The sequence below is a fragment of the Eucyclogobius newberryi genome, unplaced genomic scaffold (genome assembly GCF_026437365.1).
Source record: "Eucyclogobius newberryi isolate DKJ021-1_F unplaced genomic scaffold, fEucNew1.0.hap1 SCAF_4, whole genome shotgun sequence".
Lineage (NCBI taxonomy): Eukaryota > Metazoa > Chordata > Actinopteri > Gobiiformes > Gobiidae > Eucyclogobius > Eucyclogobius newberryi.
The window spans coordinates 27,746,709-27,818,797 of NW_027316056.1; the positions used below are offsets into that span (position 1 = coordinate 27,746,709).

Consider the following 72,089-nt stretch of genomic DNA (forward strand, 5'->3'; position numbering starts at 1 on the left):
AGTGTTGTTTTTGTTGATGAACTGTGGCTTGTGAACTATAACATGTCCACCAATGTTGAGCGTTTGAGAGAAGGGTAGGCACAATAAGCCTTGGCTTCTGCCTACACCTGGTCAAAAAAACATTAATGTATCTCGAATTTAGTTTTGTGCTTGAATGTTGAGCACCTTTTGTTTTGTTTTTGACCAAACCACAATAAAAATAATAATAATAATAAAAAACATAAACAATACAGATTTTTTGTCATTTAAATTATTATTTTTTTCCCTCCAAAGTCTGAACTCTGCTCCAAACCACATGCTTTTCATGACCCCTCAATAAAAATTGACTCAAGTTGTGCCACTCCGTGGTGGAGTGGATAGCACACGTGCGCTCCATGTGAGCCGCCCACAACGTGATGACCTCAACCGTTTGCTGCAGTGTCCTTCCCTCTTTCATCCCCATTTCACTCACTATTGTCCTGCCTGATAAATAAAGATAAAATAAAATAGACAATTAGAAATGATTGAATCGTGATCTCAATTAAAATTGTAGAGAGTTTCAAAAAAGAACCGCAGCCTCTTGTGCAGCTCACACTGGTTGTTTACGTTGTTTATGTTGTTTACGTTGTTTATGTTGTATCTTTAGCACGTGTGGCTAAGTCAGGCGTGCCATCTCAACTCAACCGCATATGTAGAGCAAAAACAGCCAGACTCTGGAATTAGGATATCACAAGCACCGGCCAAGTCTAGACCATGAAACCCGATGCATTGTGGGACGCCTGCTCACTTAAACCTGCAGAGGGAACAACTTGACCCCCTCGGCTGGCTTCACTCGAGCCGTTTCCCTCGTGTGTGTTTGTCCCAGATTGACACGGGAATCAAATCAAGCCTAAAATAAACACAGCGCTACAGCATGTCACAGTGACACTGACATGGTTTTTTTTCTCACACATTGACTCTGCTTTTTATTGTTTCACCCCTTAGCCATTACAGGTCCTTTTTGCTGGAGAGGCCACCCACCGCAAATACTATTCCACTACCCATGGTGCTTTGCTGTCAGGCCAGAGGGAAGCAAACCGCCTGATAGAGAGGTACCAGGACTTGCACAAAGCCGAAACCACGAAGCCTAAACTGTAAAAGAACTAAAACATAATATAAAAAGGAACCTCAGACTAGTGAACATGTTAAAACTTTAAAGCAATGATCATTCGTCATAGCTCGGGCATTACATTCTTAACAAATAAGTTGCTCTTGTACTGTAGTTTTTAACTCGTATGACATGTGTATTTTATTTGGAAATGTACTGTTCAAATGTTGCCAACGGTGCTGCCATCTCTTTATCTTTGTCTCTATGTCTTTATCATTGTGTTATTTTAAATCAGTAATATAATGTTTTAATAACACTGTCTGTAATTACCGTATTCGTTTTGTAAGTGCCTTTGATGTTATTTCCAATGCCATGCAGTTTTAACAAAATTAAACCGATATCATGATCCAACACCTTTTATTCCCTTTCTTTTTTCTTAATATTTGAAGCATGCAAGTCTATGAATAGGGACTAAAGGTTGTTTATCTGTCACTCTGGCACCAGCCAGAGTGACAGATGGTGCTGGACTGCTCACTTCTGAGGGATAATAGAGGTAATCTTCCCCCGGGCCTAAATAAACAGGGAAACTTTTAATTAGCTTGGACTAAGCCGATAATCATTTGTAATTTGTTTCCCCCACACCTTTAGTTATTTCACTGATTATTGTATATAACATCTTATCAAATATTAGTTTAACCATCTACTTACATTGACCAGCCACAAAATACATTGCAATTTTGCTCAGAAAGATAATTGTGGGCAACAAAGAGTGTGCATGTGTCAAATTGGGAACAGATTCATACAGGAAGTAGATAAATGACACTGCTTAACTACATGTGTATCTTTCAATATTACTGCAAAGACTTCTGTACAAGGTAGAGTTTCCCAATCATAAAAGAGAAATGGTAAATTGTTTTAAAATACTATGAATATAATGTATTTGCTCTTTGTTTTGTTGGTGCCTCTCTTCAGTGCTAAGCCTCGAGGAGCTCAATGTACTTTAAACATTCAAAAGGTTTATTTGGGGAAAAGGTGTGTCCATTGGCTTCAGACAGGCCCCAGGATGGTGAGAGCATGCTCATTCTACAGAAGGATGAGTAGAAAGAAGAGCAATATAAAGGTCGTGTCACACATATGCCAAGTGCAGCCGGCCGCAGTGTCGCGAGTTTGATTCCCGATTCTGACTATTTACTGCATGTCCTCCCGTCTCTCTCATCCCCCATTTAATGCCTATGTCCAATAAAGCGGGCCAATAATCCTTTAAAAGAAAAAAAAGAAACATTCTAAACTGAATATCACAAAATATGAAGTAAATTCACTTAGATACACGAGTGATATCAGAGTCTGGTTTTTGCCAATTGATTTAAAAAACAATCTAAAACAAGCACTTACATACGTATTTGCAGCGTTGAAGCATCTTTGGAACTGATTTCACCCTCAAGTCAAGTATAATGCTACAAGCTTGGCACACTCAAGGACATTCACAGAGTTGTCCTGTAGCCATTGTTCTCCTGGCTGTGTGCTCAAGGTCGTTGTCTTGTTGAGCGATAAACTTGAGTCTGAGTTCCAGAGCGTTGTGGTGCAGGTTTTCATCAGCAATGTCCTCTTTCTGTTCTAGGAAGAGTCTTGTTGGTTCCAAATCTTTCCCATTCAGAGATCATGGAGGTCTCTGTACTCATTGGAACATTTAATGCTGCAAAAGTGTTTCTGTCCCTTCCCCAGATCTGTGCCTTGTTTTAATTCTGTCTCTGAGGTCTACAGACAATTTTTTGAACTTTATAGCCTAGTTTGTGCTCTGACGCTGTTAACTGTGGGATCTTATATGGACCGGTGTGTGCTTTTCCAAACAAAGGATAATCAGTAGAAAAAGGGTGAGCCTGAGGTCAATTTTGAGTGTCATGGCAAAGGTTGTGAACATAGACGCAGACAAACATTCACTCTCGAGGAGCAATTTACAATTCTCAATTTACCTGACACAAGCATGTCTTTGGACGGTGGGAGGAAGCCAGAGAAACCGGAGAGAACCCAAAGGGACACGGGGAGAACATGCAGACTCCACCCAGAGAGATCATGTGATGCTTTTTGTTTTTTAATTTTTCATAAATTTGCAAAGAATTCAAACAACCAAACAAGTCATTGTGGGGTATGATTGTTTGTAGAATTTTGAGGCAAATCATGAATTTAACCCATTTTGGAATTAGGTCATATGTCCTGTTAAAATGTTGATATATATATAGTAGAACAAAAATCAGGACTATTTAAAAAAAAAAAAACAATTTAAAGCCATTTTATTGATGACTATGAATGTTTGAAAATGAGTACAAAACATTTCCATCTATGGCAATCATCGAAGAAAAGCTCAAAGTCTTTTGAAAACATTGTATGAATGATAAAACATGTCAAACACGAATGTACAAAAGAGACACTTAATTACACAGGAAAGTGTTGAGGTAATGTTACATGCCAAATGCATGGGCCCAGTATACAATCATGAATACATGCAGCACACTGTCAGAGCGGCCGGCTACACTCGGAGCCCGGCATCTGTGCAGCGCCTTAACCACTCCACCACTAGCAGCATTTGTTTTTGTAACTCACAAAATCAAAGAACATGTGTTTCCTCGATAGGCGAATTTAAGAATTCATCAAATATTGGCTAAATATATTTCTTTTGCAAACAGTCATGTAAAAATGTATTGTACATGATTAGCATAAATACCCACAAATTGCCATGTTTTTGTCAGTATTGTCGCATAAATGCCCTAAAGAGGTTTTCTAGAGGAAACTATTGCCCAAGTCTAATGCAATAAGTGCCCGTAATGTGCCCAATATGAACATGACAGATTATTTTTGAAATAGCAGAACATTAAAATAACACTCTTAGTTAGTGTTATACTGGAGTATTTTTCACGCACACTTCCGGAAGAATCCCAAGGCCGAGAGTCTCTTCAGCGTGTCCTGGGTCTGGAACACCTCCTCAAGGAGGCGTCCAGGAGGCATCCGCAACAGAAGCCAGAGCCACTTCAGCTGCTCCGCTCTACGTGGAGGAGTAGCGGCTCTACTCCGAGCTCCTCCCATGTGACCCTGTCTCAAAGGGAGTGCCCAGCTTCCACCACTTCCGCCAGTTAACCCTAACCCTCGTCCTTCCGGTCATTACCCAAAGCTCATGACCATAGGTGAGGGTAAGAACATAGATTGACCAATAAATTGAGAGTGGCGACCTGCAAATGACCTCTGAGCGTTGCCATGCCGGACACTAGGCTTCTCATTACTATAACATCAGCCACCTTTTTACAAAGGCCACATACACAAGGTTCATGCTTCATGGTTCGAATGATGGAATTATGTTATGTTCCTAAGATGACTGCTTTCAACTCTCAGGAGACAATTTTCTCTCCCAAGATTAAAGCCAAAGATTAGAGCCAAAACTCAGCTAAAATTCTATACTGTTTTCTTATCTGATTGCAGACTTTGTCCACAAGATGGATTTACTGTGCATAATGTTGATTTTGGCCTGCATGTTCATTTAACTATTTATGACTTGTCTTGGCAAAATGTTTACCTGTGTAACTATGTGGCCATGGAACATTGGTTCCGAAATCCAGGGGGCCGGCCTAGTTAAGACACTGCACGGGCCAGTCAGGCCATCAAATTTAAGGAGTTCCATCCAAGAGGTCCCAGAGGAAGGACCCATGACCCGGGAGGAGAAACATTCTGAGTCCAAGTCGGGATAGGGAACAAAGACATTCCAGAGAGACGCACCCCAGGAAGCGAACTTTACTCTCTCCCAATAAGTTAGTTTGTGCCTGTCCAAAATTTGCCCATTATTGATTGTGCTGGTTTAAGTTAAAATTGTCCAAATTCGAAACAATTAGATTGATTGAGAGTTAAAGTCTGTCTAATACTACAATCTAAGACCCCGGACCCCCTTATTCAACAGTGGAGCCACCACCTCGGTCTGCCAGTCCAGAGCTACAATCCCCGACCACCTCATGATGTTGCAGAGACGTGTCAGTCAAGACCGTCCCACAACATCCAGAGACTTCAGACTTTTGCAGATCAGGGCTGCCGTTCCTCCCAGTCACTCCTCTCCCGGTGTCATTGTCGTGCCGGGTACTCTGCCCTGTTCTTTGGCCCGTAAGCCAACACAACAGTGACCTGTCCCTGACTCCAAGGCACAGGGTGAACCTCAGGCGCTTGCATTTGAGCCCCAACCCCGAGCCTGGCTCCAGGGTGGGGCCCAAGCGGCACCATACTGGGCAACATCACAGTCTTTATTTATAGTTGTGCCAATGATTAATTGATTTTAAACATAATTAACAGACAATGGAAGAGAGGGTAATATGTTTAAAATAAAAAAAATCTAAAAATAACAGCACAGTCATTACACAGTAAAACGTTCTCCAAGGGCTGATAGTTTTGATCAAAATTTTAGTCAAACCTACTGAAATATTCAATCAAGCAACATTTTCAAACCTTCATCGAGGTGTAAGCAGAAGAATACGACTCATTATTTCCTAAATGTTTAAAAAATGGGTAGCTGCCAACCATTATGTGTTTTGGGACTGTGCGGTTTATAAATATTGGATATTAACAAAGAGATAAACAATGCACTGCAGCAGTTTCATGTGACTTAGAACATCTGGGCCTCAAAACTCCTGCCATGGACACAATAGATGGATACCTTTGGAGAATACACCCCCCTCTTTTCCCTTTTTTATATTTTATAGTTTAAAAACAATTAGATATTCGTTAGTTTATATATAATAAGAAATATACAAGTCCTGCACCATCAGCTAGTAGTTTTTTGTGCCAATTAATCAATGGAAACTGCAATAAATCTTTCTCTGGACAAAAGTAAAATGCTGTTTGGATACTTGTCCTTTAGTGGGCACTGTTTTTCTTGACATAAAAAATGCATTTTATTATGGTTCACCACCAAATATTCTGATCTTCAAAGAAAAGCTCAAAGTCTTTTGAAAACATTTGACAAAATCCATATATTTGTATGAATGAGAATACATGTCAAACATGAACGTACAAAGGAGACACTTAATTGCCCAGATAAGTGTTGAGGTAATGTTAAATACCATTCAAATGCATGGGCCCAGTATACAATCATTCAAACAGCAGCACAGTAAAAAAAAGACAAAAAAAAAGATTTGAACATTAATTTTTAAAACTGTAGCTTAAATTAAAGAGTGCATTAAACAGTGAACATTCACAAATGGCTCCTTTATAAATGTCAACAGGTCCTTTGTCACTAAAAAGCAAAGTCGATAGAGGCAAAGAGCATAAATCAGAATGCAATATTTTCTAATAACTCAATTCAAGACAGTGCAGGTATTTTCATTTGTATTTGTAACGCCCAAAATCACAACAGACGTTGCCTCGATGAGCGAGGCAGCTTTAGTATTTAGAGTTTGGGCTGGTTTGTCTTAATAACAATTTGGCTATTCATTTGATCAGATCAATAAATAATGGCTCTAAATGTTGTCAAATATGTTTGGTTTATTTGCAGAGTTATGTAAAATTGTTTCTCAAATGAATTGTACATAATTAGCCTAAATACCCACAAATTGCAATGTTTTTGTAAATGTTATCAGAATACATGTCCTACAGAGGTTTTTCAGATGAAACTGGTGCCCAGCTCTAATGCAATAAGTGCCCTTAAGGTGTCCAAAATGAACATGACAGAAAAGTAACACTAACTATGTTGTATCTTTCTTGTATTTCTATGTTGTATCTGTAACCAGGCAACCAAAACTAACCACCAGCCATCCAGTTGTTCCAGACAAAAAGTGCTTATCTTATTTTTGTCCCATTCTAGTGGAAATAGCAGAACATTAAAACAACACTCTTAATAATAAACATCTGGAGTATTTTTTCACTAGTGCAACAACAGACTCAAATTAAAAAAATAAACCTTGCAGGCAATCAAAGCTCTTAAAACATCTAATATTCTCTGGCCACAGTAGCAGTAACAGTTAAGAAGGCAACTCAATGATTGATGCTCCAACACAAACATGCCAACAATATACACATCGCTCTTTTTATAGAAATAAATAGTTGTATTCTCTTCTTCTTTAATACTCTGATGCACATTTAATATAAAGTTATCTAGTACACAATTTCAACACTACTGTTATACATATAATATAAGTCTCTATGTTTGCTTTCATTCAGCTTTGGAGAGCAAATGCTTACAGAAGACCACCTGTAAACAGCGACTTTTCCACTCAATGTTCATATCATATAACATCAACTTTTTTATATATATATATTTTGTTTCTTTTTTCGTACAAAGGCTATGTACAGAGTAGTTGATAGCGAAGGCAGGATTGTCAAAAAAAACAAAACAAAAAACGAACAAGTGCTTTGTGTTACCTATTGTGACAGACCTTTAAAGACGGTAGAGTAGTTTGTGGAGTTACCAGGACTGGAAGAACATGAAAGAATGGACGAATCACAAACCACACGCACCACGATATGCAGCGATGTCCTCCAACACCGATTATGAAGCGGATGAAGCCTCCAGAAAAAGTGCAGTTGTTATTATTCACAAATCAGGCATAACACTGTGACCACCGATCGAACAATTCAATTGGAAACAAAGTGCAACATGTGTTCTGACCAGCGTTCAATCCAATAATACATCCATCCGTCTTCTTCTGCAGTCTAAGCAGGGACTCCCAGACTTCCCCCACCCTAGACACTTCCTTCAGCTCCTCCCGGGGGGCGCTCCATCCTTCCCACACTTGTGAACACGATCTCGAGATACTTGAAGTCCACTTGGGGCCAGGACTGCCATCACACACAAGAGCAGCAGCGTTGTTCTAAACCAGCCGTGGAGCGTCATCATTTGTACCTTGATTTGTCAAATGTGTCTTAATTTCGACTGCATCTAAGAGGACAAACTGCTCTCTTGATCACACACAATACAGGGACCAGTGCCATGATCAGAAGTGGGTAGTTACATTTTGAAACACTTCTCCTACTTTTGCTCCCACTTGAGTATAATATTTTACAGTATAAGAGTAACCTGTTTTGGTCACTCTTTCCACTGTGAGTTGTCTACAAGTTTGTGTCTATTCTTTGAAAATACCAGCTTTTGTGCTATATTTTATATAATATACTGTGTGATGTTTTTCCTTCCAATTACATTCACTTTAAATTGTGAGTTAGATGTTATTTGAGAAGCTGTTTCCTCAAGAACTCTTTTCATCTTAATCAAGTAATTTCTTTGAGCACTACTTTGCACTTCTACTTGAGTAATATTATTTTGAAGTATCTTTACTTTTTCATACTTTTTCTGCCCAGTGGCCACAGTGAAGATACAAGGGTCATAGTTTGATGCCTGATTGGTGTATTGTTGCTCTTTAGTACGTTAAACGCTAAAGAGAACTGCTTTTTAGAGAGGCAATGACACATGTGCCTCTAGATATACAAGCAAATAAAGCTTGTTTTGTATTGCACAATTTAAGTAGCTCTGAATTAAAAGGTGCAATGTGTACTATTTCCTTAAAGCTAAACAAAAGCTCTAAATAAATATGTTAAATGTTTAAATGCAATGTCTCTTAAACTACATTCTCTAAAATGCACATGCCGTTCCCGGTGTCAAGCATGTCAAGTCTTTAAATATAGCCAATCCTGATATTAATGAAACTCTTTTTGACAAGGTCAGTGACAACTTGTAAACATATTTGTTTGAAGAAATCCAAGTTAAGGTATTAAATGCAGCAATTTGAAGTGTGAACCACCTCCTGTTAGTATTGCTACTCATACTCTGTATTACACTATTTGGACCAAAATGACAATAATAATAATACTGCATAAATATGCATGAACTGTATTTACGGTAGTTTAGTTGCCTAAAAATACCACCAGAGGGCGCCAGCAGATTGGCAAACATGAATGGCTCTGTGGGACACTGCAGTATTATGCCTGCTTTTATGAATCTCTCCTTGTGATGGAACATTGGAGAACACACCGGAATGAAGACGTGAAGAATGGCACTGATGTGAAGAGAAATACACCATGGGTAAATATCCAGGCTCATGATTATTGAGGATAATATAACGTCAAGTTGTGTCATGGTCCAGTTCTTGTGAAACAGAGGTTGAATTGCAGCTGAGTCTTTGAGCAGTTTGTTCTGGAAGTAGTAGCTGACGTGTTTCTTCTTAGAACTGAAAAGTGCCTTTTGTCCAATTTGAACATAAAGCATAGCCAATCAAATAATAAGTGTATTGAGTCTTCATCTATTAAACAGTGTCTCCTTGAGAGAAAACACAAAGAACCCTTGAGAAAGTAAATCTATGTCCAAGCACAGTCCACTTATATAATCTTGATATTGGTGTGCAGTGTCATAAGGTCCGGCCATGAAACTGCTGTGTGGAAAGTAATCCCAGGTGTCAATAATAATGTGTTCTGAAGATGTTGAAAGTTACAGCGCTGTCTCCACATCCGGCTTTCTTGGCTGTCCTTCTCAGTGAATATTTCAAATAGCAGAGTTTAGTGAAGATCACCTTGGTTCTTGCTCTTCATCTTGTAATTGCTGAGGCCATTGCACGTCTCTTACGTTAACTCCATGCAGCAGGCTCCAAACAGCTGGTTCACTTATGATTGATAGGAGCCAAAATGGCGCCTCACCAAGACCTGTTCTAGAATTGTTAGCAGATACTGTCAGCTTTTACGTGGAGGATTTTGGAGAAGCCCGGCCTCTTCTTCAGACCCTAAAAAGAATAAAGAGTTTTTGAAAACGAGTGACAAAATATAAGTAGTGTATATGAATTATTAGCTGTTGTGCCACTGATTCATTGATTTGAATATAACATAACAGACAATGGAAGATAAAATTAAATGTTAAAGATAAAAAAAATAACTGTTCAAATAACAGCACAATAAAAACAGTAAAACATGTAAAAGGTTCTCCAAGCGCTGGTGGTTTTGATCAAACGTTAAGTAAAATCTGGTGAAATATTCCATAAAGCAACGTTTTTAAACCCTCATTATTGAAAAAGGGGCGGCTTATTCCCCATTATTCACAACCAAATGCAAACTGCTGGAGAAACTGCTGGAAATATTGGATGGAAATTAATCAAGGCACTGCAGACTCAAAAAATAGACACAACAAATTGATACCTTTGGAGCATAATTTTGGCGTCAGGAAAAAAACAAAGTGGATGACACAAACTGCACCAATGATGACACAGTAACAAACATCAGACCAAATGGGAAAATATGAATTAATTTGGAATTTACTAGACTTTGGACTAAGTGGGACTTGTATTGTAATTTAAATGTGCCGTGATTTTGTTTTCTGTTGATGCTTAGTTGATGTAATCTTGTATTCTTATTTAAAATGTTGCTGGTTGTGTTCTGTAGTGTTCTATGTCTAATGTTTATTCCTTAGCCCAAGTGTTTTAGGACTGTGCTGTTTTTAAATACTGGACTGAGATGATGGTTTTCAGCAGGGGCATTCATGTGACTTAAGACCCTTAGGACATGTATCTGGGCCTCAAAACTCCTGCCATGGACACAATAAATGGATACTTTTGGAGCATACTCTTGGCAGTTCAGCTTACATTGGCTGTTCATGGACATGCATCGTCTCATTAAACAAATAAATCTAAAAAAAATGAAAGAATCTTCACAAGCCAGAGACAGGACTTGGCTTAACTATCGGAATGTGGGCTTTTATTTTGAAAAGAAAGTCCAACAGGGTAAGAAATAATTCCCTCTCCCAATCTCTCTCGTTCTGAGTGCGATGATTGAACACGAGCCTCTTCTTTTAAAGCACATATAAATAGCTCCAAGCTGCTGGGAGCATTTGGAGAGGTTATCTAACTGCTGTGAGTGAGCCTCGTACCATCAATCGCTGAACACACGCTAACTGACTCACTAAAAGCGCCACATAAATAAAACCTGGGAGTTTTTAAACATCTGCACCTCTGAATGCGGTCGGCTACGAATGACCCGAGCGTCTCACGATGAGCGAGTTAGCGCCGAGTCATCCGAAACGAGCGTGTGTGCAGATTGAGTCACGCTTAAACGGTGTGTGTAGCTGTTGTACATATAGATTTCTACTGTACGGCGCTGCAATGCTGGTGAAAGTGTAGACATGCGGATGGTGTTATGCAAAACACCAGGGACACGTTCACTATATAAAGAAACAATGTGTGGGTTTAGGTGTAAGACCTTCCCCGGTTTGTTTTGCAACGCTTTGAACGCGGCGGAGGAATATATACGCCTGAAAATATTACACAGATTATATAAGAAATTGGCCAACACAACCACAAACTGAAAGACTGCTTTGGGTGCGCGCTGGTGGTGCAGAGGCATAAGGTGTTGCACATATGTTGCTGTTGCCATCTCAGTGTTATGGGGTCGCTTCCTGGCATCGGCTGTTTGCAGAATGTCTCTCTCCTCTTATGCGCTTCAGCTTTAGTGTCAAATAAAACCTTCAAGATGGATTTTTATTTTTATTTTTGAAGAAGAAGAATGCTTTTGGATGCAGTGGTTATGTAAATAATACTGTAATTTAATGTGTATTTCTAGCATTTCATGTATTTATTTTAAAATAGTGTTCACATTTGAGCATCTTTGAGGTTGATTTCCTCTTGAACCATAAAACCTCTTTAAAATGTAGCTAAATCTAAATATAAAGGTAAAAGTTTGTAGCATGTACTGTCTTCATTCTCAGTCTCAGTTGTTATTATTTGGTGAGTCATACTTATAAGCCCTTGTCTTACCTGCAGCTTAGTGACCATCTCGTCAAATAATTTTCTGGCCTCAGGGCTGTTGGGATCCTCAAAGTAGTCTTCTATACCAATCTGCACCACGATGGACTTCAGGCTGCGGCAAACGCCTGCAGTGGAGAACAAACACATTATTGTCATTGCAAACACATAGACTTGTTAGGTGTTCCTGGCATTTATTTTACAGTATAACAGCTCGTAACTGATTTTATCACTAAATAATCAATATAATGACTTGAAATAATAAGCAAAATTAATTACATTGCCCAAATGATAAAAGGGATAACTAAGTCGTTTACATTATAATTTCAGTATGAGCTAGTCCTTATGTAGTTGTAGTTCTATATAGTAAAGAATGTAAAGAATGAAGTGACAACACATTCTCAGTAGGATGAATATTTGTATTAACGACTGGAGCTGTGTACTTGAATGCCCCCACCGCCCCGGGACATGTGCCATCTGAGAGTCACAGTGTGTCCACAGGCGGAAACACAGGGGAACAGGCTGCACTCACTGTTGAAATGGAGCAGTGCTTTGGGGGTCACGGGTGTGGAGGTGAGCACCAGCATCTCCAGCCCCTTCAGCCCCTCTCGGCACACCTCTGCTGCCACCTCCTGGTTGATCTCGCTCACATGATCCAGCTCCAGCACCTGCAGTCGCATGCAGTTCCTGGCTGTGAATGGGAGAAATATGCAAAAAAGGACATAGTTTACATAAATAATGACATGTTTTGTTCCCCTACACTTTGTATAAGACGTGACAAGCCATTTTAATTTTTTTAAACATTGTCCTTCATTGTCCTGTTGACTATTACTGATATAAACATAATATATCTATGTAGGTGAATTGAAATCTTCAACCCACGCGCTCTTAACCCATTGAAATGATGATGCTCCACTGGCAGCACGTTTGAATTGTTCTTAATTTATTCCCTATTGTCAATCTGATAAAAGGAAACTGTCAAGCTCATGGGCTTATAAAACATAAAGGGAAAGATATAAACCTCTTATGTCCAGTCAAATAAACCATTCTGGGAAGAATCAGGATCAGTTTGTTTTCCAAACCCACTAATTAAATAAATTACAGAACTACTGAACTTTTATACAATTACAATTACACCTAATTTGAGGGTTTTTGGCTTCAAAAACACATGCTTCATCGACTGTCTGTCAGTCAATATCTCCCAACAATAGCCCAGCTTTCAATTTGATCCAAAAAGGAGTAGCATGTCAACCTGGCAGGTCACTCTGATAAGTGATACGACACACAGGCCTGTGACAGTTCTTATCTGACTCGCAGATGACAGCCAAAACATGTCAGCAAGGTAATTACATCTCCTAACTTCCTGTCTTTAAAAAGAACCTCTGTTTTTGGCTCTAACAAAAGAAGACAAAATGCACGTCTCTGGAGCTTCAATTTGAGTAATTTGAGGTAATTGTAGTCGGCAGTTTTAGGGAAAATCATCTGAAATTATACAAATTCACCCAAAAAGCTTTACAGTGACCAGTGATTGATGTGTTATAGACATAGGAGCTAAAAAGGATTAGAAGGTTTTATGAAACAGGACTCTACAAATTTAAGCTAAAAACAGTTTTCTTTAGCTGTGCATATGACTGAAATGATTTAATTTGCACTCTTCTCTTTTATGTCTTAAACTGTTTTGTGATTTCTGGATTATAATGCATTTTTCCCTGTTGTGTGAAGCACTTTGAATTGCCTTGTGTACGAATTGTGCTCTACAAATAAACTTGCCTTCCTTGCCAAGAAAAGTGGCTGAAACTAGAATGCTTTACCCAGTGATGCCAGTCCTTGAATGCCACATCCAGCTCCGCCCACTCCCAGAGCTCGGAGGTGTGGCCAACATCTGCCAATGGTCTGCAAGCAGCGATTACTGAAGCGAGCTGGCTGTTGGCTGTCAGCACATTCATTAAAGTGAGTAAAACTTGACAAGACAAAAGGATAACTTTATTAGAGACTATTACTACCATGGATGCAGTGGCGCCACCTGTAGGGAGATTATGTCTCTACAACCTGCTCCCAGTGCCCAGATGACCTCCTGGCCCACTGGGTCCGTGGCACTTCTGGAACACAGCGTATGCATTTTTAACTTATATAACATGAACAATGCTGTTATATTACGACACATGGGAGTGTGTTTGTCTCCACCTGTAGGTTACAGCCTGCAGGGCTCGGCAGTAGCAGCTAGCGAGCCAGAGAGAGCGGTCTGTCAGCAGGTTAGGGCAGTGAGAGATCTTCAGTATGAGCAAGCTAGTCCCTGTGGCTTTCAACAAGGCCTCCAATCCCTCCTCCAGACAACCACTGCATCGAGAAAATATCATTATATACACGCAAGCACCACAGTAAACACGCTTTGTAGTCATCAAATGATTGAGTATGAGTATAGGAAATTGGCTTGTGGTAATATAGAAGACTAATGTTGCATGTAGAAAACACTCTTAGTAAAAGAGTAATGTTGTGCTTGTAACTTGGCTGTACTTTCTTGCATCTGTATGCTCACCGTGTGCTTTTAAGATAGTCCTCCTTGCTCTCCTTTTTGCCTCTCTGTCTCGGCTTGAGGTTCTGTAGAATGAGGGAATGTGTCTGTGTGCACCACTGCGACAATGTGCAAAGGAACTAGGGGAGGAACAAAACAGACATGAGCAGAGGCAAAGACAACATTTGTATTGCAGTCTAAAAAGGAACAACATAAAAGTCAAGCGTGTAAGTCAGACTCCACCTTGGAAGAAATGCGAGCGTTCTCCAGCAGCACTCTGGTCCACACTGCCGGATGCCGGGCCACAAACTTCCAGTCTCGGCACACCTCTGCGGCCCGGAGGAGCGTTTTGGTGTCCAGGTAAGTGAAGATGCAGAAGAGGGCCGCTCGCATCTTGAGTACCTCTGGACTGATGACCTCGTTGGATTTGGAGGGGCTCTTGGGATGGCGACACGGTTTGCTGTAGATTGGTTCAGGTCGACCTATGGAGAAAAATATAAAATACAAGACATAAAACCAAAAATATATACGCAGTAGGGTCCAGAAAGTGCCGTTATCTTTTCTTTTTTTTAAACAGAGCGACTCGAAATGGTGCTATTTCTTCCCTGCAATGCTTTTGTCTGTCAAGTGAGTCAAATCTTGTAAAAGTGAGTGGTTTTAGACGGCCAGGCAAGCAAGGCGCTTCACGTGTTGCGAAATTGTACTCCTTATCTTTTAATTTATTATGATAGTACAATGGTCTGGTTTGGCCGCTTGGATAACGATGAGCGATGCAGGATGAGAGGTGCGGCGCATGATATGATAGGAAGCTTCCCCGGGAGCCTAGACACTGGCGGTGGTGAAAATAAAAACCTCTAAATATGGTGCTGAGGAGCAAAGGTGGTGCTGGGGTGGAGGAGTGAACTGCTGAATGGAGAGACGGTGGGCTGAGTTTGAAAGAAAGAGACTGAGCGGTGGTTGGCTCAGCTCAGCCTATCATAGCTGAGCAGGGCGGTGGAGGTAAGCGGGTGAAGCTTCAGGGTCTTACGGGCGTCGCTACGGTTTCACATACACCACACAATACCACAAGCCAATTTCAGAAACAAATCAATAGCGTATTCTATCCACTTTGTCGTGACCGTTTTGCCAACACATGCCATTGCAAATATACATTTTAATTAATAGTAATAATCGATTAGCCCTATATGACGCTTTGCCGGTCGCTTAACATTTTTGTGTATAATTCCTTTACTTCAGTTACTACTGTAGCTACAGCTGCCCTGGGGCACACTGACGGAAGAGATACATTTGTGGATTACACAGTTAAGTGTACATTTTTTTTATTTTGAATCTGTTACATTACCACATTTTTGTTTAATTCAAATAGATATTCAGAAAATATAGGATGCCTCGTGTACAGCAACACTACCAAACCCTGAGTAATACAAAGAAAATGTGAAATATGTAAAATAATTTGTCCGACATCTCAGTTTTCAGGAAGCTATGGTTCTCTTGTTTGATCGCTTGGCGGCACCACTCTCCACCAAGTCTTTGGCATGTTACACAAATGTCTTCCTTGGTGCCATCTTGGTATGTTCTGTTGCTATATATGGGATGCTCCCGTGTGTCCAATCCAAGCCTGCCTTATTCCTCTCGGCAAGAACTCAGATGAGTCATTCCTCTTTGGCCTTGGAAGGTGTCTGCTCGAAACCATCAGGGCTATGAACCATTGCTTACACTCTCTTATCCACTTTCACTCTTTCTTCCCCCCCCCCACACACACCACCTACGCTCAAGACTGCCAAGTGAACGCAAAAAGCCGGACTGTGTGTTACATGCTGGGGAAATAAATAACATGCACGGACCATCTGATCAAACTTGGCACATTACGCTAACAACGACGTCAAAGCCAGTGGCATGTTGTGTGCTGCGCATATCTTTACTTCAGTAATATCTTTGCCTTAATGCGGCTGCCATAGTGATTTGTCATAGGAAAGTGGTCCAGTTTTAGTTATTTTTTCACATGGCGAGAATACTGTGCAAAGTGGTGTTCAAAAAGCCAAACAGCAGGTGGGTGAATGGCAGTGAGTTTGAGCATTTTGGCAAAGGCAGCGAGAGGGATGTACAATCTGAAAAACATTATCATTCGGACTTGGCCGCAACACAAAAGTACTGATCAATTAGAAACACGTGAGGCAGTAGCAGCCAAAAAGATGCTCCAAACCGTAAAGCTAGTACACGCTAGTACACAGTATGTAGGGCTTAGAAAAAATCCTACATTATGAGGCAGCGATGGCTTATGATTTCTTAAAGCTTACTGTTGAGTGGCTTTAAGATGATAATAATAGTAATAATACAACATAATAATAATAAAAATAATAGTAAAAATAATAATAAAAAGGTCCTTCAATTTGTAGATGGCATTGTACGTTTTTACCTGATTCAAAGATGATTAAAACCCCTCTGCAATACATTCAACTTAAAAGTAGAATAAGTGAGCAAAAGTGTTGATTTAATACAGACGACTGTGAGAAGACAGCTCAGAAAGTACCACAAAAATAGAATTCTCTCGACTTAATGCATATAATTATATCATATAATCATGAGATCAGATTATTTGTGGAAGTACCGTGTATAATGCTAGTTAGATGTGTGGGGGCTCTAATTAGCTGTACCCTCCAACCCGTCCAACATCAGTCTCATCCACATTTAATCACTCCTATACGATCAGATAAACCTAAAAAGATCACCAAACCGTTCAACCCAACCAACATGGTGCTTGTTTCATTCTTAAAACAATTATATTAAACATCTGAATGCATATTTAATAATCTATTATCAAGTAGCAACAATTTAAGGTTCATCTCAAAGTTTTGGCCTTTGTTCAGTGCACGGTAAACGCTCTCAGGATTTTTCCCGAGTCTGCATGTAGAGACAGTTACAAATATACTACACAAACACAATTTTGATTCCTTGACATTGGTATATGGCAAGAACACTGTGGTTTCTGAATTGGATCTGTACAATTTGCATTCAAAGCATATTTCAAATACACTCTTGTACGATAAGCACACAGCTCGGAGGTAACAGGATGTCTTACCTATATTGGGGTAGTATGCTCTGACGTGGTGCGGGTACGGCGGTGCAGACTGCTGGACTTCAGCCACAGCCCTCCTCTCCTGCTCCCACATCTCCTCTGACTCTGTGGTCCGAGATCCCACATCTGAGACGTCCCCCTCTTCTCCCTCACTGTTTCTGTACGGGCGTCTCTGCCAGTTCTGAATGGCCTGTTTCCGCAGACCCCAGTTCCGGGACGCCCCGCCGCAGGAGGGCGAGCGCTCATAGCCGCCCCCTTCCCCGAGCCGGCACTGCATGTGATAGTACTGTGCATCGGGACAGTCCTCCATGGGGTGCATCTCCACACTGTCGCTGTCGTAGCCCCCGGAGCCCTGTGACATCGACTTGATCCGGCCAGACGCTCTGCAAAAGGGAAAGACAAAATGAAACAATTCACATCAAAGCTGTCGATTAATGTCGAATAGTGAAAGAATGGACTTAAAAACATACAAAATGAGTCTGTGTATTCCAGTAGTACATAGTAGAAACTGTAAAATGTAAATGATACATTTTTAAATGGTCTCTTTCTGTAGTATTTTTTACTATAAACCATGTACTTGATTTTCAAATGTTGCAAATCTTCAAAACAAGATTCATAATATCTAAATGTCAATATATTGTCCACCCCATATACAAAATGCAATTATTCTATAACTAATATTAATACTGCTGTGACCACCACTTTTTTACTACAACCACCATGAACACACGATCAACTGCAAGACCCCTAGAAATTGATATTTTTACCTACACTTTATTTAAATTGTTTTTTTAAATGTGTTCATTGCCATTTTAGGTTTTCCACCTCTGCTGTACAGTACTGCAACTACACTCATTGATGGAATAGTTCTTGCTTGTTAATGCCTCCCCTTCATCTGCTCCACCGCACGCAAAATATACAATCCTGAAATAAAATGTATTAAAAAATACATACCAGATTTGACAACACGGGATGCTCCAAACACAAATAGACTACAAAAATGAAATGGCAAATCAAAAGAATAATATTAAGAGATGTATATATGCAGAGGCTAAAGGTTTAAAATAACCTTCGCTCAAATAAATCCATCAAAAACCAAGTAATCAAATATGTATTATCCAGGATTACAGGTTTACTCCCATCCAATTTCTGCTCTTGAACTGAAAGAAGGATGCTGAAAACAACAACCAACAACTTAACCATGGGTAATGATCAATCTGACATTCATTACTCCCTAATTAGGTGATAGAGAAAGTGTCACTTCATTAATAATGTCTGCTGTTGAATTCAAATCAAGACATTAATGGCACAAAATGATCTCAACTGCAAGCAGTAATCCATCTTATTAGTTAAGAGTTTGTATAGGAAGCAGAGGCCCAACAGGGGTAAATATACTGCAATTATCATTAACACCTTTATCTGACATCTGGTAGACCTATTAAGTATAGACTCATACTGTGCATACAGGCAAAGCATGTCTGGAATGATTATACAAAGCTACAAAGGGGAAACAAGGAAAGTTACATCTCTTTGCCACTAGATAGAGCTCGGTGCTGAGGCACAGACTGGAGCTGGAATCACTGTATCTATTTAAAGTGTCTTTTCACTGTGTAATCCTGCCATGATTCCACCAACATCTATGAAGGCCTAAAAGGTTGTATGACTGCTCAGAATAAGCAATGCAAATGTGATAATAAGATGGCTAAAATCAATTTGAACATTTTACTGATGTAAAACTATGTTTTTATTCCACTCATCAAATAAAAGTGTAATACTTATTCTTGATTTTGGAGAATGAGGAACGAACAGGCTAAGAGTGTCACTGGACAAGAGTTATAAAATCAATACACATTTATAATCTATATGAATTATTGAATGTTGAATGTACATAGTTTCCATCAAATAGGTCCGTTATCGCACCACTGTCTGTACCTTGACAGGGTTAGTCTGGTTATCCAGAACACAAAAAAGAACACATTTACAAAAATGAAAAAACAGCTTTAATAGCAGCATGTCAGCAGAAAACATTAATTAGAGAGTCAATAGCATTAAATTACATTGAGGAAAACAATCTGGGGCCATCTGGTAGTCTTTAACAGTCTGACTAACATTGATCAACAAATAGCAGGAACTCTTGTATAAGTTCTTGATGTTCCAATTGGCTAAAATAGAGGCGGGCAGACGGCATTGGGCCCGTGTGTCACAACATGGTCTGTAGATGCATGGCTGATTCAGCGGGGAAGGCCGGGCAGATCCCCCTGTGATGGCACGTTAGGAAACACTCACATACCAACTGGGAATAACATTTATGTTAGTCAGAGCACTACCATGTGTCTGATGGGTCCAAAAGGGTCCAGAAATATACACCTGTGACGCTCAGGTCCCTGCTGTTCTCACTGTTAATGAACAACATGACAGACTGCACAAAAGGTTTCAAACATAAGCTATAAAAAGGTTCATAATATCAATGACTTATGACATCTGTCACGGCTCTATGATTAGAAATAAGATCAGTGTTTCCAATGAATAAAGGAATCTATGGTAACGCCCTGAGCACAACATCATATCAATCATATTGTTTACAGACCGTACTGTACCTGTGCTTAAGTCAAAAGCCATAAAACCAGACAAAAGTAAGTCTGTTCATTATAAACCTTTCCTAATAATGTAAAGAACACAAACCTGCAAATCTCCCTAACAAGTGCCAACCAACAATCAATGCCAAGTGAGAGCTTGACTTCTAGCATTACTCCATGTGTAGTATGGTGCGCCTGCAGAAAAACACAGTATAAACTGCGTATAGTATAAAATAAAATGTCAGTTGTAAAGCTCCCAGGGGGCCTGACAGATTGTGTTTCACTACAGCAGCTCACAGGTAAAAGGATGAGGCGCGCTCCATTCATTTGTCTGTAAAACCACAACAGGTAAACCCGCATTTCTCCAAAGGCCAATGAGAGCAATAAAAAAAAAAAAGAGTCTTTTTATTATGGCACTTTGTGAGATACTCAGATACAGATGCAGTTTGGTGGTCACAATGTTTTGCTTGGTATGATACAGAGCTTTGATTATTTGAACCTTGGGCATCACTTCACACAGGTTTAATTGGTATGCATAGAACCCTGAGGGCCTAACGCAGCTCTAGACAACTGAGAGTTCCCTCTTCTGAAGTAACTGTGTCGTTGTCGATACAAATGCGGGGTCAGAGCGTCCACTTACCCGGTGCTGGGGGAGGAGCGTCTCTCTGACACTTGGTACATTCCTCTTGTGCTTCCGGAAAGGCTGGAGTTTCTCTGTAAAACATGCGCAATTATACAAAACATGAGTACAATCAGTGTATTTTCCACGATCACAGTTTACAGTCCAATTAGTCGATACAAGAATACAAAGGCAGGACTGTCAGTTTAATAAATAATCAAAGAAGAAATTCACAAATAACCCACATCGCTGTTATCACGGGGATCTTACATATTTAAATGTTGCTCTGATAAATGAGACGTTCGGATAAAGGAGAGGGAATGACAATGACTTTAATTATGCACAATCATCAAATAAAAGTGTATTTTTAATGACAATGACAATTAATTGACAATCATGTCTGAGCAGGGGTTCGATTTCCGCTCGGACCAAGTTCTGTCGTTGTGCCCCTTATGCAAGACACTTTACCCGCCCTAATATGAAAGTGGCGTGAGCATGAATGGTTGGTGGTGGTCGGAGGGGCCGTTGGCGCAGATTGGCCGCCACGCTTCCACAGGGCAGGTGGCTACAATAGAAGCGCGTACCACCACAGAGCATGGGATGAAGGAATATTGACAAGCTTCGACAAGGCTCTAAAACACATTATTAAGGCATTATTATTATTATCGTCTGATTTATTTTTTCAAAAATAACCAGGTAGAACAGAAAGAAGCCACGGAACAGTAAAAAATAAAATAAAAAGTCAGTATTTGCATTTTGAGATTTTAAGAAGCCTATTTAGAGCCACAAAATGAACATCTATTGTCATTTCATCTGGACAATATCACATTTACCGTATTTTCCGGACTATAAGTTGCAGCCAAAAAATGCATAATAGAAAAGAAAAAAACATATATAAGTTGCACTGGAGTATGAAATGCGGTGAAAATAACAAGCAATATCACATATAAGTCGCCCCGGAGTATAAGTATATAAGTATAAGTATAAGTCGCACCCCGGCCAAAACTATGAAAGTGCAACTTATAGTCCGGAAAATACGGTACAGTCATGCCCCTGCTCTTTACACCCATCTGAATACAAATGACCGTGTGTAAACTACTGTATTGAGACATAGCTCGGACTCGTCACGAGAGGAAGTCATGCCCTATTCCTCTGACTGACACTCCCAAAATACCTCCGTGGCAGCGCGGGCCGTCTCCTAGGAGATGGGTCTGACCTCGATGATGCCACAGCGTGAGGAGGATGTGTGGTCGGGTGACATGTCTGGGCTTCCCTTCACAGTGTAACAAGGTGCCAACCAGCCTGTGACTCCACACTTGTACTTGCCATGTTGATTATTCACAGTATTACCATGTGGCAGGGCAGTGACTGATGGCTTGATCCAGAGAAGATCTAAATGCGTCCTTGGCAGAACAGGGCATAAGGTCGGATTTGGACATGTTTACTGAGTAGTTTTATATGTATTGGTAATGGTTGACAAAATCTTAGACTGATAACAATCTGTGAGCAATGGCCACGGTGAAAAAAACGAAAAAACAAGCCGAAATGTGACAGCTATATTTATCTGATCAAATTATGTCAGAAGAAGAGGTTTCCATGGCAGCGTACTCATTTACAGAGTATATAACGGGTCGCTTGAATCTGCTCAAATCGTGAATAATTATTGAAGGTGAGACTGTATGACGGAGGATGTGTGCCGAGACATAATGATGCAAAAAGGGCAGACGACGCAGACAGACCTGGAAACAAAGAGCACATTGTGTTTCCTGGAGCCCGAGGAAGGTTTTTATGCAAATACAGCCTCGGATCAACAGTCGGCTCCGCGTGAGATGGAGGTCTATTGTGACGTGAGGAAGGAATACTGTTTGTTGTAATATCGATGTTGACATAGATAATAAGTAATAATTCAATCTCAACATTTTGGGACAGAACAGCAGGACCAAAAAGGAAGGTATGTAGTTTAAAAAAAAACATAGATTTATGAACCCGACCTCAGATACAAGGTAAACATTAAATAAATACTGATTTTCCTGAGAACAATTTTACTGATACTGACTGATTGATTTACACTTAATTACAAACATACTGAGATTTAATGGGCTGTTTACGTTGTAATTTTGTGTTTTGGTTCTGAAGCTGATTTCAGAAAGTCAAATAAACCTCCCACTTCCAGATCCTACGACTAAAACCAGTTGGAAACAAAAATGCGTCTCTCTGATACATATTTTGGTGATACAAGTGACTTGTGTATCAAGCCGATTCCAAGTAATACTATGGCAAGTATTGCTTTATCAAACTCATATTATACAGCGGAGAGGGAATGACGTTAGTTTGCTGTAATGTCATTCCCTCTCTCTTTCCCATTTCACACTATACTATCCTGTCTAATAAAGCCTACAGTCCAAAAATAAGAAAATAATAATAATAATAAATAATAATAATAATAATGTATAATAATAATGTATAATAAGGATAATAATAACAATAACAATAACAATAATAATAATAATAATAATAATAATAATTCAGATTACAGGTTTATTTAAAAAAACTGAAGTAAAAAGTTAGGTATCCATATTGTTGCATGAGAATCAATACTTTTTGATTCCTCAGTCAATATATATATATTGATACTTGCCCATCATCATCATCATCAGTCTATAAACTAAGAAACATTTGTACTGTATGTGCAGGTTAAGGCACTTTCTTTTTTACAACAATAAAAAAACACATATCCTCCCTTTAAAAGCTATTATTTACGCGCTTTATTATTTAATTTCTTTTCCTTCCAATCTGATGATACAAATTTGTATAACTGAAGATAAATTGCCAAAATCTCTGTATCATACAATCACTAGAAAGATAACGTATTTAGTGGAAAATTCTGACTAAATCATTTGTATGTGTAATTCTATATAATTGTATCCCATCTGAAGTAAATCAGACCTCCTTAAGTCCAGTATAAATTCGACCCAGGGTGCAACGTGGGCACAGCACTCAATACAATCAATGCTCATACACAATTCAAAAACAGCTCGGAGAAGGACATGGCGAGGTCACACATTTCACCTTGCGTTTAACCACACACCTGTCGTCCATTGCCCTTGTTGGCTTGCAGGCTGCAGCGTCCCAAGCTGCCGTTGGGCGTGGTTCCACAACTGCTGATGATCTGGAGCTGCTTTTCCGCTCGGTCGGCCCGGTCCAAAAGCTCCTCGATGAACTGCTGTAGACGGACCTTGGCTTTGGCTTCTCGCGCCGCCGTCTCCTGAAGAAACTGGTCGATTTGGGCCACCTCCCTGGACACAGCGCGATCATAACTTGAGTTTTGGAGTAAGCATAGTCTCAGACAAAGAGCAGATGGTGTGGTGCACTTTTATTACGCACGCACTTTAGAGACAGAAAGTGAAGCCTGAGTTTACTGAGGGCACAGAAACCTCCAAAAAATGGGTCCTGTTGACTTTCTTGTAATATATCTCTGGAATTTTAATATATGCTCTGGAATTTGCCCATTGTGGGACAAATAAAGGCTTATCTTATCTTCTATATATCTATACCTATCTATATCACAAACATACAGTACTGCAACAAGTCAAATATCATCAGGCAGTGCTTCAAGTCACAGTACACAATTCAAACACAACCATGAGCATTAAAATGTGAAAGAGGACGGACATGTAAACTACTCAAGTAATACAATAACACATACATTTCATTCATTCATGTATTTGCAGCCATTCAAATGAATATTGCAACCTGACAGTGTCACACATTGGTCCAAAAAGGATAACATATCGGGGCAGGTGGTTCTAAAAAGATAACGTCACTATGATTTTTGGCTTAACAAATACAGTAACGTGCAAACAGAGCTTTGTTTTTCTGTCAATTAAGTTTCACTGTATCCGGCACAACATGGCATGCTAGTTTTCTCCCTCAAACATCCCTGATCTTGCTTCCTGTCTAAACATGGCAGCAAGGAGCACGACGGAGCCGCTTGAGTCACCTGACCTTGAGCCAAAGGAGCTGATAAACAGAGACATAGTGGACAAAGAACCATCTGTAACCACGTGTCCGTCCTCATTCTTATGCTTCGCTCTTAAAACTGAACCGTGCACGAAGCAGCTTGTATTTAACAGTGAGTGTGAATGTTCCTAAAAGCAGGCCATTGTGAGATAAAAATAGTTGAGGGCGGCACAGTTAAGTTGCTTCATCACGGGCATTACATCTAAAAATGTTATTCCCGTGTGAAGTGTTAGGAATGAAAGAAGGAGTACTGTACTGTAATGTGTGCAGTTGGCTGAAAATATTGTTGACTTATTATTCCGCAATCAAGAAAAACAAAGAAATCTGACGAAAGCTCATGTTTGTGAATCCGAAATGCTAAAACTCATTTGCATAGCGCCAAATGTTATCAATTATCTGTCACTAAATCCTCATATAACACAATTTATGTTGTAGAGTGTTATTTTATTTCCAGTATGGATGCAATGACATGGTTCGATCGCTGGAAACTTCTGATTACTATCTCCTTATTAATAAATGTATTGTTAATGATCATTAAGCACCTGTGGTAAATATTTATCACAATTTGAATTCAGTTGAGTTGCAGTTTGTAAAAAATCTCTGAAATATACAACTTAGAAATTGCAGGAAGTAGAGATCTAAATTGGAATCCTCTGTGATGTCATCAATATGCGACATGCCATTGACACACTTTTCTGTCAGTTTAAATGATCATTTAACAAAATAAAAGTCTTATATGGTATTAGTGTTGTCACATCATAACTGGTGTGTAATTTATATGGATTTTGGCTCTTGTACGGTTGCTAGGTAACAGTTGTGTAATTACCTCTCTACCTTTGTCACATTTGCTGCCCATGTCCAACCAGGAAGTATAACTATAAACTATACAAAAATGGTCAAACTGGGAACAAAATGTCAAAAATGTTTAGTAAAATCTGAAATATAATTGTGTTCACTACGGTGATAATCAATCTGTTCCTCTTACATACGTGTGAGTACTTAGCCCTGAACTAAAAGATCTCAAATTCATGTTCAGGGTACTAGACTACACATTTACATTAAGATTATCTGTTGCAGTGTCAAAACAAATTGAGTTTTGGACTGGGGATGCTCGGAAAAATATCAAATGATAATTTTTCTAACAGACATTGTAATTATGTTTGCGACAATTTTTTTACAGATAGGATTGTGTTATGAATGCAAATTTTAAGGAAAATAAGCATTTGAGAGAAGACTAATAACAAGGATTACATTCATTTGTCGAGGTGTGAAATAAAACAGGGCAAGCAGTTTTACTCAAAACCTATCGTTGTTTGTTGAGGAAATTATGTGCTCAAAATAACTGCATTTTTTGTGATTTTAAAATAAATTTTAATAAAATTCTAACCTTCAATTTGACAATTCAAAACATGTGACAAACTGCTAGCTACAAAGGCCCCCACTGAGGCTCAATGTCCCTGGGATTGGGTTGATTATTATTATTATTATCATTATGTAACATTTAATTTAATTGATAGTATAGTTAGTGCACTTGTATCACATTTGAAAACCTATTTTGCATTTCCATCTATTCCTCTAAAATTCCTCATTCCTACAGTGAGATTTAATTTGGTGCAAAGATCTTCCCTGCGTGATCTATAATGAATGCAGACTCAAGCGCCTTCAATTATTCAAGTTAATAAGGGAAAATGTTGGTGACTGAGCCCTGATGGTTTATTATGTTCAGTGTAACATAACATACACTTCAAACAGTGGTACGTGCACTATACGTGTACCACTGGTAATACACAAGCTTCTTCAGATACTATAGTATTCCTCTGAATGTCTAATATTTTCAGTTCAAGTCAATTTAAGCTACATTTTTGTCGTACTTTGGGTCGTACTGTATTTTTGTAGTCATATTTTAGATCTATTTTATCAATAATTTAGACAAAAAATAGTCCTGATTAAGATCTGGTGGTACATCGGAAAGACAGTTAATTCTTAGATGGTACTTGATGTGAAAAGCTGCCTCGCCGGGGTTATTTGACCACACAATGGACTGTAATATCTCCATTGACAAATTTTGTCAAGACTCATTTTAAAGGTGCACTATGTAACATTTTGGGGCCTCTTGTCTCCATGGAGATGTTAATGCTTTGCGTGGAATGTTGCATTGTATGGCATGAAACAGGTTCAAATAAAGAGCGATAGATATAAATTAAGCCGGGGAGATGTGTGATAACTGCCTCCCCAGTGCCATCTCTGTAGTCACATCACACAGACGGGAAAACAGACGGCCACACAGGCTGCCCAAACTGAGACATTTGATTCATATTCTCTGTGAAAAAAATAACATCCAGTACAACTGAAACTAGTCTGAAACTTATAATCTTGATTGTATGTTTTTAACTGAAACACTGCTTGATAAAAACACAGGAAATGTAGTTATAATAGATTCTGCTCCACCCAACTTTCCATCCATACTCTTTATCGTTTTATACAAGCCTCCCCTGCACTGCCAAAGTTTCATTGGGGTTTTTACTTGAATTGCTGTTCAGTCTTGTGTTGTGTTCCTTACTCCAACATGTGCTTTTACAACCTGAGCGGACAGCAGCTTCTTTTAGCGGTCTGTTCAGTGATGATAACCTCTATTTCAGTCTCTCCATGTGTGTTATGATTGATAAAAATACAATAGATGGTATTATTGCTGTTACTATATATATATGAACTTAAAGACCGTCCCACCACATTCAACAACATGGTCACTTTCCACTTTTTCTACAACTTGAAGTGGTTAGTGCACATTTAAGGTTTAACACGTGGGCAATATTTTACTTTTTTGTACTTCCTCGTAGATTTAGGAATTTCAACTCAATACATTGCAATACAATAATCAAATTGCGCTTTTAACTGTCGAAACACATCCAATTCCCCCTCTCGACCATGTTAAGTTATTCTCTTAATTAAAATCACTGGTCAACCTCCTTTCACATTAATTCATAATCCAGATGTATTAATATTAACGAGGAACCATGAACGACTGAAATATGCACACAGAAGCCGACGCCTGTCCTTTGAATAAATCCACATTTCATCTGACACCTGCATTGAATAGTGTCGCTTTCATTTCCAGTTTGACCACATTGTGCAGTCTTCAGGCCTCAGATTTGCAGCATACACGTAGAAAAGACCAGGAGCTGTGGGAAGTGCTATGGCAACAAGAGATGCCTGATGGATGAGGATAAAAGGATGTGGAAAAAAGGACTGATTAAAGACTCACAGTAAATCGACTGCTCTTAACCGAAAAACAAATGTGCAGCAGGTTTTTCCCAGTGAGAGTGGCACAGGGGTTAGCGTCGCATTCTGGTGAAACAGGGTTAACATTGTCCAAAAAGTGGAAAAAAAAAAACCTCACACCGCTTCATCAATAAAATGTACTAATATATTCACAGTGATCAGCTTCAATTTTGTCCAAATAAATATTTGTTCAAACTTGTTCAAGATTAATTCTGATCAAATCAAAATGGCAAGGTATGTTCAGATAAATTACACTGACAACTAAATCCTAGAGACCTGAAATGCCCGTGATTCTTGTGTTATTTTATGGATTGCAAGTCCCTGAAATGCTAATACTTTGGAATGTATTCAAAAGTGTGAAATGAATCTTGACTTTAAATCATAAACTGCTTATTTATTACAAAATCCGAGGTCTGTTAGAATTGCAACTAGATGGTTTTCCATTAGAGTTCAGTCTTAGTTCAAAGGTCTGTTCTCAAGTAATAATAATGGATTTGGTTAAAGATGAATTGATAAGTTCTCTCCAGTGACAGACAGCAGCCTCGAAGCTCATAAATCCAGCTCAAAGTGAGAGCTAACGTTCAGAGCCTACTTCACACGCTTCAGCTTTACCGTCTGCACGAGGTGAAGGAAGGAAATCATGTTCTTCATTTGTGTCTTGAAGTTGGCCAAATTTGAAATATTATGTTAAGTCTCAAATTAATTTTAACCGCCAAGTGCCACCTGAGAAACAGATGATTTTAGGACAAAACTTTTTCCTGCTCATAAATAAGTAAATCATGTTGTTGCTTTTTCTCCCAGAAAATGTATTAAAGGAAAACTTTGTAATCAATCACCAGACACACATTCTCGTTAACTTTTGAGTATGTAAGGCTCTATTTGCTATGTGACATATACTATAAAAACTGTTTTATCGAGAAAGGAATAAATAATGATAAAACAAACCCACTGTCATTTCACCCTTCATACAAATAGTCTTAAAACAATAAGTCTATACGTACAATCCAAATTGCTCTTTCACTTGGATCTATGATCATGCTGCTGCTTTGATTCCATTTCATTAGAGAGGTCTCAGAAGGCACACTTCAAATACATCTTCCTCTTTTCTCTGAGGCTCTTCCCTTAGCCATACAAACCCAGAAGGTGGCTTCAGAGCTTCCAGCTACTGCTGCTGCAAAGCATCTCTGCTTCATCGTACAGTTTCTGCCTGTGGGAAGGATCAAGCCTGAGGATAGAGACCTGCTGCAGCGCTGCTGTATCTCTATGTGAGCAGAATATCATATTAGCTCTGACAGGTGTTTAAAGGTCCATTTGAAATGACAGGAGCATGATTACAGACCAATGTCAGTAGCTTCAGTTAATACAAGTGGTGGCAAATCTGGTTATGATGCAATTATTACACTTGATTAAAGAGAATAACCCTATTAGTTATGTCTTAACAGGCCAAATCCAGGCTTTTTGTGATTCAATTCTGTTATGATTTGATTTTTAAATACAGGCTTGTTAAACACCACTGTCCATGAGGTTAGGGAACATTTTAGATTCAAGGTTTCTGGCATAATGTAGCTCTCGTGGGAGATAAAGGGGAGCTGTCGCTGTCCAACATCTGTTTACATACAGATAAGCATCATCTTTTGCTTGTAAAAATAACCATCAAAGCACTTACCATAAGATTAACTTTTGAATATTATATACACTTTCAGATTAACAATCCCTGTGTGTTAATAATACACAGTGCATTCCAAATTAAAAAAAAAACACACAAAAGATGGCTTACATCCTCTTTGGTAAATCCCAGCAATTGACTTTTTATCATAGAAGCCTGCTTCTCAATTCCAGCATCAAACTGTAATCTTAATGTGTTGTTAATTAAAGGAATGAGTTATTATATTGTGGGTTTATACATGCATGAGTGGCATAGGCTGAGTAGAGTTTGAAGTTCAGTTGTGTCAGATATAAAATGTTTAAAGCTTGTCTGTGTGTAACACAGTGATAAGCATTGCAGCATTCTTCATGTTCCAGTTTGTGCTGCGCTCGGCTGATCCGGTTCACTCCAGCAGCTGCTGTTGAACCACTTTGCAGCCAGGCTTCAGGGACTCTCCAATTTACTGTTTACTAATACATTATTGTGGAATTATTGTACACCATTATATGTGCTGCTCAACAGTGCTAAAGACGGTACTACTACACTGTCACTACAAAACCACTGACTGCAACACTTTTGTGAGCTGCTTTCTGTCAAGTACTGCTTGGTAATTGGCTGAACACATCCACCCACTATGATGCTCTTTTTCCACCTCTGAGCTACTGGTTTTTCTGACTCTGAATGAGCCTTCTGTGTAAGTGCCAGTCTCTCCTCAGAGACAGAAAGAATAAACTGAGTGAAAGGAAAAGAGGCTGAGAGCCACTGACACGCTGGGCAATACCTTAAAGACGTGACCTTACAACTTCCCTTTGGGCTCATTGGTATTCAGAGAAAAAGCTCAAGAAGCGTATTTCATCAACACCACATTCTGCATAGTAACACGAGACTAGTCATTTTACTGTATTTGATCAAATTAATACTGGTATTCAACCAGAAGCAAAAGCACCTCAAAAACACAAAAAATAAGAAGTATGTCAAAATGTGTATAATTTTACAAACCAATTGGTGTTATTTTGCTAATGCCCTGTATTCCCACTGAAGGGATTTGTGCATGTCTGACAGCCTCACACGTGGGGCTTGCACACACCTGCACTCCTGTGTTGTGTATGACACACACAAAATGTCCCATTGTGTTTTTGGCCATCTGTTGACATTTGGTCAATTCAAGCCCAAGATGGAAAAACTCTGCAGTGCTGAAAGACTGCAACATTGATATAACAACAGACAATACTTTCTGCTACATTCTACCTTTTTGAGATTAAGGTTGAATAGACTACAAGTTGTAACAATAAATCAAAAGGTATCATGGGTAAAGGCCCCATATTTACAGTATCAGTAGAATAACCTCATGCTCAGACTTCTACATCCCACTTACTGCTGTTTATGTGTGAGCTCGGTCTCCTTGCTAACCAAGTCCTGCTTGAGGTTTGCCAACATCTCCACAGACACGTCCACCTGGCGGGACAGTTCGGTGGCCTTGTCCTCCAGGTCCTGTTTCTCTTGGCTCAGACGGTCACTTTCTTGCTTGGCACGCTCCAACTCTGAGCTCTTCCTCTCAAGCTCGGCCTGCAGGCGACCCACACGGGCAGCTATTTTCTGCTCCACCTGACAGACAAGACAAATGCAAATGGGTCTGTTAGACGTCTTCTTCTAAAAACCTAGAACACACTGGAGTTGCAAAGAGATCATTATATTTTATTTATTATTATTATTATGTTGTCTACACAAGGAGATGATAACCACATCTCTTCTAGTACCATATTTATGGCTGCAGTTATGCAAAGAGGTACATAATACATTCACATTGTTGACCTCAAAGTCTTGACTAAAACATGGTTACCTCTTCAGACAGTTTCTCCAGCCTCTCGTCCAGTTCCAGCCTCTCGAAGGCCCGTGCTTTCAGCCTGGCCAGCCCCTCTTCATATGCTGCCTCCACTGCACTGGCCGCCACATTTGCAGCTACTGCTACAGCTGTGCTGGGGTTACCATGGGGACCTGGGTCTGTGGATGCCATGGCTTGCTTCATGAAAATCTCCCCCAAGGGAAACTCCACATTGGGGATATATCGAGTTGAACTGTTCGAGTGAGCAGGAGTTAGACTGAGGTCGTCTGCACAAGGAAGTTCACGACAGGGAAAATGTCTCTCCTTTAGGGCCGAAGGCCGCAGGGGCTCAAATGGGTCGTTGTTGTTTGGAGAGATGAGAGCACCTTCGGCCACAAGGGGCAGCAGAGCAGCGGCGTCACACACACTGTTGGACTTGGACAGCACGTAGAGTGTCTCGTAGGTGTGGTTGTACTCCAGGTGAGCGCGGAGGGACGACAAGCTTCGGAAGCGTTTGTGCTCCCCGCAGCGAGGACAGCGGTAAGGCAGGTCCAAAGAGGCCATTACGTGCAGTAACAACCAAAGAAGAGAGGGGGCGCTCACGCAGTGAAACTGTAGCGCCAATATGAGGGGCCAAGGGTCGAGTGCCAATCAGATCTGCTCATGGTAAAATGAGGAGAACTTCAACAAAGCAGCAGAAGAAATCCCACGAGTCCAGCTCGGTCATACAACCACATCAAGTGGCAAAGGTTAAGGGTCATTTTGGGTCGCACCGCCATGGTCCTGAAACAGATCAGATTGAATCATTTAGAGTGTGATATCTATAATTTGAGCTTGACAGAGCTGATGAGACCATAATGCCTCCACACACTGAGATCAAGTGATTAGACTCAGTAAAAGGTACAAATTATCCTAATAATTAAAAAATATATATTTAATAGTACTGTAAAAACATCCATTGGTTCTACAATTACACATTTAAGGACAGTAAAACGTCTAAGTAGTACTAACCCATAGGAGTATTGATCTATAGGTTCAGCGGTCAGGGAACATGAACACTTATGAATATCTAAAGGTTAAGTAGCAGAGTGTGCTAAAAATCTGCACAGTCTATTACACTAGGCCTGAAGTGGTGGGATGGCAACAGGGTCCATTAGTAAAAGTGCTCTGAGCACTAACTTGAGAAGCTCAGGACCATTCTGGAGCCTGCTCTTAATCCTTCACAAGAGGATGGTAACTCTAGTAGTTCTATAATGACAAACACCACTGTACAAAGCGTAAATAACCAGGACAAATATGTTTTTGTCCTATACTTCAAAGAAAGGAAACATGGTAGAAACTGGTTAGGAGGATGGTAACTACAATAATTACACACACTACAGTAATTACAAACCGCTGGAGCAGACTTTGTTTGTGTAAAGATTGGCGAGCTAATGCTGGGAATCCCAAGAAGTCATTGGGCTGTTATTAACAGTCTGCTTGGACAGGAGAATGGAGTGAACTGGCAGTTTGTGCCCACTTATTAAAAAAGGAGGATAGTGCATACACAGAAGGCACACTTTAGACAGCAGCAAGTGAGACACTTAACCAGTAAATACAACAGTTCTTTTAGTACAATTAAATTAAGATAATTTTTTTTTTTATATTGAAGAATCCTGGAGGAAACCAAAAGAAATGAAAAGATTCAACATGTAATTTGAATTAAAAAAATGAGATATAGGAGTATCATTAAAGGTGAGAAAAAAATAATCTTAATAGTGTATATGTTAAGTCAAAAGGATGGACCTGAACAGACAAGTACTTTAGCCTATTTTACCAGATTAACGGACTATCTTATTTTTTAGACATGCATATAGAAGCGCTTTGTGTATTTGAGGACGGGGAAGAAGTCTGAGCTTTTCCCTGACTGGATTAAGTCAGGTTACATCTTTATCAAAACAAACAGAATCCAGAAAGAGGCTTGATAAGATAACTGACCGGACATCAAGTGGGCATCAATCAGCATATTTTTATATAATTCCAAAAAACAGTAGTCCAGTACCCATTTTAACCAATCAATATTATTATTTTCCAAATTTTTGTCCGTGAAAATTATAACCATTGGTTTAGCTTAGGTACAGAGAGTCAAGCTGTGTTTGAACCGTTATTCTTCTGCAGAATCAGCCTGAATAACAGGCACTTAGCATTAGCACTGTAGCATCCTGGAGGTGGCAACATAGAGCAGCAGGTGAGACACGGGTTGCCTGAAGCACAATTCAATTTATTTTACAAATCCACATTTTAACAGGGAGCTGAGGCAGGTGAGATGTTAGCATTGGCTATAAAGTGTTTTATTTACTTTTAATCTTTAAAAAACTATCAAAGGCCCAAGCTTTCAATTGAACAGAAACATAAAAGTCTACAGATACAACACATTCTAAAAAACCCAAGTAAGCAAGTAGAATTCCATTTTTAAGATGTCAGAGAGGGTTAGCCCAGTAAAAGAGAGCTTCCAAAAGATGGACTTGCTCACAGACAGCAAAGGGCAAACCTAACCAGGCATGCCCGCATGTCATTGCACTAGGATATAAGAAAAAGATTAGTGTTGAGTCAAATAGTGATGATATGCAATATCCTTAGGAATATCCTGCCCTTGCAATAAAAAATATTGCAAGGACGCAGGAATTTCTATATGTATAGATCTATTTGCATATTTTATGACACAACATCACGGAGCACTTGAAGTAGTATTAGTATTCTACAGAGTGAAAATGGGAGGAGGAATGAGGTCAGTGAAGTTGCATTTCCAGAGCTAAAGTCCTGCAGGTAAGGGCTGGGTAACTGACTGTGTGTGACTTTGAACAATGATGGACAGGCGTGTCCCGTAGCTCTCCACTGTCTACTATTGATCCAGGCGGCGACCCACAGCTGCAATTATCCCTCAGTATAAACAGATCAACACTGCAGGTCCCTGGTGAGAAGGAAACAAATCTAAACTAATTTAACAAAACTCAGAAACAACTTGAGACAAAAGTGTAGGCCTACTTTGTTGTTAAATTGTTGACTTTATCATATAATCATATAAACACACACAACACACTGCACTAGGGCAGCAAGATAGTTATGTTTATAACGCGTGTATTGTTTTTTTGTTCTATTATCACTATTATCAGTCTAAATACTGTAATTATATATATATATATATATATATATATATATATATATATATATATATATATATATACCTGTCTCTCCACAACATGGAAGCTCATATCAGGCATCATTGCGGCTAAGATAAGTGGGCACAAGGATCAATACATGAACAAAGCACAGAAGGGCATCAGCAAAGACACCAGAGGAGCCAAACACCAACTCCCGGTTGACAGAACAGTCGTTCAAGACTGCAGAACCCGAACACCAACACGTGTACCGCCTGGATTGATTACAAGAAAGCATATGACTCAATGCCACCATCACTGATTGGTTGGAGATGTACAACATCATTAGGACTCTCAAAGCCATAGCAAACTCGAGGCGCCAGTGGAAAACCACCCTTGAGACCAATGGTGAACCACTTGCACAAGTGTCCAGTGATTGTGAGAGCCACCATCCAGGATGAAAAGTTCAAGATCCACAAGTATATCAAGGACAAGTCCCCAGCAAATGACATACTCAGTGAATGTCTCAGTCAATGGGGAACAGAGGATGAGGTGCTGGAGGAAGGACCATCATGGGAGGACAAGCCCTACATGGGATGTACCGCCAGACCATAACTGAAGAAATCCTACCAATGGTTAGAAAGAGCCGGTCTGAAGGACCGCACAGAGGCCCTGATCATGGCAGCACAGGAGCAGGCCCTGAACACCAGAGCAATAGAGGCCCAGATCTACCACACCAGACAAGACCCAAGGTGCAGGCTGTGCAAAGGGGGCCCTGAGACCATCCCACACATAACTGCAGGGTGTAAGATGCTGGCAGGGACAGCATACATGGAGCGCAATGACCAAGTGGCTGGCATAATGTACAGAAACATCTGTGCAGAGTACGGGCTGGAGACCCCAAGGACAAGGTGGGAAACACCTCCAAAGGTGGTGGAGAACAACCGAGCCAAGGTCCTCTGGGACTTCTAGATACAGACTGACAATGGTAATGGCGAACCAACCAGACATTGTGGTGGTGGATAAACAGCAGAGGAAAGCCGTGGTGGTGGACGTGGCAATACCAAGTGATGGCAACATCAGGAAAAAGGAACACGAGGAACTGGAGAAACACCAAGGGCTCCGATAGGAGCTGGAGAAGGTGTGGACGGTGAAGGCAAAAGTGGTGCCCATGGTCATCGGAGCACTCGGGGCAGTGACCCCCAAACTGGAGGAGTGTCTACAGCAGATCCTTGGGAAAACATCGGACATCTCAAGATACGGAGAAGAAGCCTCAAGCTCCTGGCGCAGGATCTGATCTTAGAAAAAGAGACGAGACCACTATATGTGTGTACATTTTCTTTATGCAATTTAATAACTTGATTATCTCACAAATCTAAATAAATTATTTAAATGCTAAATACAATAAGCCTAGATATTGTATTTGCTGTTGAATCTCTGCAGTCACTGGTCAAATATTTCACATAAATGTAAGACCAAGGTTTATTGGCACTTGCAGGTGTAACTGGCTCTGGACGGTGACACATGTGAACAGCTGGTGTTGGCCTGACGTCTACAGGTGTCATGTTGTAGTTTGATTAAATATTTGGCCCATTCCACAAGTTTAAGCTGTCAAACGTAAGTGTAACTGCCACGGAGCGTGCTGTTCAGCTCCGGATCCTCACAGCGTCTTTGGTTCGTTTTGCGGATCTGGAGTTGAGCAACGTGCACTCTGACACGACAAACACAAATCACACAAGATTTGATGTGTAAATTTAACCGTGTGACATCAGCTCTGTTCCTCCTCAGGTGAGCCTTGTGGCCTAATCTAAACGAGCATGTTTGGTCAAATCAGAACGTGTGATCAACTTGCTAATTACTGATGAGTTAACCTTTAACATACAACATACAAATAAATCATTTCATACAATGTGAGGTCCTGATTTTTTATTTTCATTTTTAAATGTTGTCTCTCACAGTGGAAATGCACCTATGATGGACATTTCAGACCCTCCATAATTTCTAAGTGGAGAGAACTTGCAAAATCACTGGGTGTTCCAAATACTTCTTGTGTCTATGTTCATACTTGTGCTCTCATCCTACTTCTGTGAAACGTGCTGGTTTAGTACTTCCTACTCTTGTGTGCATGACTGCTCCTGCATGCCACATCTCCAGGTTAACCATCACAGAGCGAGGATTGCAACAGGCCTGCACCCTCAAAGGCAGATTTCTGACATGACATCTTACACACCCAAGCAGCCAGCTGTTTGTCACTGTAGCCTGTGCACCCCCAAAAACTGTTTGAGGAGTAAGAATATCACTGCTACAACTAGCACCAGGCCTACATTACAAAACCTTCACTGTAAAAGCTCTTTGTACTTGAATAGAAATCCTTGCCAAACACGTAGTAGACCTGCGCGAGGAGCCTGCCATGCTGTTGGTGTAGCACTAGGACATAAGCAGGTCAAAATGTGGCCTCGATCTGTCTCCGGACTCCCATTTAGCATTATGATCGATCATGGCAAACGGGCGGGACCGTAAATATTGTCACGCATAGCACTGAGGCCATTGATGACAGCCTGCTCATATCTGCAACGCACATGGATCAATCTGGAGCCTCGCACAGCGTAAAGTGGGTGTGGACGAGCGGCATCACCAAATGTCATATCTCAACACGATGGGCGCTCCAGGTCCTCGATGAAAGGCTCACGCGCGGCGCACACCGGCACGGACGGCAGCGGCAGTGAACCTCCCGGAGTAACGCGGCACATCCCGGCATGTGCACGGTTTTGTCCAGCACCACGGCACCGGACTTCACGACGTTGCATTCATTCTTTGCACGGGAGCAGCAGCAGCGTCATCGAAACGACCGGAGACAGCGGGACAAAACAAGCGCAAATAAAACCCCCGAGACGTCTAAACGGTTACGTGTTTACCAGATCGGTTCATGGAAAAAGAAGACGAAATGAGCCTCACTCACCTCGCAATCTTCTCCCCATTTTTTTTTTCCGCTCGAGCCGAGAAACGCTCCTGCACGCGCTGACGTCACGCAGCCCTCTCTGCTGCAGCGGGCGGGAGGCCTGCAGAGGACCAGGAGGAGGGGGCCCGGGCACACACCTATTCAGCCCCGATCCAAGACGGGATTGAGGAGAGGGATGGAGCCTCGCGCCCGTGGGAGTGGGTGTGGAGTCACGGGACGGATCGTGGGCAAACACACGTGGCACTCTCCTGTCTCCCGTTCATCACGGGAGAGGGCTGCAGGCGGGAGGCATTTGGGATCAGCTGCTGGTTCTTTATGGATCACTTCAATGGCTGTAACAATGAAGCATTAGATCACGTGCTAAGTGCCACAGTCTTTCAGGCAGTTACCCACTCACCCTTTGGTTGAAAGATTGCTTGACCTATCCACTTACCAATATTCTGAACCTTGACTTCTATTTCCAATTAATAGGGGAGAGCATAGCCCCAATACAGATGTTTCCACATAGTCTAAAAAAAACAATCTGGGCAATAAATTGGTCTGAAAATTGCGTATCAGACAATTAGCGCCCCCAGCATAAATGGCTATAATTTGGTTATTTTTAAATAGTTAAAAATACACTCTTTTCCAAAAAGTGTTTCATTCCTAGGTATGACTTCCTCTGTCCTCGGCCAGCAAACGTGTGGCCATCTCCAGTGTCAGTGAAGTCATGGCTGGTATAGTTTGCTCCAGTTTATTCAGCTTTTAACATTCAGTCCAGTGCAGACATTCAGAATCAGAAAGGGGTTTATTGTACAGTGGACACAGTGAACTGAATTCACCAACTAGGAACTTCCTTTGACATTAAGTTGCAACATAAAATAAATGTACATTTACAAGTTGGTTAAGAAACCACTATTTGTGCAAATAGATTATCACTTAATGTGTGCACATTATGCGTGTTTTGAGGAACAGACAACAGCTTCATGGGTTTCATTTGTACAAGAGCAGCAGGGGAGTGGAGCAAGTTACTCGGAGCAACTGGTCTCTCTGTCCAAAGATCTCACGCTGATTTGCTTTGGCCCCTGTGCGATGATTCTGTCTGAAGAATATGTTGCATGTGCTTTATTGCCTCTTTCCCGCATTGATCCCGTGCAGTGCGAGTGAGGTCTGTGCGTGATTCTACAGTGACCCATAGTTACCAGGAGTAACGCGCCAGTTCTCCACTGTCTCACTACAGACAGGTGTCTGACCTGCCCTGTCTACACAGCTGAGAGGAGGAGAGAGGAGGAGAGAGGAGGAGAGAGGAGGAGAGGAGCAGATGAAGGGGAGAGGGAGAAAATGTGAGGTGCAAAGAAAGAGGAGGCAAGGAGCAGAGGAAGAGGAGAGGGAGAAGAGAGAAGGGGAGAGGGAGAAGATAGGCGGAGGGGTACAGAAGAAGAGAGGAGGAAGATGAGGATAGGGAAATAAGAGGAGGAGAGGAGCAGAGAAAGAGAAGGGAAGAGATGTACAGAGGAAGGGGAAAGGTTTGAAAAGCACTCAAGGATGGAAGCACTATAGCCTATACTTGTTGGAAAACGCTCTCTTTACAGACCGTGGATTGTATTATTTCTTGACACATGAGTCAGAAGAGTAATACAGGACAACAAACAATGCATTCCTTACCTTTGTTGGGGTCAAGTGGGTCCAAACACGGTTTGGTTGGTGTAGTTTTGTCCCCATCCAGAAATATACAAAAAAATCAAAATATTTCAATTGTATCACTCTAGAAAAGAAAACGACACACTTAAGAATAAAACAAGCAACAACAGTAAAATAGACTGGATTCAAAGTCTTTCTCTCTATTTTTATAAAGTAAAACACATACTTTGAAGACATGCAACTACAGTAGGTGGCGGTAATGTTACACCTTATGGATACCAACCGCCAAAGAAGCACAGTTTTAAAACACCAAAGAAGAAGTCATTTCAGTTGTCTTCTACTTTTTTTTTTACCAAATGATCACATTCCATGGCTATAACTTTCTTACCAGGCATTGTTAATACTGTCCAAAATAAGGACCTGTGAAGCTAACTTGCTCACCCTTAATCTTATTGGTCTCGATAATATAATAGATCCATGATTGGTCCCCACGAGGCCGCTGGGAATGTTTTCTACGCTCTCATTGGACACTTCAACTTTCATCAATCATCGACATGAGCCGCTGCTAAACACAACACTTCATTTATGCACCTGAACTCTGGCTGCTTTACAGGCTGGGGTGAGTTTAGCCCCATGTTTAGCCCTGTTGAGCCATCAAAAGCATGATCATTTTAGTAGAATATGACTCCTTAAATTATGTTTAAAAAACATTGTATTAATAATAGTAATAATATTAGTAGTAAAATGAGTATTGCAAAAAAGGTACATTTATTTAGAGCTAAAATATTTTGTGATGTTGCTAGCTCATGTTGCAAGCTATAAAACGTATATTAACAGTTTAGGTAAAAAAATGTCCTAAAATATAACATCACAACATGCCTATCCAAGAAAGTCGCTATGGGGTAACAAGTCGGTGTAATATGGTGTTCAGATGTAGAAAAAGATTAATTTGTAGCAAGACTCATTCTCAATCTGTAAATCTAGTCTGAGAACTCAGATATGGGATAATTTCATGGATATATTAAAATATCTGGATTAGAGTATTGCTATTTTAAACCTGTCCTGAGTTGGTAGTGTCCAGTCCATTGGAGCTGCAAAGTAACAATCTTCAGCAGTCCAGAATTTTTTTCCCATAGAGCGCAATGTAAAAACAAACTGCCATGTTTGGCTGTCAGGCCGACTACAGCTTTAAAAAAGCCCAAATGCAGTTGTCTAGGAGAGAATTGGTCATAAAGGTTTCATTTGAAAAACTTTTGATGGTATTTTAAAAGTCTACATTGCTGTTTGCGTTGCACTAAGAATGTCAAGATTATTAGGTTAATCGATAATCGGGATTATTCAGGTCACAGTATAATAGTAAGAACCAACAAATAATAATTGTGACAATCTTAATCAAATACGTGTTTTTGGTTCTATATTAGCAAAAAAAAAATAGAGCCAAATGTAAAGAACTTTATTTTATCTGGCTGTTTTTGTCACAATTAACTTTATTTTGTATTCTAGAAAGTTCATTTTCATAAAGCCTAAACTTGAGAAACATTAACACGTTAGATCACGGGAATGAAAGAAAATTAAAGATTTCACAGTTTTTTAGTCACAGTCTCAATAATAGTGAATAATGGTTCAATTGTGATGTTTTTTCTCACAATAATCGTGAAACTAAAATTATATATCGTGACATCCCTACATTGCACCGAAAAATAAACAATGTATTATTTAAGTGTTGTATCTTTCCATGAGAGATGAGCCACAGACAGGGCAGTGGAAGCAGGAGCGCTGTGAGGACCACACGCTGCTCTATCCAGAAGCTACCAGAGACCACCTTAAATAGTACTAAACTTGTCTTTCCTAACCATTTGCCTAAGCTTAGTAGCATATGTCTATTTGTCTTATTATATCGTTTTAAGGAGGGGTTGGTGATATTAACAAAAAATCACATCTAGCATAACATTAATGACATTCTGACTATATTATGTCAGTCCAACATAAATATGTTAAATCATGTCTTTGAGCATAATTAGTTTAGGTTTAATTAGCAGACAATAATAATAAATATTGTTTTTGTTTATTTTATTGGGCATGCAGATGACAAATGAAATATTTGGTTCACAAGAAAAAATAAATACAGTATAAATTACAATATAATATATACCTATTATATATACTGTTTACCACACAATATTCCTATTATGTGCTAGCCTGCTCAGTGGGAGTGGGAAGAAGGTTGACCTTATTTAATCTCCTCCTTTTTAAACACAATTTACTTACACTACAGAAGAGGAAAAAACATGTCTGTAAAAGTAAACCAAAAAGTGCTGAAATATCACTTTTTTTCATTTTTATTCATCATGTTTTTGGTACATTTTTGCTGTACACGATATACTCCACATTCAAATTTTGCATACCTTCAAAACAACCTCCACAATATTATCAACATTTCAATATCTTGTCGAGTGTCTAGTTTTATAGTTTTATAAGTCTCTCACTCTAGCTGCCGTTAGCCAGCTGGACAACTCATGTGTGAGTATTAATAAGCTGGAGGAAGAAGTAACAGCTCAGTCACTTAGGCACATGTACAGATACACAATACAAATAAAAACTAGGAAATCTGCAATGGCTGAAGCCATTGCTGGAGTGTCTGCGTCTCTCCCTCTCCCCCCATCTCCCTCTCCCCCTCTCCCTCCCTCCCTCCCTCTCTCTTTTACCTCTTACCCTCGGTCTCCCTCTCCCTCCCTCTCCACAATACAAGAACATATTGTTTCGAAAAATTGTAAAGGCAAAAGTAATGAAAGTAATGTACGTCCTCTGGACAAGTGCCGCTTAGAATTATTCTCTCTCTCTCTCTCTCTCTCTCTCTCTCTCTCTCTCTCTCTCTCTCTCTCTCTCTCTCTCTCTCTCTCTCTCTCTCTCTCTCTCTCTCTCTCTCTCTCGCTCGACTGGTTCGAACACAAAATTCTAAAGAACAAAGTCTAAAGAATTCCGCAGACACTCAATGCCCAAATTCATTTAAATGGGGAAAACTAATACTTTTGAAAATTCGACAATTCTGCAAAAAGTACAAGTTGTTAAAATGTCAAAAGTAATAGCACACGTACTACTGAAAGCGATCATAATGAGGTATAACATGTTGAAATCGGTTGAAGCGTTAAGGAGTTGAAACTGGCTAAATGGAAAATCATGGAAAATATAATAATAAAAAATACGTGAAATACAAGAACATATAGTGCCTGCGTGACATCACGCAGACACTCAACTAAATAAATTCATTCAAAGACTCCCCCAAACCACATAATCACATACTCATTCTTAACCAGATGTCAAGGCTGCAATATTTGTTTGCTATTGTATTGTATTTTGTATTTCAAATGGACAATCTGTGTAGAGGAAGTTCCATTTCTGAGCTTAAGCACCACTCGCTGCTTTTAAAGTGGAACTGCAGCCGAGACCAGTGGTTCCCCACCATATCCTCACCCTCACAGCACCCCTAACGTGAGTAGTAGTCAAATACATTTGTCAACTGTGGAAGTGTTTTATAAATGGTCAATTATTGCTATTATTGCTATTATATTTTCTAGTTTTTAATGATATCGATGTCCGAAATCCTTCAAAATATCTACAATCCACTGCATTTTTTAATTTCAAATACCACTACATTCACCTTCTTTTAAAAATCTGAAACGTTTCAAGTCAACTCTGGTTGGGAAACACATTGGGAATACTACCACTTTCACCTTGCTAGTGCAATGACATGAACATTGCAAAAGTAATACACGTACGCGGTAAATTAAAGCCTTCTGAAATGTCTGGAAACAAGCTTTTAAAGGAATTGTCATTAGTGAATTAAGATGCAATAAGGACTTGTACGTCAAATCTATAAAGGGAATATTTGTCACCTTAAGACGATATCCAGCCATAGCACTTACTTTGTATTTTTTATGAGCAGGAACATAGAACATTAAGTTGTCAAAAGGGCCATAATTCATCACTTGTACTACTGCCAAATTATTCATGCCAAATGTCAACATTCCTCTCACTAATTTCTCCTCTGTTTTAAAAAGCGGTGAAGTGATTGAAATACTGTGTGCTTTCACCGCACTAAGTGGTCAGTTAAAAATATCACATGGAGGCACCAGTCTCTTCCTTCTATCAAACGATAAGTTTTGATATGAAAATAAGCTCTAGTGTTGGACGTGTAGCACAGTGGTCATGATTAAGCCTCCTTAAGTCATGCTGGAGCACTCTTGGCGGATGCAATGGCATGCAACCAGCAGTCTGAGAGCTGATTAACATTTAAATTAACTTATTATTTAGTTATTTAGTCCCAGCTATGTCTGGTCCTTATATAATTACACAAAAAATCCATTGATTGTCCTGCCGTTTTACCAGTAACAGCCGACAACTTAAGGTACATTTCGAAAATAATCTTGGTTATAATTAAAAGCTGTAAAAAGGCCAAACCTGTTACATCAATCTTTGGGCCTTGTACGCCCTCTACATCCAGCAGTGACAGGGGAAGACTGACACACAAAGGCTTAAAAACTCTTTTCCTCTGGAGATTTTGATAGGAGGAATAAGACGCTGGGCCGCTCTACCCTTCTCTCCTCACGTCAAGAACCGTGGCAAATTTAGAGCGAACACCTTTATCCGTCCCTCCTTATTCATATTTATGAGGAGTGACTGACAAACTCATTGTCTGTAATTACAGTGTGGTGAACCTTCATTGTCTTTAGATTGGTAGAGACTGAGACGTGCTGTGCTTTGGCTTACTGCACTAATGCAAACCTCTTCCATGTAGATATTATTAGTCACTCTTTGCTTAGCAACCACAACACATGTCCAACATTTTTTTTTTTTCTTGCACAATGAATCGTTTGCGCTGCAGACTTTATTTTATTTTGCCTGTATGTTTTCAAAAACGTTTCAAAGGCCAAACCAAACAAGACTAGTTTTATTATTTGTATTTTTAGCACAATGATGTACATATCTACTAGTTATATTTTTGGCATTCAAAGCATTTCTGCACATCTTTCCCCAGGCAATAGGAGCAGCTACAGTCAATAAGCCCATGTGATCAATTCTAATCAATAGGTTGTGTTAGACTTTATCTGAAGTGTATGAGCTATTGATAAACGATGGAGTACATTGTATGTGGCTCAGCACGAGCTCAGGGGAAAGGACGTAGTAGAGGCTTTGAACAGCAGGGGGCACCAGTTAGAAGCAAGCGCCAGCTGATGCCAGTGAACCTCTGTAGGTTGCTTTCTAGACATTGATACACACAAAACATAGGACTAAATATGGTGAAATGAAGTGAACAATCATCTGATGTGCTTACAGATGTAGCGATGCAGACCTTTTGAATCCTTAAAAGTAAATGCAGTAGAAAGTATATATATATATATATATATATATATATATATATATATATATATATATATATATATATATATATATATATATATATTCATAAATGGCACAGTAAAGCCTGCTGCATTTGATTTGTCATGTAAGTATCTATTACATGTTTTTTTTGTTTTTTTTACACAGCAATCCACCAACAGCTCTGTGACCACACACAGGGCACAATGACAGGCAGTCTGGCTTTCTCGCAGGAAGAGAAATTCTTGTTACATCAGTAAGTCAAATGGGCTTTCGCTGTCTGTTAACACTTGGTGTAGCACAATGGAACAACATAGAAGCCTGCAGGAGCCCAGCCAATATCAATATATCACCTCAAGTGCCAATTATACTCATTAAAAGGATGAAATGGGCCCAAACTACAGGCAAACAGCTTGGAAATCATTATCACATTCACTATACAACTCCACTGTAAGTGTGCCGTTTATTAACAGGCAGTCTCTTTATGAAAACGAGAGCGTGCACTGACAGGGTGGGAGGCCAAACAACAACTAATCATTTGGCCCGGTCAAGAGTTATTCTGCTTATATTTCAGCATATTTCAGCATTTCAAGTATTTTACTGAAATAGTTTGGTCGGAGCAGCCTTTCACAGTCAAGAGACAGACGTGAAGGTGCATGTTTCTATTAGTTACTGGTAGAGTCTGAGATTTGTGTGGAGCGTCATAACTGGGAATAGGTGCATTTGCAATCGAACTGCAACATGCAATCACGCACAAGCCATGTCAAAATGTCAGAGGAGTTCTGTGGTTTTTGGCAAGTTTTCTGCCCTTGGGAATGCGTGTGTCTTCTACTGCGGTACAGTTCTAACACTATAGAGAGGGGGAAAGGCTCCTCATACATGTGGAACAGTGTAAATGGTGTTTATTGGAAAGTACCTCATCCAAAATGCCGCAGTAATGAGCGGTACACAGGTCTCACAGCGAAGCACATGTATCACCACAATGACAACGATTACCCAGATCTCTGCGTTCTTAGCTTGAGCCGCGGATGTTGCCATAGTAACGCGAGCATGTCTTATCAAGTACGGCCCTTGTTATTTTTCCACTGCAACTTATTTAGGCTGTTCACTGTAGGTATGACAACAGGCTATTGAGCTGTTGCATTTCATTTCCATGCTAATAGACTTAACAGCCCATTGTGTGTGATCTTAACCTCTGATCCCTCCCTGTCAAACCGCTGTCAGCTGATATGAAATTAGACAAGGAAAAGAGGCTCCTTCACGGAAAAAGCTGCGAAAGGCTGGAAGTTATAAATAGGCGTGATCGGGCTAAGAGCGAACTGTCTGCGTGATATCCAAACAGTGGCATTTTAATGGACGCGCAGATATGATACAGGGCTGAGCTTGTAAAGCAGCTTTGTTTGGGAAAAGGCTGGCGTCGGTGGCGTGTTGGAAACGTACGGCTTTGTCATGAGAAGGTACATTGATGTGGTAAAGAAATGGCTCGTAGAGAACGCTAAGGCCTAAGACTGTATCGCGAGAATATTAATGAGATGTAGATAAACTGAAACATAGATAACGCGGTCCACTCAAATCAAATTATGAACCAATTTGAGCTGAAGGACGGCGGTTTTCAAGAGTTTTAGAGTATAGTATTTAGTATTTAGTATTTAGTATTCAGTGTTTGTCATGGATCTTATTCATTATTGGGAACTGAAGTTTGCTGCTTGACCAGGGCGCTGCTAGACTTCCCTCTCCCCAGACACTTCCTCCAACTCCTCCGGGGGGATCCCGAGGCGTTCCCAGGCCAGCCGAGAGACATAGTCCCTCCAGCGTGTCCTGGGTCTTCCCCAGGGCCTCTTCCCGGTGGGACATGCCCGGAACACCTCCCCAGGGAGGGGCCCAGGAGGCTCCGGAGCAGATGCCTCCTGTACTGGGCTAAACGGTATTTTATGTTTTTTTTTTACCTGAGACGAGTCAATTCTATTCTAAATTCTACTCTAAAGTTGCACCAAAATGAATAGTAGTATTAAAACAGAGCATAGCAATTGCACTACATTTTAATAATGTATTTTATTCATACAGCGCTTTTAAAGACACACTTTAAGACGCTTCACAAAATTTAACAAAATAGTCAATTTAAAGAAGCAAACACAGTGTAGAGAAAAGATACAAACAGTAACGCAGAAAGAGAATGTTCATTTAGAAACTGAAAGCCGTCTCTGCGTTGTTGAGTTCCAGGCTTGAGGCAGCAGCAGAGGTATTGTAGTTTATTGAGTGTACCGTAAAGAATGCAGTTGCAATCATCAAACTTGGAGGCGATGAAGGCCTAAATTAGATGAGATGAACTGACACGAGCAATGTTTTTGAGGTGAGACCAGGTGAGTCGATAGACATGCTGTTTGTAAAGACATTACAAAGTAAATTTACCATGTATTTACCATAATATGCCCTAAATGAGCAGTGAGCTCACGACAGAAGCAGTCGACTGCACAGAAGTTGGTACCGTAAAAGTATTTAGACGGAAAACTTGAAAATAACAGTTTTTAAATATGAATTAAATATGTCTTTAAACATAATAGTTGAGGTTTGATTATCAGACAAATGAGAAATGTCTGTAAAATTATAGCTTTTTCTATTTTTTATTTATAAGTTTATATTATACAATTTACTTGATTTAGGGTTACAGATTAGGGATACAAATTTTGCACATCTTCAAAAAAACAAGATGATATTATCTAAATGTCCATGTTTTGCCCACCTCTACTTCAAACCTAAAGAGTGAACAATTACATGAATCATATCTACTGTTTAATGTGTATTGGGACTTTTGAATTGATTTTGGCTCATGTGTCTTCCGGGCCACCGTATCTAACACGCTGTGATATTACTCTGGGTCAATATGACATTAACTTACATTATTAAACTGCAGTATTTTCCATGTAGACTATACAGTAAGTTGTTTTGTTTGACACTTAGCAGCTCTGACTTTTGGCAGACACTTGTGCCTGTTCCATTTTTGAAAATAATGAGGCCGTTTGATGTTGGACCACTACGCTCTGTAATGAGAGAAGTAGACTGTTCAGGAGACATGAAAGCTCTTCAGTCCTCATGGACCCAGGCAGGACAGGGACACGGCTGAGGTTTGCTCATGTTATGAAGAGCTACACAATAGAATGATGGAAATGTGTCAGGTGTTTCTCTCTAAAAAAGAACATTTTCAAACAGTGAAGGATTGTGAAACTAGAAACTCAATCCGAATGTAACAAAGACAAACATCAGGAGAATTGTCTGTTGACATTCAAGTACAGTTTGCACGAGGCAGCTCTTCAGGTGTTTAAAGGGGACATATTATACAAGGTTTTTGACCTTTTTACAGCAGCGTTTCCTCATTGTTTACTCAAAGTTGTATTTCGATTGATTCTGGCATGTTTGAGTAATCCTATATTGTCCAGGTGAAGTCTTGTCTATTTGTTTCTCTTGAGAATCTGGTCAGGCTCGCGCTCATCCAAGAGTCAATCTGCGGATCAAGTCTGAGAACTCTAATACTGATCCTAGTCCGACCTGCAGCTTGAGAATGACTCTTGGATGAGAGTTGAAACATTTAGGTTTTTTTAAATTGTCCACATGAATACAACTGAATCTTTTACATTTTTTTTTTTTTTTTAAAAACATACACATAGAGGTGCTTTGTGTATTTGAGAACGAGGAAGAAGTCTGTGCTTTTCTCTGGATTTAACACCAGTTTGAGTTCTTGGCTTGTTCCTGTTGTGACGCTTTGACCAATCAGACGTGACGTTATTTCCCGCCTGCTTTCGGCGAGAGCCAGTGATAGTGATACACATATCATTCTGGAGTGAGCCCGGTTAGTAACTGAGGCTCTACCTCCTAACTCCGCCCACATTCCTTTACTTAGGGTTCTAAAATATCAAATTGCTACTTTAAAAAACGAAAACATTTAATAATACATTAATCCACCATTTATTATTTCAATTAATTGATTTCCATAGTTTGGATTACAAAATATAATATATACGGAATTTTCACAATGATGCTGCTTGTAAACATCTTTATTGCCTTTTTAACAGAAAGTCAATGGACCCGTTTCTATTATTAAGCCGAGTCTTCTTTAAAACACAAAATGTAGTCTGTTTATGGGGGTTATGACTCCTTGGAAAAATGAATAAGGTCATTATCTTCCATCAAAATATATTTTTACGTTCAGGCGGTCTCTTACCGGGATTTGCATCTGACCCTTCTTTCTAGTTTTGAAATAACCTGACTCTTGCCAAATTTATATGGTTATTACTCTGAATTGAGTTTTAAGAGTAACTCACAAATATCACAAGAATTAATCTAGCTGGCCAAGTTAGTGTTGCCGGGGCAACCTATCAAAAGCTGTGGTGATTACTTCCTGTACAATAATCTTGCTTAGAGGTTGACAGAGTGTTCATGGCCAATGTTGATACCAAATGTTTACGGTCCAGAAAAAAATCTGATGTGAATTTTGATAATTTCTCCCAAATGATGTCATTTAAACTGACCAGCAAATTGTCTGAGCTAGGAATCGATGTTGTACACAGCCTGGGATAAGTACTGCTTCTTTGACCACTTGACCACCGGGCAGCGCCTCATTTAAGTGTTCAAATAAAGCTTTATGAGAACTGGTCAAAGCCAAACCATCGTCCTGTGCCCGATACACTGACACGCCCAAATATCGGCCCAATATATCAGCCAAACCATACATTTGTCTAGCTCGTTTGTACTGGGCAAATGAGCTTATATTGCCCGTGAATAGTACAATTAATCACATATTTGTAAGGGCATTGATAACATCACAGAATTGAATCACAGAATAATTTAAATGTATTTAAAAGTATCTCTTCTGGTGGAGGCTCTGCTGCCTGGAACATGTTGTTGCACTGCAGAAGGGTCCACAGCATGGCACTGAACACATCTATCTTGTATTTATTCAATTAAGGTTGGTTTTTTTCCTGCAAAAAATTCTCACTGTGAGCAGATCATCTCGCCACAGATCTTTTTGAAAAAAGACTGTATTTATTTATTTGTACAAAACCAAAGAAGTTTTTTTGTGCAAATATTTTTAATTGTAAAACATTGTCTACATGCTCTTGTCTTAGCTTTGAAGATTTATCATATAAAAAAAAAAAGGTGTACAATTTCTCTCAAAAAAAAACAACATTATATTTCTGGGAGTGATGACAAAAAAAATGCTTTGTTGTAGTTTCTTATCCTTCTTTTATTTTAGCAATTTGTTCTTCTGCATTTTAGGAATGGCCAAAAGTAACTGATTAAAACTTAAACGATCTAGCGATATGTTCTAATCTATGTTCTAAGTGTAGATAAGATACATACAAAAGATGATTCACAAAAAATAGGCAAGTCAAGTTTATTTGTAGAGCATATTTTGTACACAAGGCAATTCAAAGTGCTTCACACAACAGGAAAAATGCATTAAATTACAGAAATCACAAAACAGTTTAAGAAATAATAAAGAAGAGTGCAAAGAAAATCCTTTCTGTCACATGCACAGCCAAACAAAACTGTTTTTATCTTAGATTTGAACATTGTTAGAGTAGAAGTCTGTCTCACATCTTCAGGAAGACTGTTCCAGATTTTAGCTGCATAAAACTGAAACACAGATTCCCCATGTTTACATCTTTTCCACAGCAATGGTTTGTCTTCAATAACAACATGTGAATCTGACCTGTATCTTGACTTAGTGGCTTCACCTGCTTATCTCCATGAAGACAGATACAGTTAAATACCAAACTGCCAGGATTAGTTCATTTCATGTAAAAAAAATAATAAAAAAAAATAACATAATATGTCCTTTTATCTTTCCAAAATTGTCCTCCTCTAAAAATAAGTTTGGAAATTACCATTTAAAGAATAATACTATTTTTTTTCACACAAAGCACTTCATTCAAAACTTCCAGAGGTCCTTAAATTCCCCATGCCGAGGCAGGAACCAGCATCTCTGGTCCAATCAATCCTGTCCTCCTTCACAAGACGCCGCTGTCAGTGGTGCCAGCAGAGGCACAAACACAGCGTTCGAGTGGGAGGAAAGGGAGAGCTGATGGTGATGGAAGAACCAGCATCTCTTTATTTATCGGCAGGACGATAGGAAGCGCCCCAACCGTGATGAGGTTAATATTTCCCCAGCTTCAAGTCCCGGGACACCACACGTCGGTCGCCTCTGCCAGCGGCCAGTGGCGGGTTAATGTTTAGACGTAGCATCCTGCCACGAGGAAACGTCGTGCTGTGGTGACAATGGAAAAGGCCTGCCTCAGCCTCAAGACTCTGTCACTATGCGTCTTCCCCAAAGTTCCTGGCTCAGTTAATAGTTAATGGATGCGTCAATCTTGCGGGCCGACGGCAAGTATTAGTGCGCCATCCACAGACAGTGGGAGCCCAACGCTGACGCTGTAAACATATCTTGTTAACAGGAAGCGCACCCCGGGATGCCACTCAAGTGATAGACAGGACACAGATGACATTTTGTCCTTACTCTTTGTTAATTAAGCAGCGAGCACTTGTTGCTTGGTTGAGGCGATGGTAACTTTCCCCACGTACTTTTTTCCGTTCTAAGCTGGTCAGAAACGGGATGAACTATGGTGTTTTTGTTTTGAGCTCGCGACAAACCTGGAAAAATGTTGGGCCATCTTGAAATTACAGGGAAGTGATGAAGATATTTGTATGTTTGTGAAAATAACACCAATGAATAATTAAGTAATAAAGAACGATCTAAAAGAGATTTGTTTGGAAATGTCATAAAATGTCATTTTGAATGCATTATTTGCATTCTATTTGATACTAAAATCATGAAGCTTTTAATGCCGTTGTAAATAATATGTGAAGGCTAAAACACTTCAAAACCTTTTAAGAATATCCTCATCAAAATTTAGAACATATATTATATAAGTTAGGAATTGTAAGAACACTCGAGTAGGAATTTCATGATTGTGTTGCAATAATAATGAGTAACATTGAACATGAATGATTATTGATACCATGGCCAAACAAAAGGTGAATCCTTTCTTCATTCACAACACTGTCAAATTGATGACTTTAGTATAAGACCAGTTTTCTGAAATCAAATTAAAGTTAATGTGACCAAAATGTGCCAAATAAAAAGGCACCTTACATTTTTGCTAGGGCTGATACATTATCCACAATATGATACTCAGAACTTACAACAATATACATGGAAATCCTTTAAAACCATGTACAAGTCAACTAAATTGATGTATGATAACAAAATTCACTGGAACGTCATGTTCACAATTGTCCTATGAATAATTAATGCTTTCAGATCGGCAGATTCAGCCCTAATGCAGCAGTCAGCTGGTTGATAACTGTGTCCCTCCACAATTCATCATGAATATATGTTGTTTGAAAGTATCACGATACTCATCTCTGTATCGATACGTGTTTGGTCAAGAAGTTCATCACAATATGTTACGATATCGATATTTGCAGTACAGTACAGCCCTGATTTTTGGACCATAGATTGATTTAAAATATGTATAGTTTTTGCTTCTGAAAGGGTCACGATTACATTACATCACATTATGATTATGTGATGACCTGAATAATCACAAATATTGATTAACTAAATAATCTTGACATTCCTACAGCCAAATCATTACAGCTACTTCTTGAGGTTATGCCAGGTGAGCTCAAAATACTCTTCTATTAAATGTGTTTGTTTTCTCTGTGTTATTTTCAACCACAAATGCCGTCAGTTTGTAATCACACTACACATTTTGGACTCCAACACACATAGCAGTTACCAAAAAGTACAATTGGACACACATTGTTAATTCACATGCTGATTACTTACAACAAAGGACAAGGGAGTTTGGGAGCTGTGGAGAAAGTGTTTTGCTTTTTTAAATACTGCTGTTGATCTGAGTCATGCATATGAAAGGCTCATTTAAAGAGCTAAGAATCACAGGGGGGACTGAACATGCCTCTGTAGGTTTGAGATCAGAGGCGGCCTGTGTGTGATATATGGGCCCGGCTTTTAGGCTTGGGAAACAGAATATGGCACATGCACCCCTAGGTGACCTCAGCATGGCTCCTATATACTCAGACAAGGAGACACGTCACTCCCCACGTGCCCCCCTTCGGCTCAAGGCGACAGTCCATCACTCGCTAAAAGCCACTTGGGGGCAGAGATGGCTATTATGCCCTATAGAAGGGTAACAGTGAGAAGGGGAGGAGACCGGGATGATGTGACACTTACTTAATGCAGCAAAATAGGCACCATTACCTTAAGAATCGTTTCTGTATGAGGAGATGTAAGGTAAGAAACTACTTCAACGTTAAAAGACTAACATGCCATTTTGAACTATTAATACACTTAGCCACATAGCATCTTTGCATTGACACAGTTAAAATGTAATCGTGGAAAATAATCATACCATACTTAATTGTTAAGTTCTCAATGAACCGTAGCATACAATTTTTTACTGCTTTTTTCGAAAAGCTTGATGCAGCTGCTAAAATGTGATAAGGAAACTGTTAAAAACTTGTTGTGAGTTTGGGTTACCTAGTCATAATAGACTGTTACCAATACAATGTACTGCTCAGCAAACCTAACAGCTGTCTCAGCTTGTTCCATTAATCCCCACTAACACCCTATGTAATGTTGCTAGTTTTGTTTTTCTTTGAGCATAAAGTGGCTATTCCATGGGCTGTTCCCTTAATATCATTTAAGCAGGAAAGTCAGACTGCACACTTGCTATAAACTGAAAACAAACACTACTATCACTGTGCGTTCTCATTTAAAGTCTCAACTCTCATACCTGAACAAAAGGCACAAGGTTTGTTCTAGTCAGATAAAAAACATCTAACACATAGATCATTTTACTGTAGAATTACACAGCAATATACAATCAATTGATTTTACTATGCAATGCTTTTTATCACTGAGATGGACCGATCCTTTGGTAGGTTTACGCAACAAACTGTAGATTCCTTCTTTATGCTTTGCTTTATCTATATACATTTAAATTACAGCCAACTGTTGCAGCGCACCAATTTCATTCCGCTAATACTGAAGTAGCCCCATTTTGCATACATTTCACAGCACTTGTGAGAGTGATGCTTGATTTCTGATGGTTCATTTCCAAAGCGTACTGTGGCTGGCATGGAGGCTGCTGGTGTGCACATGCAAATCATTAGCTTGCCTTGACGGGAGGGTACACACTGTATGAGCCCACTCATTTTATACTACAAGTCTTTATGTCCCAGCCTAGCCTTCTCTCTATCTCTCTGATTCTGTCTTGGCAATGACAGACATGCAAACATACACACACACACACACACACACACACACAGTTTCTTTGTGGGGCTACGACACACAGTTCCCTCAGACTTCGACACGTTCTCGCCGGCTTCTCCACGGGTGAGCCATCATTATCTAGAGAGAGTGCCAGTGTTTGGCCGCAGTATGCCTGCTTCAACAGCGTTGAACTGAAGAACCGAGACATAGGCTGCTGCAAGTGACACAGCTGTCATAGACATGCCTCATTACGGCCGCTGCAAATGTCAAAGCGCTAAAGTAATCATTCAGCACTCTACTGGACACACACTAATTTAGAGTATGGGAAGAGGGTTAACCAGTTGTCTATGTAGATGAGTGAAATTGTCTTTTCATCTTGGGAGATAATCTTCAAGATGGCTGCATGCTAATGTGACAGCAGTGATCTGAATATTTGCAACAACGATAGACAATCTTTCACACCAGCACAAAGTTCCTTCAGAGTCATTACTGTCACTCCAGGATGCTTTTAGCAACAGTGCATGGCTGCAGATGATATGCAGTTGCCATATAAAGGCATGTTTCCCTCCACACGTCAAAACACTGGAGTCGGACAGGTCATTGTTAACCAAGTTTAGTTCTCGGTGACAGGAGCAGGAGAGAGTAAAGGTGTGTGCAGACAGCTGACATCCATAGTGATTGATGCCAGTGATCAGTCGAAGTAAGAGGAAGCAGCAGTAGTGTACTACAAATGACCGGGTTAATGCTTAACATCACATCCTGTGTCTGTCAGGACTCGAGAGGGGCCGGGCCGCAGTCAGTCCGCGGGGTTCTGCTATAGGATGAGGGGGACAGAGCCCAGACTCCAGCCACTTTACACTGCTCTAATTTAAATGCACATTTTAGAATGTCCTTGCCTTTTCATGCTTTCTTTTTTGTATGTATCACAATGTGACGTGATTCAGACGTAGTGTTTTTATGTTTAGCAAGCAGCTGGCTTTCTGAATGTCCTCCATGTGCAACCATGGGATATCCTTGGATATTTTAGCTTTCTTGTGACTGAGTACATACCACATTCAAAAGTCACTTTCATCTCGTTTCTGATGCTCACATTGTGCTTTCTATGTCTTCAACAGATCTCAAACTAAATGCACTGAGCTGCAGTCATCTGCACTTAGATTTTTTGGAAGAAGTGTGTCTAAATTTGTCTGTTCACTGATCAAAATCTTCTCTGTCACTGAATGTAGCAGCAAATTGTTCTATCTTGGCCCTGAGAAATGGAGAAATTGGCCCTGTTTTTAACCAGCAAGAAAAAGAGTTATCCAAAACAAAAATCCACAATAAACGTATACCACATGTTCATTTGTAAATATAAATTATGATGGTTAATGGTGATGTTGATAAACTGCAATGGCATTGGGTTGCATACATTGTGGCATACGTTACTTACTTTGTGTGTAGAGTAATGTATGTTATAGTAAAGTCTTATCAAAGGTGTACAAGAATGTCATAGTTAACAGCTTGTGAGAGATTCCACTGGGAATGTAACTTATAAGACCTGTTTTGAACATTGTGCACCGTTTTAGAGTCCATTATGTGTGTTGCTAGGGGTTCACCACAGTTACCTTATTTATTGTTTTATGCTGTTTCTGCATTATATGTATTTGTATATCTCGGAGAGGTATAGCCTGGTACAAAGAGTCTCTATTGTTGTAAATTACCCAAATTAAACTTAAACAGTCATGACAGGCCCTACTCAAAGCTGTCACCAGAGCACTCGGAGGAGATTGTGCCTTTTAATGGACTATACAGCTGTTTCATCAAGGTTATTGTGACTGTCAAAACAATTCACATGTATACTATGCCACTGTTGGTAAGCCATAACACGTGGTTAAGTATTGCTCAGAATGTTATAATACGTATTCCCATACATGTACCGGTATATCCCAAAAAAGTGTGTTATTTTGTGTAGTATCAAGGTGCATTGGAATTGTATGTCCACAATGGTCTTAATATCAGAAAACAATTTATTATGAAAAACTCTTTTTCAGCTTTGCAGCTCAAGCCTTGATTCCTTGTGCCTTAAACCTTAAAGGAATTAAATAATTAAGTGTATAACTTGAAATTGATTAACAGTATTTAAATGTACCAAAATACATATCCCTATTGATGCATGTAATGCCAAGAAGCCTGTCACAAATCAATATATACACTGAACAAATATATTATCACAACGCTTCTCTTCTTGCTTGCATATTTCATGAGCTGAACTCAAATATATTAAACATTATCTATGTACACAAAAGACCCATCTCTCAAGTGTTGTTCAAAAAATTGTCTAAATCTGTGCTAGTGAGCACTTTGCCAAGATCATCCACCCCACAGTAATGATGCTTCTTGAACAGCATTAATATTGCACAGGTGTGCCTTAGGCTGGCCACATTAAAAGGACACTCTAAAATGTTCGGTTTTATCACACAGCACAATGCCACAGACGTTTTTAGGGAATGTGCAATTGGCATGCTGACTGCAGGAATGTTTCACTACCATAAAATGACTCCAAAGATGTTACAGGAAATATTGCAGTACATCCAACCAGCCTCACAACCGCAGACCATGTGTAACCACACCAGGCAAGGACCTCCACACCCAGCATGTTCATCTCCAAGATGGTTTGAGAGCAGCCACCTGGGCAGCTGCTACAGTCTTCAACACCTCTTATCTTCAACACCTTTTTAAGAGAACGAACAGCGTTTAAAGTGTGGAAAGATGCCACAATTGATCCTGTTCAAAAACAAAACTGCCCAAAGGCACTTAAAGACTTTAGACCTATTGTCCTTACGTCGATTGTGATGAAAACATTTTAGAAAATAGTCAGAGCTAAAGTCCTAGTTCTACTGAGGGGCAGATTGACCTCTTACAGTTTGCATACAGGTCACACACGGAAGTTGAGGAGGTCACTGTTACTTTGTTTAATCTGGTTCACAAAGCTCTTGCCAGGCTTTTATTTGTGGATTTTTCCTTAACTTTTAACAACATCCAGCCCTATACTTTTTAATCATTTGTCTCTTAAACGCATGGATTCTCAGCTTTTTACCAGACAGCACACAAAGAACGTCATTGGCATGCTGTCTGACCCGGTTTGTCGTTCCATTAGGACACTACAAGGGTGTGTATTTTCTGTGTGGTTCATTCTGTATACAAGTATGCTGCAGAGCCACTATAGCAACAGGTTCATTCTTAAACGAGTTGATGACTTTGTCATTGTGAGCCTACTCCAGGAGGGGGAGACCAGCCATGGGCCAATTGTACAAGATTTTGCAAAATGGTGTGAGCAGTCCTGCCTGCTTTTGAACATTAACAAGACTAAAGATATGGTTATTGATTTTAGAAAAGGCACATGGAGGCAGTTTCTATTGTCCTTTTAAAAAAGCTCAGTTTGTGTAATTAATTGATTGATCCAATATGTTTCTCAGTATCACAGCAAACCGATTTAACCAAGAGTATGAATAAAGACAGCCGTGGCTACAGAGCCGCGGCGCGGTCAAATAGCCCATCAGTTTCAGGAGCCGCGGCACAAAATAGCCTAGCAGTTTCGGGGGCTCTGTATACACTCCCAATAAAGACACCTGACATAGCCAAAGAATTTCTGCACAAACGGTCAGGAACGGTCTCAGGAAGGATCATCTGTATGCTCGTCGTCTGAAGCACTTTGAATTGCCTTGTGTATGAAATGTGCTCTACAAATAAACTTGCCTTGCCTTGCCTCATTCGGGTCTTGACCCTCACATTCAATGGCGTCAGGCACGTTAGAGAGGTGTTTTCTTCTGAATCATGGTTTTCACTGTTCAGGGTAAATGGCAGACAGCGTGTGTGGCGTAGTGTGGGTTAGCGGTTTGCTGACGTCAACATTGGGGATTGAGTGGTCCATGGTGGCGGTGGGGTAATGGTTTCGGCAGGTTTATGTTATGGACAACAAACACAGGTGCATTTTATTGAGGTACAGAGATACCATTGCGAGATCCTGAGGTCCATTTTTGTGCCATTCTGGGAAATCCTTCTGCCCTTTTGCTATTAGATACAGTATGTCCTCACAGTTGAACACAATATTCTTTTGTCTCAACTTGAACTGCCTGTTGAAGGCCATGCACTTAATTGGTTCGATCATGTCTGTCAGAAAGAACCTTCTCTGTTCATCTTTGCTCACATCAGTCTAAAAATGTCCCATTGAACTGTGGTATACCTCAGGGTTCCATCCTTGGCCCAATTCTCTTTGGCATTTATTTGTTGCCATTAGGACCGTTCTTTAGAAAGTACAATATCTCGTTCCATTTCTTTGCTGACTACGTGCAAATTTACTTTCCCCTGCAGTCAAATACCTAATTCTTTAAGCCCCTGATTCACAGCCTCAGAGACATTAAGGGCTGAATTACTTTAAATCTTCTACATTTAAATGAGAAGAAAACTGAAATAGTTGTTTTTGATGATTCAGATATACTAGGAGGTGCAGATAGTCTTCTTGGTCTTCTTTTTACCTCCCATTTATGAAAAACCTTTGTGTGCTGATTGATTCATCTCTGTTTTTGACCACTGAACAAACAAGTCTGTTCAGTGGTCAAAAACTGCTTTTTCAGCTGAGGTTACTAGCAAGGTTAAACCATACTTACCTATCAAAGACTTTGATAGAGTGATTCACATTTTTTTTACAACACGGTTTACTGCAATTCTCTTCATTGTGGTCTCAATCTGAGCACTCTTAAACATTTGCAGTTAGTGCAGAATGTGGTGTCCCGGCTGCTCACAGGTACAAGGCGTCACCAAAACATTACTCCAGTCCTAGCATCACTGCACTGGCTTCCAGTTATCCAGAAGATGCAATTCAAAATGTTGCTCCTGGTTTTTAAGTCTTCATGGTTATTGTCCCACCTTGTTTCTGAGGTGACTGAGCTTTCTGTGTGGTGGGGCCCAAGCTCTGGAACAGCCTGCCTCGGCATGTTAGATCTGCAATACTAGAGCAATTTTAGTCTTTGTTAAAAAGTATTTTGTCTCTCTGGCCTTTTGCAATGAACTGAGTTGAGTAATTATTTGTACTGCCTTCATGTTGCAGCATGATAATGCATGGCCCCATGCAAGGGTCAGTACACAATTCATGGAAGCTGAAAACATCCCAGTTCTTGCATGTGCTGCAGCAACTGTCACCCATTGTACATGTTTGGGATGTTCTGGCCCGGCGTTTACATCAGTGTGTTCAAGTTCCTGCCAATATCCAGCAACTTTGCACAGCCACACACCTATGCCACACCTTGGGGGTGGGATGGATTATCGCAGCAACACAGATTTGTGTGAACTATATCTGAGAGAACTGGGTCTTTTGGCTATATAGAAATCTGCTGAAAATTTGCTCCCATTTTTCATGAGCTGAACTCTAAGATTTCTAAGATAGACACGCTGCGTTTATATTGTACAGTTTTGTGCTCGATAATAATTTCGAGTACAAGTACTAGTATCCTGACATGTATATCTTCATTCTGTCCAAAAACAAAAACAAAAACATCCTGACAACAATTTCAAAAAGTGAGTCATAAAAGCTTTTATTTTGCTGAGTAACCAAATGCATTGACATTTCCTGTGTACAAATGTAGGACTTGATGAAAGGGAGATGTTAATGCTGCTGGTATGCTAAAGTCCCAGCATCTATAAGTCCAAATGCAAATATGCAGCATTTTATGTGAGGTTCAACAAAGATGATTAGAAAATATTGCTCTGTATGAAACAGCATAGTTCCAAAAAAAGAATAATGGAATTTTGACAGCCTTGAGAAGATAAATTAACTTAGGCCTGTAGGTCAGCACACACACAGCTCGGAGCACTATTATAAGGGTTCAAACCTGGACTATTTCAAGGGCAGCGGTAAATTTTCCTGAGTAATTGAATTGCTATGAAGTCATTCATCTAGCAGACCCGCATGTTCATTGCTTTCCATTCAATGTAGGCACAGTATATACTGCCATCCCATTGACATAGTTACCGTAGAGATAGTGCTAGCCTGGACTCCTTGACCCAGAGTTGACTTGTGATTTAGAAAAGAATCAAGAAAAGTAAGTGAGTTAGGCTTCTTGGTCTCTTTGGCACTTCGCCTGATCAGCAACACAAATGAAGAAATTTTGAATTCAGAACAAAGGAAAGAATTAGGCACTTTTCGAATGTTTGCATAATGAGCTCCTTGTCGGCGCTACGCTTGTCTTCGTCTTAATCACCTGCGCTCTCCAGACCACCTACACTGTTCTTCACCATCTGATACGGCGACGGCCTCATGTACGATCTGAAGGAATTAATCCGCTAAAGCCTGATTACCATTAGCGCCATGCGATTATGCACCTTGATTACTTGAGTCCACCCCGAAAGGACCGTGACATGCCCCACTGCACATTTTAAAGCTACGCATAAAATTATATGGTGATTACCCCCACAATAGATCAATCCACTGGCAAATGAGGCAGTGTGGCCATATAGACAGTCTCAAGTAGAGCTGTGATTATTAAAGGTACTTGAGGTGACCCGATACACGCAGTCGGTGCCACAAAGGCAGCCTCCTAATCCCCCATGAAAGCAAATAAATTTGTTTTACTTGCATACTGAACACCATTATTGGATTATTGTTGTAGGTTGTAGGTCTGTTTGGAGTTCAAGCATGCATAAAGAGGATGCACAGCTCTTCACTGGTAACTAGGCCTCGGTGGAGTGTGACTGAATAGGATACTCAAGTATTGTAACATAACAAGTTAAGATAATGTCCTGAATACATTTTAAAATTTTGTTTTCTTAGTGTTGACTGCAAAATGACCAGCCAAGACTACATGTTTTTCCCATAATGTTCTGTACATGTAATTTGGGACCCAGTCTTATCTCCCAGAAGGACATGATTGACATGCAAATTTAAGATGGGGAGGCTTATTTTTACACCGTGAAACCGGGAGTTTTCAAATCGGTGTACCTCGTCCTTAGCTTTCACAAAACCTTTGGCACATGATTAATATCCGCAAGCATTCATTTTTCGGTCACGTGCACAGCTTTAAAACATCCTTTGTTTGAAACTGGGGTGGACGGCCAATCAAAGCGCTGCTTTCAGCTCTTATTTCAGATTCGAAGAGACATAGAATACTTAATTTGTAGACGCAGACAGTGCGGCCTCATTTTTGTCACAAATTGCTGCTGGATACTCTTTGAGGGAAACCACAAAATTGACTAATTACTAACGACTGAGAAACAGTCCAATCAATGGGCAAAATTGAGGGACATGTTACAACTTGGATCGGCAAAAAACTTGACAGAGAAGCACTTATACTATATGAGCAGAGCCTCAGATGCTCCGGCCTTCAAACTTTCAGTTTGAATCATGGACTTTTTAACTTAGACTACAGTTATATTTAGAAAAGAAGATGTTGACGGTCCAGTATATATTTGTGCATGATGCAAAAGAGAGAGAAAAAACCTTTGTTGTAATTTAGGAAGAATAAACGCTGTAGCCTGTGCAAGTAATAAACACTTAAAAATCAAGTACATATCATGTCTTGGAGTGACATTTATCCTCTGAATCGAATCCTACGCTGTCACTTTAGGGGATATTTTATTTAATCCTCAGCCAGCGCACTCATTTGGTAGCTCCAGATAACTAGTGCCATTGATCTATGCACAGGCAATCCGTCATCAAGCGATTAATTGGAGGAGACAATGGAGACGTGAAGAAATATCTATTCGTTGCCTTGTATTCCCTGATAAATGTGTGAGTATGTGAGCCACACCGAACCACTACACTGCATAGACCCCAAATGTTAACATGTTTGCATTAGTAATTCCAATTGGCAAGGACTTAATGGACTTGATGTGCTGCCATTCACAGCAAAAGGTCCACAGTTTGAGGGTGGGGGGCGTACTTGGTGGTGGTCATGTGCCCTCCTAAGCACAATCACTTAATGGATTCAGCAATTATGCATATCCACAGTAGTTGAAAACATAAATGTCAGTCACAGGCAAAAGACCTGATTTATGTCTTTGTCTGAAAGAGGAAGCTTTTTGGGTGTAAGGACAACATACCTGACACATAGCACTCGCAGGCTGGAGATATACACTTATCAAGTACCATTTACAATATGCAAATGTTCATTTTGAGCGTCAAAACCACAAATGTAAAAAAATTCCATCACTGATCAAAGTTCAATAACTCTCGAGTCTTCAAGTGTCGGGATAATGGTCAGCTTGAATGCACAGTGCTGCTATTCAGATCTCTAATATCCATCACTGGACATCACTGGTTTCCTCTAATAACTCAGGGAAGAGAGTCAATGATGCTACTGTTTCTAGTTCATTAAAATTACAGGGAATTGTTGGAATTGTACATGTTGCATTCCAGGGACATCATCTTTTTTCAACAAAAATAAAAGGGGAAAAAAATAGTTCTCGATGATGAAATGGTGATTACCATTGAGAAAATCAAGCTGGACTCAATCACCCTTAAAACACATTTTGATGACAGAAATTTGTGTTGTGCAATTAATTCTATTTAAATTACAATTATGATTATGGCTCTAATCGATTAGACAAAATGTATACAACGTGTTTCCCGAAGTGGAGAATTTGCTCACGAATTTCTAACATTTACAACTGTTCTGTTTCTGTGAGATACATCACCTACTTTCCTTTCATTTGTTTTTTTCTCTTCATTTTAGACACAATGATGCCCTGCCTTCTCTCTGAGCAAATCATTGTTTGAATCATTGTGATTTTCATTTATGATTTGAATAATCATCATCATATTTTTTCCATAATCGCACAACCCCTACCAAAAATACAAATAGAAAACATGAAAGAAGTTCCTTAAAAGCGCAGATTTTAATATCTTATATAATTCTACCAAATACATAACCAAACCAAACCAGAATGGGTGAAGCCTTGGAAGGGAAAACAAGAACCTGGAAATTAATAATAAAAAACATGAAATACTACCTCTTACAAATATCTGTGTTGTAGTTTTGTTGAAAGGTCTCTGTGCTGCTTGTGATGTCACTACTATTGTTAATAAAACGAGTGACGGGCAGGAGAGCACGGCCATACTGTCAACAGGGCTCCATGTGCTACAGTATGTTGCAGAGTACATCAGCACTTACGCATTCCCGCGGGCCAGCTGGTGTGTGCGGCGCCAGGGGCCTGCGTCACACGGGGCCCTCCCTGCACCGTGTCCCAGCTCCAAGTCACCACTAATGTATGTCTGAGTGCCTGCATGCTTTGCCCTGACAGACTGATGGAACTTGGCACCACGACAGTAAGAAGTGCCTTGAAAAGCGTTTAGCAGAGTCCTGTCTGTCATTCTCTGTGTACACTTTGTAACAAAACTTGTGCAATATTACAGTGTGCTTGTTACTTTTGAACCTGCCATATGATGGCAGTGGTTAAGTGCTCCCCTCACCAAGGTGTTTGCTTCACTGCAGGTTGGAAATGTTTTGACGTGATGACCATGGCAGTAAAAGAACAGAGGCAAACAAGCTTGTATTTAGCTTTTGGTTTATTTTGTTCTGGTTCATACTTAAATGAACACAGCTAACCCCTCAAAACTGAAACGATTCTAACCCATTCAACTCCTCATGAACCACAGACTTAATATCCAAATATATTTTTATAATGTATTTCATATTTTATAAAACAATAATAATATAGAGCCTTAATTGAGATGTATAAAAATGACAAATACAAATAAAACTTATTCTTTCTCTTGCGTCTATGGTAGTGGTTTTACTCTAGTGAGCATGCAGAGCAATGAAAAGCCTGGTGGGAGGAGCTGTGAGGTCTAAAGTTAGGCCACAGAGGGTGCCACAGGTGGCCGGCTACATGTTCATTTGACTGCTCTGATCACTGCATCACATTCATGATTCATCACAATATACATTCACACAAAAGATTCACATGCAAAAGAAGCTTCCAGAAAATGTTTATTTTGCTCATAAATTTTCATAAAAATAACAACATCAATATTAATTTAAAGAATTGTAGAAAGTATATGTACAAAATCTTACTTAAACAGTTAATATAACTTAAGGCGATTTGAATTACTTTTTGCAGTACCCTGTTGGTGACAGTTTCACCAAAGTCTCTGTGATGTTTTTTCAGCATATAGAGTATCTCCAGCACAAGAGAGCAGGAGTCCGACCTTTTCATGACACATTACAGTCCACAACTCGCAGCAATGTGTGCTACCTGATTACTCAAAAGCAATATGTTTATGGTCGGCTAGTACCTCTAGCTCTGTTCAAACTTCTGTACATTCTGTTCCAAAGGAGAACACGGTCCATTTCACAAGTCCATCAGTAAACTATCAAACCAACCAATGGAATGAAGTGCCAACATGTTTCTGATATGAAATCATTACATTTAAAATATTGTCTTATACAATAGCCCTCAAAACCAAGACATTATTAATGACTTAGAATACATTTCACCATAAAAATGATGATCAAATGTAAAATATACAGTCGTTATAAAAATACAAAGCAGTACAGTAATACAAATATATTTATTTCCCATTTATGATATATCTCTCACAATCGTAATAAACCAAACAGTTGTAATACAACACAAAGAACAGTGACTGAACACTGACAACCAAATGATAAGAAGTAAAACACTAAATATGGTCAAAGGGTCAGCTTTAGTCAAAGCCATAAACATAGTTTACATTCATGTCAAACGCCTCCACTTACAGTGAAGGGGAAACTTGACAGTGGCTGATATTCCGCATAAAGGAAAAACACTGACAAAAACATGCAGTTTTAGAAACATAGTCTGAACAATTGCTCTATGAATGCTAGAAGCAGAAAATAGGAATCTTAAATGAGATAGTACTAAGTGTAAGTGCAAACATCCAGCTCAAAGGAGCGCTGGCTTGGAGCTGTCCCCATGGAGTGGTGCTGAACAGCAGTCATGCAACACGACAGCACAGAGCTGTCTCACTCACGCTCACAGCAACAAGTCCTTGCAGCTTTGCCGGACACTTCACCGGTCCTGCAGCAGGTGGTCCTCATTGCTGCCTCTAACCTCAGAGTCAGAGCGACGTCAGGCCCGTCCAACCTGCAGTCAGCGACCGTATCTTCCAAGACGGAAAGATGCTTGTCAAGTGAGTTTTAAGCGCTGCTCTCATATGCCTTCGGGAAGAGCGAAGGGCCATGCACCAGTCGAAACCTGTGGCTTTATTTCCATTTTTTCTTTTTGTTTGAGGTGGACGCGTCCGTGCCGTTTCCTTTCGTCACTGCGAGCAAAACGTTTTCCACAAACGTCGCAAGAGAAGGGCTTCTCCCCGGTGTGAGTCCTGGTGTGGGTCGTGAGGTGGTCACTTCGGCTGAAGCTGCGCAGGCATATGCGGCACTGGAAAGGCTTGTGACCGGTGTGGATGCGGATATGGCGGTTAAGCTCGTCCGAGCGCGAAAAGCGCCGGTCACAACTTTCCATCGGGCACGTGAAGGGTTTCTCTTTGGCAGGACCGTGGGCTGTGGATTGGGGCTTTCTCGCGCGTGGAGTCTTGGTAGTGCGTGAGGTGTAACTTTGGGCAAAAGAATCTGGCAACAGGGAAGAGTAGAGGATAGAGTCAATAGTGGATGGCAACGTTGGAGGTGAGTAAAGGGGTTCTGCCTGAGGCTGAAGCTGGCTGGAGGACAGGCCCATCGGGGGCAGGTAGCTGTTGTACATTGGGCTGGAGTAGCTGGAGCAGGTGTCATTAAAGCACGGCTCCTGCTTAATTCCTCCCTCCACTTTGAACTCCATGTCAGGGTTTGGGCACATGGAGGGGAACGTGTCCAAAAGTTCCTTGACGTCTACGTGCTGCTCGGGCGGGAAGTCACTGGACATGGGGAAGGTCTCTGTCTGGAATGTGCTCTCAAGACAGTCGGATTTACTGCTGAAGGCGCCCCATTCGTAACAGCTCTCGAACTCGTTTTTAACCACGACCGGGAAGGACGCTGCCTCGGACTTGGGCTCTGACTTCTTTTCCTCTGCATAAGTGGGGCACGTGGGCTCGGGCGTGTACGAAGGGGGTGAACAGGTGAAAGCCTGTCTCTTCGCGCTCAGATCCCCGAAAGTGGCGCTGCTGGTATCCATGGAGCTGCCGGTGGCTTGGTGCATCTCTGTGAGGGGCATGGTGGAGATGCCCACTATCTCTGTGATCATGTTGAGCAGGGTCTCGGTGCTGCATGGCGCCCCCTGAGATGCTTCCACGTAGAAACTCCCGGAGTACGCGAGTGAGGAGGGGGGGTAGCTCTCTTTGGGGCACTCGCACGGGTTGAAGGCAAACTCTGAGTTGGAAGCTTCAGTTTTGAGAGTGGCTGGGGCTCCTTCTGTTGAACATAAAACAATAAAGAACAACTTTGTCATCATGACTGTATTTTTAAGACGTCTTGGTTGTCTCTCGTGTTTTTTTCGAGGGACACTATAAGTCAAACCTTTAAACGCTCTGTCCCTGCAAATATAATTTGCATACCAAGTTTATGATCATTATGAGTGAAAGTCAGGGTTTTACTTCAATAATATGTGCAAAATACCTATGCACATTCCCGAAACCAGCGCAGACATCGCCAGAAGCGTTACATAAACACTTTCCAAATGAAACTGCTTGGCAACACGTCTCAGAGTGCGCAATGATAGAAACGGCCATGTATGCATTCACTTCATATTAAAGTAATATCAAACCATTACTAGAATCCTTATTAAATCCAGTGGAAGGCTGCGTACTCACCATGGCCAAACTGGGCAGGTACCCCTCGCTCTGCGTCGACGAACACCTCTTGCTTATCTTTGCGTGCGCTGTTCTCCATCCCCAAGGAAGAACTGTTGTCAAACTGTGTGTAAAATGAATCTTTTGCGTTCAAATCCATATTATTCAACATAGTGCTGCACTTAGATGAAGTCCGTCTCTCCCGAGACAATGTATAAAGAGGTAGAAAGAGGAAGATAGAGCGCAAATGGCGAAGGTGAGTATTTATTTCAACTCCCCTTGCTGGTAATTTATCAACAAATGATCCAGAAGGTTGCAAAAACGGGAATGATGATAGTAGGTATTCCTTTTGCTTGATGGCTCGCTCCTCTCCTCTGTAGGTAGGTATTTGCTTGCAGTGGATTTCACATGAGCGACTTCCCTTTCCTCTCCTTATATACACTTTGGCAGCTCCTTCGGCCCTCCTCCCCATTCATCAGCTCCAGTGAGAGGATTCCCCGCTGCGTGTAAAACTTCATGCCCATATATGGACAGAGGATGTGACTAAGTGCCCACCATTCTCCTCCCCGCTGCCCTGCGCTCCTGCGCTCCCGGAGCTGCCGGAGAGATGCGAGGCTGACGTTGCAACAAGTGGCGAGCGCTAAAACACTGTTAAACGGCTGCTGCGAGGCTCTTAACATTCATTTAGATGGATGAAAAACGTACTGGTCACATTATAAATGTATCAATATGACTTTCTTATTTTGTATTAGATCTATTTAATATTGGTCCTGTTCTGTGTCTAGATATGTCTGTATATGTCATTCCAATTTTAAACCATTATTAGACATTCTTCAGCCAAGTAAATCTGATCAAACTAATGAGTCCATATATTATATTTAGTCCTGGACACCAGTCTCTTTACTTAGAGCAGTATTTTGCCGAGTACCATTTTGTAAAGTATTGGGCAATGTTAGATCACCTGTCTGTTCACCAGAGAAACGGTGGACTGATCTAAAATGGAGGAGAGGCACCGTAATCCATCTCACATTAAATGCAATTTGCTATGCTGGTTTATTCACATATTTATTTATTTATTTTTTCAGGTTTTACTATTTAATTTGATTGTTGGTCATGGTTTTGGATTGAAAGTTGGTCTATTTATAAAGTGGTTGCAGTAAATTGGCCTTTAGGTTTGGGTGGATGAAGTTGGATTTTTTAAAAAAATTTAAATATTTTTTTTTTTCCATTGATGACCCGCATTCACTCTCATAAACACACTATCAATCATACACCAGTATACATGGACACTGGAGACAAGGTGGGTGAATTATCTTGCCCAAGGACACAACAACACTGTGCACTACTGCCCCACTGTGGCTCCTGGCATTACAGCGGTCTCCCATCCAAGTACTGGCCACGCTTGCTTAGCTTCTGAGATCTGAGTATATTGTATGTAGGTTTTACATTTTATGACAGCAATTATTAATAATAGATTTGATTGTGTTGTAAAAACGCGTTAACTCCAGTCAAAGTGAGAGTGTTGTGACCACAGACACTTCTCCTGTGCTGGAACAATAAAGTGCATTTTCGCACCAGCTCTTTTTTCATGAAGGAAATGCTAATGCAGATGAGTACACAGGCTAATGGCAGTGTATGGCAGTGGAGCCCCACACAGGTATACCGCATTTAGTAAAAGCTTAAGTGTCTGTCTTTTTGTTGAGATGACAGCCGTCAGAGTTTAAACCAAGGACGCTGCAATATTCTCCTTGTAATGTAAGAAATGCTTATAGAATAAAATATTTCCAGCTAAATAAGTCCTCAAGCTGAATTATTATACTTGAGTCAAACTATTTGTCACTCGTTTTAAAGTTTCCTTGAGTCTCAAATATTTACTGCCTGAAAAGCAATACAGAAGGAAATGTAGAGTTTACCATGAGCCACCATATTAAGGCTAAATATACTTCTGAACATGTTATAAAGGCACACTTTGTTCTTATTTTGATTAATTAGTACTTTTGTTTTCAATTCATGATTAAATACTACATTACCTTCATTAAATAATCTTAGTTTAACATTATAGACCAGGAAGTGCTACTTGTTTCAGTAATTTCAGCCCTTACATTGTCTTCATGTTGCTAAGAGATGCTCATTAATTAAAAGCCCATTTCAATTAGTCATTTTAGCATGCTCCATTCTCCACATTAAAGGGCAACAGATGCAAACGGAAACCAAGATACAAACGGAACGTCCTATTTTAAAGGTGTGTACGTGTATTTCGAGCCCAAAGTCATATTACAGATGCATTTTTTCAAAATAAAACCAGCCCAAGTGAACCTAATTTGACACAGAAAAATAATGAAAAAATAGCACAAAAAAAATAGAATTTGAATTTACCTTTAAAATACCCTGAGAAAGGTTTTGTTCTACTTTTGGAATACAATTTATTTATTGGCATGGACTGAAAAGTGAACTGAAAAACGTGGAGTCTGACATGTAGCAGCACGGCTAATAACTTGGCTCCTATCTCTATTAGGTCTGTGTCTGGCTCTGCGCTTTCAGAGTCACTCTCGACACCTTTCCTCGGCCCGATTTGATTCACTTTTTTCCCTTACAAATCCGCCACCTCTGCTGTGTCGGCTCTACACCGGCGGGGAGAATAACTGCAAAGCTCCCCGTCCAAACCAACCCTTGGCCTTTAAAAGCATTGAAGGGAGTCAATATCACCCCTGAGGTGTTCAGTGGTTGAACCCAACTGTTCACATGACATTTCAATCCCTAAAGCCTTTTTCTTCTTCTGCTTGGTTCAGGCCGATCTCTGTTGCCGGGTGAACTCTGTGGTCACACTTCCTATTACAAAAAGTCAATACTCTTTCATAAGGAACGCAGCGCACAGAAGCAGACCTCTGGCACTCTGCTGGAGGTTCAGGACTACGGACAGCTCCCCGGCTACATTCACAGTATAATCACACATGAACCCAGCTCGGCACCTTATTTTATTTATTTTTTATTTATTTTGCGTTTTACCCAGAATGCCTGCTGTTACTTTTCTGTTTGTGCATGTTTATAGTTCTTGAAATCAATCCTGTCACACCCAAGCCTGGACACAGTAGTTAGCGGCATAGTCATCTTGCAGAATTGTAATCAGTTGTTGCATTTCCCTCCCCACTCGAGCCGGGTTTGCGTTATTCATTTGCAAACGCGCTGAAAATACAATCAGGCGGATGTTTTGAAAATGCTCTTGGCGCCGCAGTAAAACAGGTTAGAGGATGAAAACAATGTTGCCTTAAAGCGCAACCATAAAAATAATGCCTGTCTTGGAAACAACTAATCTATGTACTTAAAAGCTTTTGTCAAGCCTTATATCATTTGCATTTCTTATTTCCCCACGTCTCCATATACTCCACATATGTCCCCATACACTACATCGCTTGGCTATTTTTAAAACATCTATGCGTATTGATTTACACTGTATTCTTTGTGTACGATGCTTATAAGCTTTTTGCAGTGGTTTGATGTCTTCTTATGACAATATTTTTGATTTGTTGGTTCATTTGTGCATCGTTTCGCAAGATAAATCTGTAATCATTAAATGTCAGTGATGGAAAAAGGTTTGCAGCACTTTGATTCAACACTTGGATATCATTACATGCAACTTGCCTGCTTTGTCGTCATGGGTATGCAATGACAATTTGATAAATGTCTCTCAACAGTCCTCTTCATCCTTTTTTTAACAATGTTCTATAAACTATAAAATTATAAAAGCACAAAAGAGCATATTAGACAATCATTCAAAGTGGGTTGTATCTTCTCTGTAGTGTGTCAGGATTTCTTTGTTATTATATGTTTAATTACCTTGTTTTAAGTGCATTTTTCCATTGTGAGAGCAAAAACGTAATATCTTATGTTAAATATGGCATGGTGAGATGTTTGATACAGACAATGCATTTTCTTTTCTTTTTTTTTACCTCAATTACCATTTACCGAAGTCCCTAAAGGCTACTCTAACTATATGGCATTTCATTGTGATATGTTACAGACCGACAAACAAGAAGGCCTATGATTATTGGACATATTTTCTCGAAACTACTCCAATCTGATGTCGTCTCCTTTTGTACGCACTCTTGGAGAAATGTATCAAAGGGATGTTGCGCGATGGCTGCCCTGTCATCTTTTTAAAGCCGTGGTGATAATAGCCCATAAGCTCTTTCAACACCGCTGTGACATTCTCCGGAACAAATCGTTTTCACCTCAGATGTGCTCTCTAATTCCAGGCCCTGCGCATGTTTGTCGTGAAGGAGCTGCCTTCAAGTAAATCCCAAGTCTATTAAAACCAATCTGATCACACAAGAGTTCAGATCACGGGATGCTGTTATGATAACTGCAGCGTGCACTAACCTCCTCCCCTCCAGCAAATGCCAAAGCGCCGGTGCCGCTAAGTAATGGATTTATGTAATATTAGCACTTAGCGGCATTATGGCGCAGGGAGGACTGTATGGATGTGATGAAAGATTGGAAGGTTTAAGTTTTTCTCTTATTGCGGGAATGATACTGAACCTTATAGACGTGATTAAAACTAGAAATGACTCGAAACGAATGACGATTCAAAGGAAATAATTAAATACGTGTGTTTGCTGGTGAAGGCCAGCTGTAATTGACACCTTGTGCAACACACTTTTATACATTACAGGCAAGGACTCGGTGTATTTAAATAGCAATAGTGTAACTGCTATAGAGAAATTGTGTCTATTTCTAAAGGACACATCTGAAAGGACTTTATCAAATGTGTTTATAAATGTATTAGCAAATATTTCAGGCCCTTTTGCAGTGACTTCTCAAACGTTTTAGTAAGAATATTTTGGCCAATAAGGAACAAGAGACCAGGGGCTGAATCTAAGCAGCAAGTTTGTAATTTATAGTCACAAAACGTTGAGCAGCATAACATACAGGTCCATATTTTCATTTGGCGGCGCTGTAATAAGATTTTAGACCCAGAAGCCTGTGCAGTGTTGCAGTGTCCTGGACTGGCTGTGGGAGTTTAGTTTGCAGCTGGGAGCCAAAACATTTGAGGAGGCAGGCAGGACAAATCTGCATTTTTTTTTCTTTGTTTCATTTGATATGTGTATAGTGATAATAAAGTAGAAATGACTGGTACTAAAAACAGATCACAAGAGGGTGAAAAGGACAAAAACATAGTGGGTTATAATTATGACCATAGATTTTTTACACTGTTTTCCGCTGTCTGTAAAGCTTGTTTAATTATCCCTCGAGGCCACTGTCCAAACTAACCTATTGACAAATCTATTGACCGTCCAATGCATAGTATTACACCCAATTAGGGCTGTGCACATTCGCTTGTTACATTCTTATTTTGCAACATCAAATACAAAAATTGCGCAAAAATGGGGACTTTGGAAAACACTTCAAATGGGTTATTCTATCTCAAAATAGTTTATTCTTTACTAGCGTTCTAAAGGAAACTTGCATTTCTAAGTTGGTCGCTAACTTAAAAGCAAAGTACAGTTACAGTAAATGCATTCATACTGCAAGTTGCATTGCAATGTCTCACATACTGAGCACGTGACGCTGTGAAGTATTTTTTAAAAGATTTTGAGATACTCAGTAAACCGTAAAGATGA

At 40.0% G+C, this 72,089-nt stretch overlaps 3 protein-coding genes across 4 annotated transcripts in view; 1 reads left to right on the plus strand and 2 right to left on the minus strand.

The window, feature by feature from the left end:
- Positions 1 to 1,477, plus strand: part of smox (spermine oxidase) — a 14,816-nt gene extending 13,339 nt beyond the window's left edge. Inside the window, exon 7 of one of the 2 annotated variants that reach the window (XM_072462265.1) lies at positions 964 to 1,477. In XM_072462265.1, coding sequence (XP_072318366.1) covers positions 964 to 1,116 — 153 coding nt within the window. In that variant the 3' untranslated portion in view covers positions 1,117 to 1,477. The remainder of the gene's footprint in view (positions 1 to 963) is intronic. The other variant, XM_072462266.1, reaches the window with a different exon arrangement.
- Positions 1,478 to 8,566: 7,089 nt separating this feature from the next.
- fbxo41 (F-box protein 41) lies at positions 8,567 to 37,574 on the minus strand. The gene is made up of 14 exons (XM_072463442.1): positions 37,451 to 37,574; positions 31,373 to 32,137; positions 30,908 to 31,137; positions 23,677 to 23,884; positions 20,610 to 20,683; positions 17,397 to 17,776; positions 14,561 to 14,799; positions 14,342 to 14,457; positions 13,990 to 14,142; positions 13,809 to 13,904; positions 13,617 to 13,735; positions 12,338 to 12,496; positions 11,818 to 11,933; positions 8,567 to 9,798 (listed from the first exon to the last, which is right to left on the minus strand). The coding sequence occupies exons 2-14, from the start codon at positions 31,916 to 31,918 to the stop codon at positions 9,736 to 9,738; spliced, it is 2,499 nt and encodes an 832-aa protein (XP_072319543.1). The 5' UTR covers positions 31,919 to 32,137; positions 37,451 to 37,574; the 3' UTR covers positions 8,567 to 9,735.
- Positions 37,575 to 63,683: 26,109 nt separating this feature from the next.
- LOC140377813 (uncharacterized) lies at positions 63,684 to 66,891 on the minus strand. Its single transcript, XM_072463397.1, has 2 exons — positions 66,493 to 66,891; positions 63,684 to 66,094 (listed from the first exon to the last, which is right to left on the minus strand). Exons 1-2 carry the CDS (start codon positions 66,641 to 66,643, stop codon positions 64,902 to 64,904), a joined length of 1,344 nt encoding a protein of 447 aa, XP_072319498.1. The 5' UTR covers positions 66,644 to 66,891; the 3' UTR covers positions 63,684 to 64,901.
- Between the last annotated feature and the right edge of the window lie 5,198 nt (positions 66,892 to 72,089).

Coding starts and splice junctions, on each gene's coding strand:
- LOC140377813 (XM_072463397.1), bottom strand. CDS start 66,643: ATGTTGAATAATATGGATTTGAACGCAAAAGATTCATTTTACACACAG. Junction 66,095..66,492: donor ACCTGCCCAGTTTGGCCATG/GTGAGTACGCAG, acceptor TATGTTCAACAG/AAGGAGCCCCAGCCACTCTC.
- fbxo41 (XM_072463442.1), bottom strand. CDS start 31,918: ATGGCCTCTTTGGACCTGCCTTACCGCTGTCCTCGCTGCGGGGAGCAC. Junction 17,777..20,609: donor CGCTCCTCCCCCAGCACCGG/GTAAGTGGACGC, acceptor TCCCTTTTGCAG/AGCGTCTGGCCGGATCAAGT. Junction 14,458..14,560: donor ACGCTCGCATTTCTTCCAAG/GTGGAGTCTGAC, acceptor TTCCTCCCCTAG/TTCCTTTGCACATTGTCGCA.